The following is a 72,089-nucleotide window of genomic DNA, read 5'->3' on the forward strand; positions in this document are numbered from 1 at the left end:
TCTTGCTATTTTCTACTCTGTATTTTTACCCTTAAAAAATTCTCTCTCAATCTATTTCCTACCTTCTAACCTCCCCAGCCCTCTCCTTCAATTTCTGGCTGTCTGTCTACCTGGATGTCTGTTGTGTCTACCCTACCTCCCACGCTAATCATATAGTATATACCGATTATATAATCCTAATACTATACACTTCCACTTTCTCTCTCCACACTGTAACCCTCCCCTCCTTTTCAAACATACAGTGTAAGTGTTAATTGCTCTCTTACATAACCTTGATCCCAATTGCTAATATTAATACTCTATCAACTTCCAGCTCAAAAATTACCCTTCCTTCATTTAAAACAACTCCTTTCTGTTTCTCCTACGAAATAAAGAGTCCCAGTATCTCCACAAGTATATTAACACGGGCTTATTGGCAGCTTATAGTGGGATTGTATTTGGGGGAGACATTGGAGGGTGTGGGTTTCTTGCCTGGGTTGTATAATTATGTTTTAGCAGCACCTTCACAAAAGAACTCAAGAGAAGGTGGGCAGAGTGACTCTCAATTAACTAACCAGAGAAAAAGATCCACCAAAAAGTAGCTGAAATACAACCAGACAGATTAAAGAAATATCACCAAGGACAACACAGACGGAAATCCAGGAGGGCGGAGGAGTAAGTGGAAGCTACACTAACCCCCTCTCAGGACCAGCCAGTGCTGACTCAGCCCCAGTACAGCAGAAAGACATTCCCCTCCAAGTGGTATCATACTAAGGGGAAATAAAAGCCCTGCCTACAGGAATTAAGTTGCCACACCCACGGTCATTAAGCCTGACGGCTGATCACAGATTGAGTATAGTAACAACTAAGGAAGAGAGACAAAGGCAGTAGATCACTGGAAGTCTCCAACAGGCTGCCTAGGGCCAGTCTGGTACATGATCTGACGCTACCAGAGGCAGATCCAGGAAGAACTGATCATTCTAAGAAGCACCAACAAACAAAAGGAATCACAAAAATGGGGAGACAGAGAAACAACCCCCCATCAAAAGGAAAGGTAGAATCCCCAGAAAGAGTGCTAAATGAAATAGAGGGGAGCAAAATATCAGATACAGAATTTAAAACATGGATTATGGAGAAGCTAAATGAGCTCAGCGGAAACTACAAAGAACTCCAGAAAAACTACAGTGAACTCCAGAAGAACTATAAGGAACTTACTGAGAATTATACCAGCATCAAAAAGGACATGGAAGCTATCAATAAGAGCCAGGAGGAAATGAAGAATACAATCTCTGAATTGAAGAACACAGTAGAAGGAATTAAAAACAGGCTAGAGGAAGCAGAAGATCGGATCAGCGAGCTGGAGGACAACGTACACAAAAACTTCCAGACAATGCAACAAAATGAAAAAAGACTGAACAAGACTGAAGAGGTTCTAAGACAGCTGCAGGACAACATGAAACGTAACAATATCCGTATCATTGGAATTCCAGAAGGAGAAGAAGAAGAGCAAGGAATAGAAAACCTCTTTGAAAAACTAATGACAGAAAACTTCCCTCACATGAGGAGAGAAAGAGTCACGCAAATCCAGGAGGCACAGAGGGTCCCAATGAAGATGAACCCCAACAGGCCCACCTCAAGACACATCATAATTAACATGGCAACATCCAAAGACAAAGAGAGAATCCTAAAAGCAGCAAGAGGGAAACAACTAATAACATACAAGGGAGCTCCAATAAGGCTATCCTCAGATTTCTCAGCAGAAACACTACAAGCAAGAAGGGAATGGCAAAAAATATTCCAAGCAATGAAAAACAAAGGCCTACAACCAAGAATACTCTACCCAGCAAGGCTCTCTTTCAAAATGGAAGGCGAAATAAGGAGTTTCTCAGACAAAGGAAGACTAAAAGAATACATCTCCACCAAACCAGCAATGCAAGAGATGCTAAAGGGTCTGCTCTAAGAAGATAAAGAAACAGAGAGAAACAGAGAAGAACACGAGTACAAAGGGGGAAAATGACAATGAATAAGTTCTTATCCGTAATAACCTTAAACGTAAATGGATTAAACGCTCCAATTAAAAGACATAGGGTAGCTGAATGGATTAGAAAGAATGACCCACATATATGCTGTCTACAAGAGACCCACCTTAGAACAAAAGATCTACACAGACAGAAAGTAAAGGGATGGAAAAATATATTCCAAGCAAATGGACATGAAAAAAAAGCCGGGGTAGCAATACTTATATCAGACAAAACAGATTTCACAGCAAAGTCCATAAAAAGAGACAAAGAAGGGCATTTCATAATACTTAAGGGAAAAATCCATCAAGAAGATATAACCCTTATAAATATATATGCACCCAACTTAGGAGCACCCAAATATGTAAGGAAAATTTTGAAAGACTCCAAGAAAGATATAGGCAGCAACACACTCATCGTAGGGGACTTTAACACCCCATTGTCAACAATGGACAGATCTTCAAAGCAAAGAAACACCAAAGATATTGAGGCACTGAACAACACTTTAGATCAAATGGACTTAGTCGATATATATAGAAGTTTACACCCCAAAGAAGCAAAATATACATATTTCTCAAATGCACATGGAACATTTTCAAAGATAGACCACATGGTAGGACACAAAACAAGCCTCGATAAATTCAAGAAAATTGAAATTATATCAAGCATCTTCTCAGATCACAATGCCTTAAAATTGGAAATCAACCTCAAGGAAAAAACTCAAAAACATTCAAACTCATGGAGAATGAATAACATGCTATTAAATAATGAATGGGTTAACAATGACATCAAGGAAGAAATCAAAAAGTTCCTGGAAACCAATGATAATGAACACACAACAACCCAAAACCTATGGGATACAGCGAAAGCAGTCTTAAGAGGAAAGTTCATAGCAATACAAGCCTACTTAAAAAAGCTAGAAGAATCTCTAATAAAAAATTTAACCTTACAGCTACAAGAACTAGAGGAAGAACAACAAGCAAAACCCAGATCAAGTAGAAGGAAGGAAATCATCAAGATCAGAGCAGAATTAAATGACATAGAGTCTAAAGTAACAATTCAAAAGATCAACAAGAGTAGGAGCTGGTTCTTTGAAAAGATCAACAAAATTGACAAGCCTTTAGCCAGGCTCATCAAGAAAAAAAGAGAGAGAACCCAAATAAATAAAATCAGAAATGAAAAAGGAGAAATCACAACTGATACCACAGAAATACAAAGAATTATAAGAAATTATTACGAACAACTGTATGGCAAGAAATTTGACAACCTAGAGGAAATGGACAGATTCCTGGAAAACTATAGTCTGCCCAAACTGAATCAAGAAGAAGCAGAAAGTCTGAATAGACCAATAACAGCTAGCGAAATTGAAGCAGTAATCAAAAAACTCCCAGCACACAAAAGCCCAGGACCAGATGACTTCACAAGTGAATTCTACAAAACATTTAGGAAAGAACTAACTCCTATCCTCCTCAGACTATTCCAAAAGATACAAGAAGAGGGAAGACTCCCAAACTCGTTCTATGAAACCAGTATAACCCTAATTCCAAAACCAGGTCAAGACACAACAAAGAAAGAAAACTACAGACCAATATCGCTGATGAACATAGATGCTAAAATCCTCAACAAAATATTGGCAAACCGGATCCAGCAACACATTAGAAAGATCATACACCACGATCAAGTAGGATTCATCCCAGGGATGCAAGGATGGTTTAATATTCGCAAATCAATAAACGTGATACACCACATAAACAAAATGAAAGACAAAAACCACATGATCATATCAATAGATGCGGAAAAAGCATTTGATAAAGTACAACACCCATTTATGATAAAAACACTCAGCAAAATGGGAATAGAGGGAGCATACCTCAACATAATAAAGGCCATATATGAGAAACCTGAAGCCAACATCATACTCAATGGGCAAAAACTGAGAGCATTCTCCCTGAGATCAGGAACAAGACAAGGATGTCCGCTCTCTCCACTCCTATTCAACATAGTCCTGGAAGTTCTAGCCACAGCAATCAGACAAGAAAGAGAATTAAAAGGCATCCAAATTGGAAAAGAGGAAGTAAAACTGCCATTATTTGCAGATGACATGATAGTGTACATAGAAAATCCTTTAGACTCCACAAAAAAACTACTCAATCTAATAAGTGAATTCGGCAAAATAGCAGGATACAAAGTCAATATTAAGAAATCGAAGGCATTTTTATACACCAACAATAAAAACTCAGAGATAGAAACTGAAAGCAAAATCCCATTTACCATAGCAACAAGAAAAATAAAATACCTAAGAATAAACTTAACCAAAGAGGTAAAAGACCTGTACACAGAAAACTACATAACACTGAAGAAAGAAATTAAAGAAGATACAAATAAATGGAAGCATATACCATGCTCATGGATGGGAAGAATCAACATCATTAAAATGTCCATACTACCCAAAGCAATTTATAGATTCAATGCAATCCCTATTAAAATACCAGCAACATATCTCACAGACCTAGAACAAATACTTCAAAAATTTATATGGAACCAAAAAAGAGCCCGAATAGCCACAGCAATTTTGAGGCAGAACACAGTAGGAGTAATCACAATACCCGATATCAAACTATACTACAAGGCCACAGTAATCAAAACAGTCTGGTACTGGCATAAAAACAGACATATAGATCAATGGAACAGAATAGAGAGCCCAGAAATAAGCCCAGGTTCATATGGTCAACTAATATTTGACAAAGGGGGAAAGAACATCAAATGGAGTGAAAAGAGCCTCTTCAACAAATGGTGTTGGGAGAACTGGACAGGGACATGCAAAAAAATGAAACTAGACCACCAGCTCACACCATACACCAGAATAAACTCAAAATGGATCAAAGACTTAAATGTAAGCCGTGACACCATAAAAGTCCTAGAGGAAAAAATAGGCAGGAAAATTTCAGATATTCCACGTAGCAACATTTTCACTGATATATCTCCTAAGGCAAGGGAAATAAAGGAAAGAATAAACAAATGGGACTACATCCAACTAAAAAGTTTCTGCTCAGCTAAAGAAAACATCAGCAAGATGCAAAGGAAACCAACCATATGGGAAAATATATTCGCCAATGACATCTCAGACAAGGGATTGATCTCCAAAATATATAAAGAACTCATACGACTCAACACCAAGAAGACAGACAACCCAATTAAAAATTGGGCAAAGGACCTGAACAAACACTTCTCCAAAGAAGACATACAGAGGGCCCATAGACATATGAAAGTATGCTCAACATCACTAGCCATCAGAGAGATGCAAATTAAAACCACAATGAGATACCACCTCACACCAGTCAAAATGGCAATCATCAACAAATCAACAAACAACCTGTGCTGGAGAGGATGCGGAGAAACGGGAACCCTGGTGCATTGCTGGTGGGAATGCAGATTGGTGCAGCCACTGTGGAAAACAGTTTGGAATTTCCTTAAAAAACTAAAAATGGAACTGCCTTTTGAACCAGCAATTCCATTGCTAGGATTATATCCAAAAAATCCCGAAACACCAATTCAAAAGAACCTATGCACTCCAATGTTCATAGCAGCACTATTTACAATAGCCAAGTGCTGGAAACAACCTAAATGCCCATCTGTAGATGAGTGGATCAAAAAACTGTGGTACATTTACACAATGGAATTCTATGTAGCAGAAAGAAAGAAGGAACTTCTACCATTTGCAACAACATGGATGGAACTAGAGAAAATTATGCTTAGTGAAATAAGCCAGGCAACAAAAGAAAAATACCTTATGCTGTCACCTATTACAGGAAACTAATGAACAACACAAACAAATGAGCAAAATTGAACCAGAGGTATGTAAACAAGAAGTAGACTAACAGTAACAAGGGGGGCAGGGGGGAGGAAAAGAAAGGTGTAAGGGGATGGGTCAAGTTAAAAAATATATATATATATGAATGACCCACAGACAGGTGCAACTGAGTGGGGACTAAATGTGGGGGAAGGGAGGGACAGCGTGCAGGGAAACAAGAGGGCTAAAAAAGTGAGACAACTCTAATGGAAAAACAAACCAAAATTTCTTAGTGGGGGAAAAATGAAAATATGAAAAATGGAAATGCCAGTTCAGTGAATATTAGGACAAAGATTTTCCTTCACGTTGTATATTTTTCTCCCTATTTGATCCCTCCAGAGTTTGGCATTCTAAACAAGTAAGTAATGACATAAGTTCCTTTGCATAGAACTAATAAGACCAGTTGTCAACAGAGGTTCTTTTTTTTTTGACCAAGTCTTTGACTGGAATGTCAAGCCTAAAGGAAACATACTTGGGCTCAGATTGTTACCAGAAAGCCCTGAGGAACTGGGAATGACTTTCAAAGGTAATAAAAGCCCGTGAGATAAAAAGGCCTGGTACCATGGTTGGTTGTGCGGTCCACAGCAATCTTTCCAGGGAAGGAACGAAGGTTGTTTTCCTGAAAGATGGCTAGAAGGGACCTTAAGGCACAAGGAAAGACCAGAAAGACTTGGAAAAAACAGGTGTGTACAGGCAAGGATGAATGCCAGATATGTGGCACAGCTTCTGTGCCCTGAAGAACAGACTGAAGGTCACCCCAAATATTCCTTGGGTAAGTTCCAGCAAAGCAGAACTAAAGATCATAAGTGATCATTTGCTGCTCTTGTTATGTTTATGCAAACGAACAGGATAAATTAAAAATGGACTTAATGTAGTCCCTTTAAAGACAAGGAGGGTAACCTTAGGGAGAAAAATTATTATTCAAGGAAAATCACAATGATCAGTAGTAGAGTATAAAACAGGGCAACTAACCGTCTTAAAAGTTTCTTCTCCAGATTTAGAGACTTGTTTGTGGGTTATGTTACATAAATTAACACGTGTTTTTTGTTTTCAAAGGACATAAGCCTATGATCGCATTACCTGAGTGATTATCTGTACGCATAAGCCTCACTTAATCCTCTCTGCAGCGCTGCCTCCTGAGACTCAACGGTTTGGTTGAACTAAATGGCTGGGTTGGGGAAGAACGGGGTGGTCTGTGGACTTCACTTTAAAACGGGTTTCTCTTTTCTATCCTAATGGCTTGGACAGAAAAGGCCCAGAGGTCTGAGAGGGGGAAAATCCTAAACTATTTACCTCAGCCCAAACTAAGTATAATGGGCAAAAGGGTTTTGGACAGGCGAGATGTGCCTAGCACACCTTCTTACAAAGAAGCCTTTTTTTTTTTTTTTTTTTTTTTCTTTCCCTAATATGGAACATTGAAAAATTAATCCCTGCCTTCTGTCATCTAGTAGTTATGGATTGAATGATGTCTTTAACCCTTTTCGCCAAATCTGTTGCCCCCAGAACACAACAAGGACACCAGCCTGTTAAACCAAGCACGCCGTTGACCGGAGACAGCCAACTGACCTGGAGTCTGCACGATCCTTCCCCATGTGGGAAGGCCACCCTCCCCTCCACACCCCCACTCTTATTAGGGTTTTCTGGACCCAAGGGTAGGTAGGACAACGACCATGTCCAGCTTGAAGCAGCTAGAGGAGCTTGAGACCTTCGCCCATTGTCCTTTACAAGATTACAAAGGGTCCTAACATTTGAGAAGGGGGGGATAGTTAATTTTTATGAACCAGGGGTATGGACTTGGGGGGGATTGCTGGGGGAGGGGGGTGCTGGGTGGAGGGGAACAGGGGGGAGAAAATTGGAACTGTTGTAACAATATAATCAATAAAAAACATTATAAAAAAAATAATAAAAATAAAATGGATGATGGATGATGAAAAAGGAGGAAAAAAGAAATAAGCAAATAAATATTCACTGTCTTAGTAGATCTGACCCATGGCAGTTTTGGAGATTAACCAGGATGACATAAAGACACTCAGAGGAAGATAATTATTTTGAATTTATATTATAAATGATCCCCAAATTGCAGCCATATTATGTTTCTGCTAAGTGAAGACATGTATGATAAGTCAGCAGTAAAGGAGGTGCCTTTCTCCTCAAGTTTTCACTTACTGATTGGAAAAATGTAATATTCCTTAGTTGACAGGAATGATGTTTTCATGATATTAAACCAATATGGATTTTTTTTACTAGTAATTTAATGGTTTCCATATGAAGAGCCATGCCAGGTAGCTCATTATATTAGTTATTCTTTAGAGATGCTTCTTCTATTATTGAGGGTGGAAACAGAGGTTGATGTCTCTTGGAAAGGAGGAAGTTAGAACAGAGGAGAAGTCTTTGCTAGAGAGAATAGAAATGGAATACCTCCTTCTCTGAACATGTGGATTTGATGAAGGAAAAGAGGGAGGTGTGGCAAAGAAATCAGATTTCTATGCCCTCACTTTTCCTCCCTGGTAACGGAGCCCACTATATGTGTTAGGAGTGTCCAGACACATGTGGAAAAATCTGACCACGTCATCGGGTCTCACAGAAGCAAGCTCAGGAGACACTGTAAAACTCACTGAGAAGCTCCTAGTTGGCTCTGTCCAAGAGGGCAAGGGTGGACTCATAAGTCTAGTGAAGAGAATTGGCTGGTAGATGACGGAAGTCATAGGTCTGAGACTGAAAGGTCTCATGGTGGATGCCATCATGATGCTTCCATAGATAAATTACAAAATGGTAGGCACCCGTTCAGGAATTAGATTAGACCAGTCACATCACAACAGAAACTAGAAGGGATCCAGAAGACACCCTGTGCCATAACACCATGAGTCCATCGTATTCTCTGACACTATCAGGGGGTGGAGCCAGGATCAAGGGAGTATTTCAGTTGCTACTGCAACATAATAAACCACTCAAACACTTAGTGGTATAAAACAATGATTTTATTATGCTCATGGATTTTATAGTCTGAGATTTGGACTAGGCATGGTGAGGATTTTTCTGCACCATGTGACATGAGAAGACTTACCTGAGAACACTCAGTAGCTGAGAGTGACCTGATACCCAGGGCTGGAATTACCAGGTGTATTCACTCACATGTTTGCTGGCTGACAGTGGCAGTTGGTTAAGACCTCAGCTGGGCTGCCAACCGGAATACCTCTGTGGCCTCTACATGTGGCCTTGTTTTTAGAATATGGATGCCTCAGAGTAGTTGGACTCCTTACATGGTGGCTCAGGGTCCTAAAAGCAAGTGTCCCCATGGACAAGATGGAAGCTGCATTGCTTTTTATGACCTAGCTTTGGAAGACACGTAGCACTGCATTTGTCATACTCTATTGTTTGCAGCAGTCCCAAGCTCACCTAGATTTGAGGGGAAGGAACGTAGGCCTCTTTAAAAAAAAAAAAAAACACTGTTAAAATCATTTTAGTTTATGTATATGGCTAGTTAATATTTAATTATAAAATATTTAAAGTATACAAAATAAGATTTAACATAAAGTAAATTTTAATGTCACTTAGATATGTAAAGTAACAAATATATAAAGGAGGTTTCACATGATTGGTGTATATAATAGCATAAACCCTTGTGAGTGCACAAAGTTTGAGTTTTTTTCTGAGGTTTTTTATCTTCTTCTTTCATTTGAAATATATTCCTTTCTGTCTTTATTGTGTCTGAGTATGTGTTGGTGTCTATCCTCAGATGAAACAGCCGGCTCCTCCAGTTCTGAAGGAGTGATTTTGTGTAGGAGATAAACATTATCACCCAACCCTGCCCTGGCTCTTGGTATCTTTCACATCTATTCAGTTCTGTAAGCAACCTATTTCATTTGTAATGGCTCCCAGAACCTGAGGGTGTGCTGAGACCTGTCAGTGTCCCAAAGGGGAGGATCTCATTCAGCACTTTAGTCAGATGATTGGAAGCCATGCCCTCAGGCAAGAGTTTTTAGAAGCAACTGAGCATGTTCAGTGTGGTATGTCTGTAGACAGGCAGGATCTTTTAAAGTGCAAATATACAAGTTCTATCTAGAAGGTATCCAGCCATGTAATATGAAAAATAGAGACATTTATTGAAGAAGATACAAGAAACATTGTACATAGGATAGTGACACTTCAGTCCCCTTCAAAGCAGGTACCTTGGGACCTCACACAGTTCTCCCAATCTCCATCAGCTTCTGTGTCATATTTTCCTGAATCTCATTGACAGTCTGAAATCTCTTCCTCTTCAAAGGTGATTTTAGTTTTGGGAAAAGCCAGAAGTTGCAGAGCACCAAATCTGGGCTGTAGGAGGGCTGAGTCACCTGGGTGATTTGATGTTTTGCCAAAAACCTCTGCATGAGACATGATACATTCGCAGGTGTGTTGTCATGATGAAGCTGCCAATCATTATTTGCCCGTAGCTGTGGACTTCTGAATCTCCCCAGCCGTTTTCACAGAGGAATGTCCAAGCTTCATGCAAAACTTGATGCAGATTCATTGCTCTACTTGCTCAGTCATTTTGAAGGTGATGGCCACTCAGTACACATGCTCATTCAATGGTGTCTACTGTCCCCACCAACTAGTACAGTGAAGTTGTCACTGTTCACGTATGTGCATTCCAATCTACTGGCCTTGGCTGCCAGGTTATATCAATGTTGTGCAAACCATTCTCGTTATATTAACAATGACTGGACTTTTTACAGAGATACCTTGTATACAGCCCTGTGGTACTGCAAGCATCAGTCCTGCTGGCCACCATACCCAAGACTATAGACAGGTCCCCAGGTGGCAGCCTCAAAATCCTGGCACCAGGCAGTGGAAAGCTCCTCTTTGGAAGACACTGGTGCTCAGGCACATACAAAGGGAGAGAGAATGTAAAGATTTGCTCACTAGTTTCTGTTCCTGGAAACCACTCTAGCAGTGATAAACCAGGTACTTTCCCCTCAGGCCTGTCACCCAAAGATAGGCAAATGAGCCTCTTACACACAGAGTTTGGGTGCACCATGATCCACCCTGGTCTCTGGGGTGAGTGACTCCAAGCAATGAGCTTTTTAAGAACTCTTTCTCAAACTGTTCTAGTTTTGTGGGCATAAGCCCTATGGTTTTCAAAGCTAGATGTTATGGGGTCTCATCTCTTAGGTGCAGATCTTAAAATTTGAGGTGCCTAATGTGGGGTTCAAACTTTTTTCTTCATTGAATACATATTTTAAGTATATTTTATTGATTATGTTATTACAGTAGTCCCAATTCTTTTTCCTTTGCTCCCCTCTTCCCAGTAACCCCCTTCCCTCCAGTAATCCCAGCTCCCTTAATTCAAGTCCATGGGTCGTGCATATAAGTTCTTTGGCTTCACCTTTTCCTATATTATTCTTAACTTCCCCTTACCTATTTTGTATCAACAAATTATGCTTCTTAATCCATGCACCATTTCCCCATTTATCCCCCTTCCCCCTCCCAGTTGATAACCCTCCAAATGATCCCCATACCTATGATTCTGTTCCTATTCTGGTTTGCTTAGCTGGATTTTGTTTTTATTTTTTAGATTTGGTTGTTGATAGTTGTGAGTTTGTTGCCATTTTAATGTTCATAATTTTGATCTTTTTCTTAAGTAAGTCTCTTTGACATTTCATATAATAATGACTTGGTGATGATGAACTCCTTTAGCTTTACCTTGTCTGGGAAACACTTTATCTGCCCTTCCATTCTAAATGATAGCTTTGCTGGATAGATTAATCTAGGTTGTAAGTCCTTGCTTTTCATCACCTTGAATACTCTTGCCAGTCCCTTCTTGCCTGCAGTTTCTTTTGATAAATCAGCTGATAGTCTTATAGGCACCCCTTTGTAGGAAACTCTCTGCTTTTCTCTTGCTGCTTTTAAGATTCTCTCTTTATCTTTCACCTTTGGCATTTTAATTATGATGTATCTTGGTGTGGTCCTTTTTTGGTCCAGCTTGTTTGGGACCATCTGCACTTCTTGGACTTGTATGTCTATTTCCTTCGCCAAATTTGGAGTTTTCCTTCATTATTTTCTCACATAAGTTTTTAGTTTTTTGCTCTTCCTTTTCTTCTTCTGGCACCCCTGTGGTTTGGATGTTGGCACATTTAAGGTTGTTCCAGAGTTTCCTAAGCCTGTCCTCATTTTTTTCAATTCTTGTTTCCTCATTCTGTACTGGTTGACTGTTTATTTCTTCCTTATGTTCCAGATGATTGATTTGAACCCTGGTTTCCGTCCTTTTACCATTGGTTTTGTGTGGATTTTCCTTCGTTTCATTTAGCATAGCTTTCACTTCTTCCTTTATGCATTTGCCATACTTAAGCATATCTGTCAAGCCTGTGAGCCTCTTTATCACCAGTGTTTGGAACTCTGAGTCTGTTAGGTTGACTATTTCCTCATTTGATAGGTTGGCTATCTCCTTGTCGCTTAGTTCTCCCACTGGAACCTTGATTCGTTCCCCCTTTTGTTTCATACATTTCTGTCTCCTCATCTTGGCAGGTTCCTGTGTTTTGTTTGCCTCTGTGTCTTATGTAGAGCTGTTGCTCCTGTTACATTGTAAGGGGCGGAGCTGTAGATATGTGTCAGTAGAGGGCAACTCATTTCACCACATTGTGGTGCTGTGTGTGTGGAAGGGGTCTGACAGGGAACAATGCAACTTGCTCAGCACTTGCCCCTTTTCCAGGCACTTCTCCCACTTTTATATGGGACTGGCGCCTCTCTAGCTGTTGTCCTGGTCATCGTTCCCAGAGTGGGTGGGTCTGCGGACGTTCTAGGACTGTGGGGGCCCTTTAAACAAGCAGGCTCTGCTGAGAGACCAGCAGTCTCTTCCTCTGCCCCAACCCCACTGGTTTGCACAGTCAGAAGCAATGAGGCTTTATTTTCATCAGCACTGGGACCATGAGCTGTGCGGTCTGTTCTGGTGCTGGGAATGCTCCCCAGGTGTCCCTCCCAACTTTTTAAAACCTGTGACTGCACTTTCTATGGTCTGCCACTGCCACTGCCACTGCTGCCACCATACCGAGTCCTCTCCGCCCTGGCTCCATCCCTCCTATATGTCTGGATGAGTATTTCTTCTATATATCTTTGTTTGTTGGACTTCCATGCAACTCGGTTTTCTGGAACTTCTGGTTGTCTCTATTTTTTAAGTAGTTGTATTCCTTCTTAGTTGTGGAGGGAGATGCAGCATGTCTGTCTAGGCCTCCATCTTGGCTGGAAGTCAGGTTCAAACTCATCACTCATCAGGGAGAAGCTTTGGGTTTTTTGTTCCCTTCCCACTATGGGACTCTGGGTTGGCCTCTCCTGCCAACTGCCATGTGGTCTTCCCTCCTTCATTCATGCAGAGGAGCTACTCATCCAGGTTGTAGGTGTTTTTCAGAGAAAGTTGTTCCATAGGTAGCTGTAGATTTGGTGTGTTACGGGGAGGAAGTGATTCAGGATCCTTTTATGTCACCATCTGAAACTGGAACTTTTGGATCCCATATCGTATGATCTCACCTAATACAGGAATCTAATGAACAAAAAAAAAAAAAAAAAAAAAAAAAAAAAAAATGAGCAAAATAGAACCAGAGGCATGTAAACAAGGCATGTGTTGTTGGATCCAGTTTGCTGATATTTTGTTGAGGATTTTAGCATCTGTGTTAATCAGCGATATTAGCCTGTAGTTTACTTTCTTTGTTGTGTTTTAGAATTGGGATAATACTGGCCTCACAAAAGAGTTTGGGAGTCTTCCCTCTTCTTGTATATTTTGGAATAATTTGAGAGGGATAGGAGTTAGTTCTTCCTCAAATGTTTGGTAAAATTCTCTTGTGAAGTCATCTAATCCAGGGCTTTTGTGTGCCAGGAGTTTTGATTACTACTTCAATTTCCCTTGTTGTTATCAGTCTATTCAGGCTTTCTGCTTCTTCTTGATTCAGTTTTGGAAGATTATATGTTTCCAAAAACATTTCCATTTCCACCAGGTTGTCAAATTTTCTGTCATATAATTTTTCATAGTAATTTCTTATAATTTTTTGTATTTCTGTGGTATCAGTTGTGATTTCTTCTCTTTCTCTTCTAATTTTATTCATCTGGTTCCTCTCTCTTTTTTTCTTGATGATTCCTGTTAAAGGCTTGTTGATTTTGCTTATCTTTTCAAAAAACCAGCTCCTGGTTTTACTGATCTTTTGACTTGTTTGTTTAGTCTCTGTGTCATTTAATTCTGCTCTGATCTTATTTCCTTCTTTCTACTAGCTCTGGGCTTTATTTGTTGTTGTTCCTCTAGTTTTTGTAGATGTAGTGAAAGGTTGTTCACTTGAGATTCTTCTATGCCTTTTAGGTAGGCCTGTGTTGCTATGAGCTTCCCTTTCTGAACTGCCTCCTTTGTGTCCTATAGGTTTTGGGTTGTTGTCTATTCATTATGATTTGTTTCCAGAAACATTTTGATATCTTTCTTGATGTCATTGTTAACTTATATGTTAGTTAATAGTATGTTATTCATTATCCATGAATTTGAATGTTTTTGAGGTTTTCCTTGATGTTGGTTTCCAGTTTCAAGGCATTGTGATCTGAGAAGATGCTTGATATCATTTAAATTTCCTTGAATTTGTTGAGGCTTGTTTTATGTCCTACCATGTGGTCTATTTTTGAAAATATTCCGTGTGAACCTGAAAAGAATGTATAGAAAAAATTAAGATGTGACTTCCGGCCAAGATGGAGACTTAGACGGACACACTCAGTCTCCCTCTACAACTAAAAAGGAATACAATACCTCAAAAGAAAAGATACTTAGCAATTCCAGAAAATAAAACTACATGGAAGCCCAACGTATGAAGTTATAAACCAGCAGTGCACATCCAGACAGGTAGGAGGGGTGAAAAACTGCGGCCCTGTCTGTGGTAGCAGCGGGCGTAGTGGCGGGACTGCGAGAAACGTCAGGGGAGCAATCCTGGTTTCAGTCGAGAACCCGCAGCTCACGATCCCAACGCTGGGGAAGGAATCCCCACCATTACCTCAGATGGTGAGGCCCAGAGGGTGGGAGGATGGATCTCAGTCTCTCAGTGGAGAGTAATGGCAGGAATCCATCTTGGACCCCTGCCCCCACACAAAGCGCCACAGTGCGGTGAAAAAGGTCGCCAATTGCTGCTGTCACCAGGTAGTGACGGGTGCACAAGGCTCCGCCCCCTATAGCCTGCTCAAGAAGCAAAGGTAAACACAAATCTGTCAGAATGGAGCAGACAACCATTGAAATCCCGGTGACACAGCTCATGAGGCAGTAGATGAAGAACATGACAGACGAACAAATAAAACAACTTTCTGAGGCTTAGTTTAGAGCTATAGTTATAAGGTGGCTTACAGAATTAACAAAAGATTTGGAACAAGACAGGGAAGGAATGGAAGATATTCATACTGAAATGAATGAAAACACATAGGGGACAAGTGGTGAGGAAATAAAATCCAGAGATCAAATCAACAAACCAGAATACAGGGAAGGAACAACCAGTCAACCAGTGCAGAAAGAGGAAACAAAAAGGGAGGAAAGTGAGGAGAGGATCAGAAACCTCTGGGACAGCTATAAACAAACAAATTCAAATAATTGTATTAACAGAGGGAGAAGAAGAAGAACTAGAAATAGAAAAATTATGTGAAAAAATAATGAAGCAGAACTTCCAGAACTTGGGGAAGGAAATAGACATACAGGTCCAGGAAGCACAGAGAGTTCCAGAAAAACTGGACCCAGGGAGAACCACTCTAACACACATTATAATCAAAATGTCAAAAAAGATAAAGAGAGAATCTTAAAAGCAGCAAGAGAGAAGACAAGAATCATGTACGAAGGGGTCCCAATTAGACTATCAGCTGACTTCTCAAGGGAGACCCTGCAGGAAAGAAGGGAGTGGCAAGAAATATTCAAAGTAATGAAAATCAAAAACCTACAACCACGAATACTCTATCCAGCAAAACTGTCATCCAGAACAGAAGGGCAGAGAAAGTGCTTCCAGGACAAAGTAAAACTGAAGGAGTTTATCAGATCCAAACCACTATTATATGAGATGTTAAAGGGACTGGTTTAGAAGGAGCAAGATCAAAACTATGAACATTAAACTGAAAACTGCATCACACGAACCAACAACAGAAGCTAGGGAATCGAAACAAAGGCAAACTAAATAGGCATTTAGAGTGGAAAAGGAACTATAGGCATGGGGAACATACCGAGGGGAGGTCATCAGGGAGGGGGAAGAGGGAAAGGGAGGGAGATGGTACAGGAATTAAGAAGCATACTAGGAGGGAATGGAGTAGACAAAAAGAGGTTGATGAGAACTGTATGCACAACCAATGGACATGGACTAAAAGGGGTGTACAACTGGAGGGAGGGGGTCCACCGGGTGGAGAGAAGCAGAGGGAAAAGAAATTGGAACAACTCAACAGCATAATCAATAAAACATATTTTTTAAAAACAATGTATATTTTGCTTTTGGGGTGAAAATTTTATGTATATCAGTTACATCCATTTGATCTAGAGTATTGTTGAATTCCTCAATATCCTTGGTGTTTTTGTGCTTCAGATATCTGTCTATTTTTGACAATGGTTCATTAAAATCCCCTACTTTGAATATGTTGCTATCGATATCCTTCTTGAAGTCCTCCGTGATTTTTTAAATATATTTGGGTGTTCCTATGTTAGGTGTATATTTGTTTATAAGGGTTATAAGTATTACTACTTTGTCGTTTTTTATGGTCTTTGTTGTGAAATATTATTTTTGATATAAATATTGCTACCCCGGTTTTTTTTTTTCTTGTCCATTTCCTTGAAATATTTTTTTCATCCCTTCACTTTCAGTCTGTGTTGATCTTTTTTTGTTCTGAGGTGTGTCTCTTGTATACAGCATATATGTGGGTCATGTTGTTTTATCCATTCAGCTACCCTATGCATTTTTATTAGAGATTTAATCCATTTACATTTAATGTTATTATTGATAGGTACTTATGCATTGTGATTTTTTCCCTTTGTCCCTGTGTTGTTCTCTCTCTTTCTTTTTCTTCATCTTCTTAAACAGTCCCTTTAGCTTCTCTTGCAATGCTGGTTTGGTGGATATGTATTCTTTTATCCTTCTTTTGTCTGTGAAACTCTTTATTTCACCTTCCATTTTGAATGAGAGCCTTGCTCGGTAGAGTAATCTTGTTGTAGGCCTTTGTTTTTTATTGCTTGTAGTATTCTTCTGGCTTTAATGTTTCTGTTGAGAAATCCGCTGATAGCCTTATCAGAACTCCCTTGTATGTTATTTGCTCTTTATCTCTTGCTGCCTTTAGGATTCTCTCTTTGCAGTTGAATGTTGCCATTTTAATGATAATGTGTCTTGGAGTGGGCTTCTTTGGGTTCATCTTCATTGAGACCCTCTCTACTTCTTTGACTTGCATGACTTTTTCTCTCCTAAAGTCAGTGAAGTTTTGTCATTACTCTTTCACACAAGTTTTTTTATCCCTTTCTTCCCTTCTTCTCCTTCTAGTATCCCCATGATATGGATATTATGTTTCATATTGTCCTGCAGCTCTCTTAAACCCTCTTCATTCTTTTTCATTCTTCTTTCATTTTGTTGCACTGTCTGGAAATTTTTTTCTATATTGTCCTCCAGCTCACTGATCAATACTTTGCTTCATCTAACCTGCTTTTTATTCCTTCTGTGTGTTCTTCAGTTCAGAGATTGTATTCTTCATTCCCTCCTGGCTCCTACTGATAGTTTCTATGTTCTTTATAATGCTGTTGTAGTTCGAAGTAAGCTCCTTGTAGCTTCTCTGGAGTTTTGTAGTTTCCTTGGAGTTCTTTGTAATTTCCCTGGAGTTCTCTGTAATTCCCTTAAAGTTGGTTGTAATTTTCTCTGAGTTTGTTGAGTTCATTGAGCTTCCTTATATCCATTCTTTTGAATTCCATGTCTGATAGTTTGCTTGCCTCTGTTTCATCTAGCACTCGTTCTGGAGATTTCTCCTTTCCTTTCATTGGGAGACTGTTTCTTTGTCTCCCCATTTTAGGTGACTCTTCTTGTTTGTTTTTGTATCTTAGATTGGTCTCCTTTGAGTCAGCCTTCTTAGAATGTCCTTCTTTAATAGGAGACCTCTGGGATTCAGTTGTGTCATCTGTTTGATCTGCTGAGCTTGATGCTCTTGGGATGCCTTTTATGCTGTTTATTTGGGCTCTCTGTTTCTATTTCATTTTTTTTGTTTTTGCTGTTGTGTTGCTTTTCGGTGGGACCTTTACTCAGGATAGCTTTGCCCACCACATCTTGAATTCATTTGTGAAGGTGCTGTTAAAATCTAAACACACAACCCAGGCAAGAAACCCACACCCTCAAAATATTGCCACCTATAATCACACTATCAACAGCAAATGATTCAGTATTAATATAGAAATAAAGAGATTAAAACTATTATACTAAAGGAAAAACAGATAAGAGTTGACTAATGAAGGAGATCAAAGATGGCGGAGGAGTAATTGGAAACTACACTATCCTCCTCCCAGGACCAGTCTGGATTTACAACTTAATTTTGGAGAAATCATCCGGAATAACCAACCGAACACTAGCTGGAGAGAAGTCTTATAACCACAGAGAGACAGAAAAGGCCGCTACATCACAACGTGACCAGTAGGGAGTGCGGAGACGTGGAAGGGCTGGCTGGGCTCACACGGGTGGCAGCCGAAGGGACTGAGAAACAGCTCAGCAGCTGGGGGTTCCTCCTGAGAAAGGCAGGGTCTAAACCCCCAGCTGAGGTTCCCAGCCGACAGCAACAGAGTGGAAAGTAAAATAGTATCCAGCAGAGAAAAGCGAAAAGCCACAGGGTTTCTTGCTAGCCAGAGAGAAACAGCTGGAGAAAAAGAGCTCTTAAGCGGATCACATACGAAAATATTTTGCCCCCACTTACCCTGGGCTCAAGCAGAGGGAAGGCAGAGAGGACTGGAGACGCTTGGGGAGAGTTTGGTGTGGTGGCTTTGATGGGAGAACTGGGGGAGCGGCCGGCCGGGTCCGAGTGCTGACTCATCCCCACACTGCAGGCAGACCATTCCCAGCCAAGTGGCGTCAGCCTGAGGGGAAGCAAAAGCCCTGCCTACTGGAATTAGGCTGCCACACCCACGGTCCTTAAGCCTGACGGCTAATCACAGATTGAATAGATTAACAACTAAAGAAGACAGACAAAGGCAGTAGATCCCTGGGAGTCTCCAACAGGCTGCCTAGTCCCAGACTGGTACAGGATCTGACAACACCAGGGGCAGATCCAGGAAGTGCAGATCATTCTAAGAAGCACCAACAAACAATAGGAGTCACAAAAATGGGGAGACAGAGAAACAACCCCCCATCGAAAGGAAAGGTAGAATCCCCAGAAAGAGTGCTAAATGAAATAGAGGGGAGCAAACTATCAGATATGGAATTCAAAACATGGATTATGGAGAAGCTCAATGAGCTCGGCGGAAACTACAAAGAGCTCCAGAAAAAGTACAAGGAACTTACTGAGAATTACACCAGCATGAAAAAGGACATAGAAACTATCAATAAGAGCCAGGAGGAAATGAAGAGTAAGATCTCTGAATTGAAGAACACAGTAGAAGGAATTAAAAGCAGGCTAGAGGAAGCAGAAGATCGGATCAGCGAGCTGGAAGACAATGTAGACAAAAACTCCCAGACAGTGCAACAAAATGAAAAAAGACCGAACAAGACTGAAGAGGTTCTAAGACAGCTGCAGGATAACATAAAACGTAATAATATCCGTCTATAGGAATTCCAGAAGGAGAAGAAGAGCAAGGGAGAGAAAACCTCTTTGAAAAAGTAATGACAGAAAACAACCCTAACATGAGGAGAGGAAGAGTCACGCAAGTCCAGGAAGCACAGAGGGTCCCAATGAAGATGAACCCCAACAGGCCCACTTCAAGACACATCATAATTAAGATGGCAAGATTCAAAGACAAAGAGAGAATCCTAAAAGCAGCAAGAGAGAAACAACTATTAACATACAAGGGAGCTCCAATAAGGCTATCATCAGAGTTCTCAGCAGAAACACTACAAGCCAGAAGGGAATGGCAAAAAATATTCCAAGCAATGAAAAACAAAGGCCTACAACCAAGAATACTCTACCCAGCAAGGCTCTCACTCAAAATGGAAGGTGAAATAAGGAGTTTCCAAGACAAAAGAAGGCCAAAAGAATACGTCTCCACCAAACCAGCATTGCAAGAGATGCTAAAGGGTCTGCTTTAAGAAGATGAAGAAACAGAGACAGAGAGGAACACACGTACAAAGGAGGAAAATGACAATGAATAAGTACTGAAAGAAAGGAGGAACTTCAACCATTTGCAACAACATGGTTGGAACTAGAGAGAATTATGCTTAGCAAAATAAGCCAGGCAACGAAAGAAAAATACCTTATGCTATCACCTATTATGGGAAACTAATGAACAACACAAACAAATGAGCAAAATTGAACCAGAGGTATGTAAACAAGGAATAAACTAACAGTAACAAAGGGGGAGATGGGAGGGAGAGAAGGGAGTAAGAAGGAGAAGGGTCTAGTCAAAGAACATGTATAAATGACCCATGGACATGGACAACTGGGTGGGGACTGAATGTGGGAGGGGGGGCAGGGTGCAGGGAAGAAAAAGGGGGAAAAAGTGGGACAACTGTAATGGAAAAACAAACAGAAAAAATTTTAGTGGGGGAAAAAATGAAAATATAAAGAATAGAAATTCAAGTTCAGTGAATATTAGAAGGACAAGGATTTTCCTTCACACTGTATATTTTTCTCCCTATCTGATCCCTCCAGAGTTTGGCATTCTAAAGAAGGAAGTAATGACGTAAGTTTCTTTGCATAAAACTAATAAGACCAGTTGTTAATAGAGGGTTTTTTTTTTTACCAAGATGTTGACTGGAATGTCATGCCTAAAGGAGACATGCTTGGGCTCTGGTTGTTACCAAAAAGCCCTGAGGAACTGGGATTGACTTTCAAAGGTAATAAAAGCCCATGAGATAAAAGGCCTGGTACCGTGGTTGGTTGTGTGGTCCACAGCAATCTTTCCAGGGAGGGAATGAAGGTTGTTTTCCTGAAAGATGGCTATAAGGGACCTTAAGGCACCATGGAAAACCAGAAGGACTTGGAAAAGACATGTGTGTACAGGCCAGGCTGAATGCCAGGTATGTGGCTCAGCCTCTGTGCCCTGAAGGGTAGACTGAAGGTCACCCTAAATGTTCCTTGCGTAAATTCCAGCAAAGCAGAACTAAAGATCATAAGTGATCACTTGCTGCTCTTGCTGTGTTTATGCAAGTGAACAGGATAAATTAAAAATTGACTTAATGAAGTCCCTTTAATGACAAGGAGGGTAATCTTAGGGAGAAAAATCGTTATTCAAGGAAAATCACAATGATCAGTGGCAGACGATAAAGTAATGCAGCTAACCATCTTTAAAGTTTCTTTTCATTTAAAATATGTTTTCATTTGAAAGTTAAACTATGTCTGTGGTATCATCAAAGATGCTTAATTTACAGGCAAGAATGTCAGATGTCTTGCAAGTGGATGTCTTTCCAATAAGACAGTCTTACAGATATAGAGACTTGTTTGTGGGTTATGTTACAGAAATTAACATGTTTTCTGTTTTCAAAGAGCATAAGCCTATGATCTCATTACCTGAGTGATTGTCTGTACATATAGGCCTCACTTAATCCTGTCTGCAGTGCTGCCTCCTGAGACTCAACGGTTTGGCTGAACTAAGTGGCTGGGTTGGTGAAGTACGGGGTGGACTATGGGCTTCACTTTAAAACTGGTTTCTCTTTTCTATCCTAATGGCTTGGACAGAAAGAGCCCAGAGGTCTGAGAGGGGGGAAACCTAAAATATTTCCTCAGCCCAAACTAAGTATAATGGGCAAAGGAGTTTTGGACAGGTGAGATGTGCCTGGCACACCTTCCTCCAAAGAAGCCCCTTTTTTCCCTAATGTGGGACATTGAAAAATTAATCCCTGCCTTCTGTTATCTAGTAGTTATGGACTGAATGATGTCTTTTAACCCTGTCGCCAAATCTGTTGCCCCCAGAATACAACAAGGATGCCAGTCTGTTAAACCAAGCACGCCATTGTCCGGGGACAGCCAGCTGACCTGGAGTCTGCACGATCCTTCCCCATGTGGGAAGGCCATCTTCCCCTCCACACCTCCACTCTTATTAGGGATTTCTGGACCCAAGGGTAGGAAGGAAGACGACCATGTCCAGCTTGAAGCAGCTAGAGGAGCTCGAGACCTTCGCCCATTGTCCTTTATAAGATTATAAAGGGTCTTAAGTCTGAGAGGGAGGGATTGTTATTTTTTATTGTTAAAATAATTAATCATTTATTTAAAAAAAGAAGAAGAATATATGAAAAGGTGAAGCGGGGGAGCTTGTATGTATGACCTATGGGCATGGACACTGGGGTGATTGTTGGGGGAGGGGTTTGCTGGGTGGAGGGGAGCAGAGGGGAAAAATTGGAACTATTATAACAATATAATAAATAAAATATACTTAAAAAAAGAAAGAAACATTGCATGGATAAAAGACTAAGACCTTCCTTGTGTGTCATGTTTGATATCTAAAGGAACTCGAATAGGAAGTGTTGGTTGACAAAGACTTATAATGTGAAAACTATTGGAGTTGAAAAGTCGGAAATTTAAGCTTGAGAGAAATATTTCTGAATTAAACAACTGAAGAGTTTTCAGAGTAGTAGCAGACCACTAATGTTCTTCCTACTGATAAGCTCTGTTCTGAAAAAGATAATGCTGGTGGGGATATTTCCAAGCACAAATCACCATGTGCCCAGCATTGGCACTGCTGATTTTGTGACACATATCTCTTGTGGACTTCACTTCCCAAACAAACCCTCCTTTCACCAACATTTGAGCTGGCCTGAGCTCGATGCCCGAATACAGGGAAGCTATGTTACAATGTAAGTACCATAGGAGCCATAGGACAATGCATTCAGTAGACCAGGAGGCAACATGGCTCTGCCAAGAGAACCCAGAGATTCATGAGAAGTTCTACACATGAACTACTGTCCCAAAGCAGATAACAATAGGTGAGGAAGAAATTGGTATTTCATAAATTAAGAGTGTTTTGTATTACCTTATCAACTCACATTTATGAACTGCAGACTTTCATTGAACACTGTTTTTGTGTCAGGAACTTTGCTAAGCAAAGGAAATATCTGTGCACAAGGTACACACAATCTAGTTAAGGTTATGGAACACATTTATGAAAATAAAAGTAAAGTAGCAGACACTATGTAACAAGTAATGATGAAGAAAGCTAAATATTTCAGTTTTTGAGAAATATACCAATGTCAGGCTATTCGTCGGCAGCCGTCCGTCTCGAGAGACGATGGTGTAGCTTCTTAAGAGTCTATCTGCACCGCCGAGAATGGCTGTGCAGTCCGACTCGGGAGTGACACGGTATCTGTCTCCTCCCGTGTTGAATCGACATCTTGCGATGACGCTGGAGTGTCCTCTCCAGTGAAACTGAAGCTACAGAGCCTGGGCAGGGTGATATGGAGGGTCTGCTGTTGCCCATGCAGCAGACCCCCCCTCTCTTCACAGCTGAAGGGTCCAAGGGAAAGACGGAGTCAATACAGCTTGGGTTCAGGTGCGCCGCAGGAGTTGCCGGTGTTGACTACAACGTCAAACCGCCTTAGGGACTCCGGCTCCGGATTTTCTGTCGGGGTTTACTCCCTTAGCCTTTCCCCTGAAGAGGTATGCCGCAAGGCAGCGGAGGTTTTTTGGAGTCAGAGTTTTCCTTCTCTGATGTGCCCTGACTGGAAGATAGAACCAGCGACACTTAGCTCGCAGGCCGACGCTCAATCCACTGAGCCAAACCAGCCAGGGCTATTATGATTATCTTAACAAGAGAATAGAACCAGACCATATCCTTGAGAATTGGGGTAGGGTTTCCCCAGACAGAAGATTTCCTATTGTCAATCATCATAAAAGACATTAAACCAGAGGGTGGGTGGTGAGAAACATGGGTTAGAGAAAGTCTGTGTTAAAAAAACAACAACTAAATTTATCTGAGTAAATCCAAAGATCTATTGTCTTTATTCAATGATTCATGAATCAAGCAGCAGCCCATCTAGCAAATAAAAAGAAGCTCCAAGGAGCTGTAGAAAATCAAATACCTCTAAAGATGGAAGGAGGTGGGAACAGGAGGCTATTCTAGCAGAGTGGATTCTTCAGACAAGGACACCTTCTTTTGGGAGAAGGCAGGGGTCTATCCAGCAGATTACCTCACCAGGTAATTCCAAACTGACTGAAGGTTACATTTCTGAGAGAGAATGAAACTATAATTAGTTTAGGTACTAAGTCTTCACTTACTAATGGGGGGCTTAGCACAGGTGACTCTAGTTGGGGCCTGTTTTGTTTTTAACACTTGTCTCTTTCTAGGCAGGGACATTTGATACATAAAAATGACTGAGAATCCTTCAGTGGCTCACATGGTGCGGTCTGAGTTGTCCCTGGTCAGAGGAGACAGGCTGAAATCAAGTTAAAGAATAAGCCTAAAAGTGACCATCAGTGTGGGTACAGGTTGGGGGAGTGGTTGTTAGGAATTCTGTGACTTAAAACCCTCTTCTTTGCATTAGTAAATCCTAAGCAATAATTATAGTGGTCTTAGTTGTGTTTTGGATCATTAAGAAAGGACCGGTGCATACATTTTGGAAAGAAATATTAGGTGACAGCAGTTTCTCCTTCCCAAAGCCTAGAGAGGGAGTCAGTGTGGGGATAAGGATGCGCAATGCAGGAGCACCAGGTGGAGTAGCTGTCTCATAAGGATCAGTGGTCAGGAAGGCAGAAGAAGCATGAGAATCACACACACAAAAAAACACTGAACAGAAGAAACTTAGGGTCTTGTGCCTGAAGAGATGAGAAGCGATACTTTGGGAATGGTCAGAAACAGCTAAGATTAATTTGATAAACCTCACTTTCTGACAAGCTGGTGGGAGATTTGCCATAACAACTTGCATTAAAAGTTTGCTTTGGTTTGATAATAACAGACTTGATAACTTAAGGCTCCACTATTCATAGGGTAACCTTCTGTCCCTTTGCCCAGGTCAATCCCCATTTATGCCAGTTGCCCCATGTAATTGTCAAAATTTTTCATTTTTACTTTCAGAAGAGTCGCAGCTTGAATAATAAATAACATGGTCACCCTAATCAAATACTATATTGATGGCAAAGAAAAAGAAACACACTTCAGAAGGATGGACAAGATTAGATCTATAATGTATCTTTAAGGAAGGGAAAACTTAAGTAAAGAGAGAAAAAGGGTAATGATTTGATTTTTGTTTTTTTTTAAAAAAGGAATGATGTAATAAACTCAATGGGGCATACCTGGCATTTTTTGCTGATATATATTTAACGCTTTCCAGGTGTCATACACAATTTCCTGTGATTTTATATATATATGAACACTTTTACTCCTCATAACCTTAAGGAGTAGATACTATATAACTAGTCCTTTTTTTGTGTGAGGCACAGAGAACTTAACTGATTTACCCAAGCTACACAGTGAAGAGGTGGCAGAGGAAGACCTGAACACACAGACTGGCCATCTTACCACACACTTCCCCCCAGAGAACAATGAGCAGATTTAGTTTGGTAAAGTTTTTGATGAGAAAATAGTTATAGACAAAGTTGGCAAGATGTATCGCAGTGCCTGATATACCATTTGCACTTCATTCTTTAAAAAGGATAAAGTAAGTGGGGGGCTTTGAGATACTCACTTGAGGAAGGCATGTTTTCAGAAGATTTATCTTTGAGAAGAGCATACAGAAGGAATCAGAATTAGGTTTACAAGGTTGTTTTATTCATGTTGGTTTATAATCTCAAATTTATTTCATTTATTTTCCTTACTCTGCACACTGGTGACATCTTTAAGAATTGTTTACCACTAAGATTTGTGGATAATCAGATTAATATTTAGAATTCAGAAAAAGAAAGCAACAGGGAGGGGGACACAGACATACGTTGTACATACGAGTTATTTCCTATTGAGGGATATGGATCTAAAATCAAGCCCTGAAGCTGAGTGTGAAAGCCTGTGAGAGGACTGAGTTGAAGATGAAAGGAAACAGAAACAGTAAGGCCATGAAATGAAACCAGTGTTTCGGGAAAGATTGGGCCTGCTGCTCATTGGTAAAGGTGAGCCCAATGGGCATAAATTTTAGTGCAAAACAAGAAAAAATTTTTGAACAGTTATAACTATCCAAGAGTAAACACAGGATATGATTTCTATGAACATTTAATCCCAAATGCCTCTATTTTAAAAGTCCAATCTATTGAATGTTGTTTAAAAAATTAGAAAGAAATGTAACTGACACTATAGGTAAAATGACGATAGACAAATAGATTGGCATAATAGATAGATACTAACTAGATAAAGATATACAGACAGGCAGATAGGAATTATTTCATTGTTTTACCAAATCTCCCAGCTTCCAAAATATGGAATCCAAACCAAGACAAGACTAAGAGTTTAATGGCTCTGCTTGGATAATGATTTTCATGGTCCATGTACCAGTAAATGGGAAAAGGAAAATGACTGAAAGCTTTAGTAATAATTTCTAACATCCAGATTTGGACAATTAGTATTTGTTCTTGAGCTTGAAATTTGTAAGTATTTCACATTATTAAGGATCTAGTGAATATTGAGGTTTGGGGAGACTTTCCCTAAAAGATAAAAAACACATACCTGAAAATATTCCTTCTCTCAGCATGTAAGGAAAATGAATGCATCACGTTTCCTTTATAAGCACCAACATTTGGTGCAACCCAGGTCCAATGACGTGTTTTCTCATTTAATGAGATTGTGTATGTGTCTGTGCGTACAAAATAAAAATGCAAATTATACTCTTAAAATTTTTAATTATATTCATCTCAAATAGTAAATTTAAAAAGGTAATTGCTTACAACTTCTATACAAGTAAAGAAATTAAAATCATAACACCTTATTTACTCTAACATATATACCATATATATTAGATATGTGTATATATATGATATGTAGAGTTTCACTTCTTTTGCCTAGTTAGTTCATAGGTCATGGTGGCCCCAATGAACATTCCAGCAAAGAATGAGACACCTGTTTTCTAATGCTTATGTATTATTTTGAGGGGAAAAAATATATACAGATGAACAGTAAAAATGTTTTCACTTTTAAATCATTTATTTCAGCAGGATGACAACTAAAAGATTTTTTAAAACTTATATTTCTTAGGTTATATAATGAAGTCATTATTTCCAGTAAATAATTCCCCTTTCCAATTGCTTGAAATCACTGTAATAGTAATTTGATTTAGATAGGAAAGAAACAATCATGGTCTCTTTTCAATTAAGAGATACACTTTATTTTTCCAATACCTCCATTCTCTTCATTTCTTTTAAAACTCATTACAAGCCAACTAATTTTATTCAGCCAAAGCTGAAACAGAGACAGAGAGGAACACGCGTACAAAGGAGGAAAATGACAATGAATAAGTACTGAAAGAAAGAAGGAACTTCAACCATTTGCAACAACATGGTTGGAACTAGAGAGAATTATGCTTAGCAAAATAAGCCAGGCAACGAAAGAAAAATACCTTATGCTATCACCTATTATGGGAAACTAATGAACAACACAAACAAATGAGCAAAATTGAACCAGAGGTATGTAAACAAGGAATAAACTAACAGTAACAAAAGGGGAGATGGGAGGGAGAGAAGGGAGTAAGAAGGAGAAGGGTCTAGTCAAAGAACATGTATAAATGACCCATGGACATGGACAACTGGGTGGGGACTGAATGTGGGGGGGGCAGGGTGCAAGGAAGAAAGAGGGGGGAAAAAGTGGGACAACTGTAATGAAAAAACAAAAAAATTTTAGTGGGGGAAAAAATGAAAATATAAAGAATAGAAATTCAAGTTCAGTGATTATTAGCACAAGTATTTTCCTTCACACTGTATATTTTTCTCCCTATCTGATCCCTCCAGAGTTTGGCATTCTAATTCCAGCAAAGCAGAACTAAAGATCATAAGTGATCACTTGCTGCTCTTGCTGTGTTTATGCAAATGAACAGGATAAATTAAAAATGGACTTAATGCAGTTCCTTTAATGACAAGGAGGGTAATATTAGGGAGAAAAATCGTTATTCAAGGAAAATCACAATGATCAGTGGCAGACTATAAAGTAATGTAGCTAACTGTCTTTAAAGTTTCTTTTCATTTAAAATATGTTTTCATTTGAAAGTTAAACTATGTCTGTGGTATCATCGAAGATGTTTAATTTACAGGAAAGAAGAATGTCAAATGTCTTGCAAGTGGATGTCTTTCCAATAAGACAGTCCTACAGATTTAGAGACTTGTTTGTGGGTTATGTTACAGAAATTAACATGTGTTTTCTGTTTTCAAAGGGCATAAGCCTTTGATCTCATTACCTGATTGTACGCATAGGCCTCACTTAATCCTGTCTGCAGCGCTGCCTCCCGAGACTCAATGATTTGGCTGAACTAAGTGGCTGGGTTGGTGAAGTATGGGGTGGTCTGTGGGCTTCACTTTAAAACTGGTTTCTCTTTTCTATCCTAATGGCTTGGATAGAAAGGGCCCAGAGGTCTGAGAGGGGGAAACCTAAAATATTTCCTCAGCCCAAACTAAGTATAATTGGCAAAAGGGTTTTGGACAGGTAAGAAGTGCCTGGCACACCTTCCTCCAAAGAAGCCCTTTTTTTTTCTAATGTGTGACATTGAAAAATTAATCCCTGCCTTCTGTTATCTAGTAGTTATGGACTGAATGATGTCTTTTAACTCTGTTGCCAAATCTGTTGCCCCCAGAATACAACAAGGATGCCAGCCTGTTAAACCAAGCACGCCATTGTCCGGGGACAGCCAACTGACCTGGAGTCTGCACGATCCTTCCCCATGTGGGAAGGCCATCTTCCCCTCCACACCCCCGCTCTTATTAGGGATTTCTGGACCCAAGGGTAAGTAGAACGATGACCATGTCCAGCTTGAAGCAGCTAGAGGAGCTCGGGACCTTCGCCCATTGTCCTTTATAAGATTATAAAGTGTCTTAAGTCTGAGAGGGAGGGATTGTTATTTTTTATTGTTAAAATAATTGATCATTTATTTAAAAAAAGAAGAAGAAGAATATATGAAAAGGTGAAGCGGGGGAGCTTGTATGTATGACCTATGGGCATGGACACTGTGGTGATTGTTTGGGGAGGGGGCTTGCTGGGTGGAGGTGAGCAAAGGGGAACACACTGAAACTATTGTAACAATATAATCAATAAAATATACTTAAAAAAAAGAGTTGACTAATTAAAAGAAAAATAAATTTTGAGAGAGGAAGTGGATGAGCAGTAATAGTAGTGAGTAGGGAGAAAGCAATGCAAGACAGTAAGTGAAACTTACATTGTATGTTAAAAAGGGACTGAAGAAAGCAGAATGAAGTAAAAGAGGGGAAGCATATAGTATTAAGTTTAAAGAGAAGTTATAGAATATATATTTAGTCTGAGAGTAAACATAAACAAAACAAAAATAAAAGAAGAAGAAGAAGAAGAAAAATTAGGAAAAAAATTAGAGGAGAAGTTTCTCCCTGGTACTATGGTCAGTCTTTGGGCTATGATTGATATAGGTGGGATGGGAATAAGAGGGAAAAAAATAAAGAAAGAAAAGCTTAAAGGATGTCTAAAGGAAAGGAAAGTGAATTTGAGATGATAGAGAGGGTAGGTATATTAAGAATGAGGACTGAAAACCAGGCTAAAAGTGGGAAAAATTTTCAAATTTAAGGTGAAATAAGGAAAGGGCTGGAGGAATGTATTAATGGAGTAGGAGAGGGGATGATTTGACACTTCAAATTATGAAGGAGTGAATATCCATGAATAAAATAGCAGTAATGGCACAACTACCACCATATCACAACCAATGCATAAAGTTTGATCAAGGTGGAGAGACAATAAGTGTATTTTATGAATGGAAAAAATAATGTGAGATGACTAGTGACAGGAAAAATGGTTTTGAGAGGCTGTAAAGGGGGAAAATAGTATGGGTGCAGAATGGATACTATTCATAGTAAGAGAGAAGATAGAATTTAAAACAAAAGTAAGAAGAGGAAATTAGATGTTATAGTGGAGTAATTGAAGGGAGGAGCCAAATATGATATTTGGAGTAAAGTATAACTTAACAACTAGTGACTTAAAATGAGTAAACTGGGAGGACAAGGAAATAACTCATGAAGAAAACTGCAATGGAATTTGTCCCAGTAGTATCTAGTTTTTACCAGTTGCTTCTCTTTCTGGATCCGCACCTAGTCAAAGTTCCATGGGTTTCATATCTTCCTCTCTGGCTGTCTGTCTGTGAGGAGATCTAGCTGGATGCTGAGGCTGCTCTTCTCTTGGTCATGGGCCTGCCAGTCTTTCCCCTTACTGCAGCTCTGCGCTGTGAGCTGCATTGGGTTGGGTCCCACCCACTGGTCCTGCGGTACCCTCTAGTCCTCTTTGTTTTTGTTTGGCAGTGCTGCTATGCTGGCAAGCTGGCGTACATGTCTGGAGTCCTTGTCAAGTCTTGGGTCTTGTTTCAGCTCTTCTTCCAAAAAAGTCTCTGTGTGACTTCCAAACTGCAGCACCTGTCTGCATTTTTGTTTAACAGAGCCGTGTGTGCCTGCATACAGGCCTGCAAGCCCGGGGGACCCTATTGAGTGTCGGCCCTCCCTCAGCTTTCCTTCTAAAAGAGTCCCAGTTTAGCCCCCAAGCTTCGGTACCAGTCCCTGTGGCCCCGATCTCCATGCTGTCCCCCACTCCAAAATTCACAGTCTCTCGCAGTCAGGACTGGCCTCTGTCTTCCCCCAGCTCCAACAGTTCCATCCAAATCTCGCTGAATCCCTCCTGGACATTGCAATGGAAGTGCATTTTCCAGTCCTCTGCACCACCCTGGCCTTTTCTCTTCACTCTGGTAAATCCTGGCTAATGAGCCAGGCCATGGCTGACCCTATGCGGTGCAGCCAGAGGTGACTCCACCTAGAAAGCCCAGGCCACAGTTTTTTCCCTCTCCCATACTGTTCCCACACTTCTGTCTCTATTTGCCCTATCTGAAAGCTGCTCTCACTCACTCTCTGCTCAATGTTTTTTAGAGTATTCCCTCACTTATCGTGGGTATTACATTCTAGACCGCCCCGCGATAGGTGAAAATCCGCGAAGTAGGAACCTTACATTTATTTTAGTATTTATATATATTTAAGGCTTTATAAACCCTTCTCACATGCTTATAACTGTTCCCAGTCCCTTATTAACCTTTCCCACTCCCTTATTAACCTTTTCCACGCTTTTATAAACACTACTTATGTTCTTAAATATATTCTGCACTCTTAAACCTATGTAACTTTAACAACATATATATGCAGTACCGCAAAATCCCTCAATATAGCGAAAAATATGCAATAAATAATTAAATGTAATATTTTTTAAAATCCCATGATACAGTGAGGCCGTGATAAGTGAACCGCGATATAGAGAGGGACTATTATACTCCCAAGTCCATTCCACAATGAGGGTAAGAAGACAAGGTTGTTACTTACTCTGACACCATCTTTCACCCCTCTACATAATTTTAAATAGGTTTTATAGAATTTCAATAAAATAACTGAAGCATTTTTTATTCTAAAGTTGGAAAAAATTTTCTGTACAGTAACAGCACTTCACATAAATTTTGAAAGACCACAAATGAATAAACATGAAACTAAATTGCTCTTGAACTTCAGGCATATGAGTTAAATTTAATTTCGTTGCATGATACAAGTGCTTCGTTTCTATTCATTTGTAAGAATAGTAAAATGAAGTGGAGATGGTAGAAAGCTTTCAGAGAAATTAGTCAATTTAACTGCAATAACTAAGAAACATGACTGGTGTTTATGAAAAGAAAAGAAAAACTTACCTCATTATGATGATTATTGTGAGAACTAATATACTTTAGAATCAGACATCTAAATATTAAGCTTTTTTTCAGATTGAGGCTATTTTATCTTAAACTATTTTTAAATTATTTTGTGGTAACATTTGAGATTTTACTTAATATTAAATTACATAATCTGTTAGCTGAGCAAAGTTGAAGCATCTTATTTTGGAAATAACTAAAACAATAATCATTTCTTTTACAGGTTGAAGACTAGATATGGATTTGAAGTATTTTTCTTTTATAGAACAGAATTCCATTAAAGGTAGTTTATATGTTTTTTAGCTGAAATTTTCCCCCCAAACAACATTGTATATAAAATGAAATTTATGGTAGATTTTAAAATTGACTAGAATGATGCTGGTGGGCCTTGAGCCCAGTTCTCTTGGCCAACAAGCCTCCTTATACAACTTGGCCCTGGCATTGGAAGAGCAGTTTGAAAATCAATATCTTCTTGTATAAAGTCCATATTAGTATGCAAATTGTGGCATTAACTGATTACCACAGGACCACTATTTGAGAAAGACATTTATTGAAATTCCTTCTTTTATGTATATCAAATCCAAATAATTATGCTCTTTTACTAGTAGGTATTAAACTTCATGTTTTAAAGAGAGTGGCATTTGAAAGAAAGGCAGCCTAGTTTAAATGGTATCCCAGACCACCTAGAAATTATCAGATCAGTCAGGGAGTTTATACATAAGCGACCAATGGGGACCCTCAAGTAAATGAAATTAAGTACTGCTTCCAAGTTTGTTCAAAGTGTTATATGAAAATGCTAGAAAAAAAGAGCACTATTAACTTAGCAAAATAGTAGGAAACGTACCTTATTTTGGGTTATTTTAATTGAATCTTCTCACTTTTGAAAGATTTAAAATGACTGGAGTGTCAGCCCTGGCTGCTGTGGCTCAGTGGATTAAGCTTCGGCCTGCGAGCCAAGTGTTGCTGGCTTGATTGCCAGTCAGGGCACATGACTAGGTTGCACGTCAGGTTCCCAGTTGGGGGCGCAAGTGAGAGGCAACTGCACGTTGATGTTTCTCTCCCCTCTTTCTCCTTTCCCCTCTTTCTAAAAATAAAAATAAATAAACAAATAAATAATTGTTTTTTAAAAAAAGCTCTAAAATGACTGGAGTGTCAGCACTGGATGTTTCTCTGGATGTTAATGAATTATTCAGGTTTACCCAGGAGAGGTCAGCCATAGCTGGAAATCTCTCCAATGTGTTTTATGGCATTTATATAATGTATTTGACTTTGTAGAATGTTTGCCACTAAGCATCTTACAGAGAGGCAGCTGATAAATATTTGACTAACAGAGCACAGAACTCCTAGGCTAACAGATGTCTTTGTTGGCAGTCTTAATACAGCAAAAGCAGACTTGTCATTGTTTACCTGCCTTCCTGTCTTCCTCAATTTTCTGTGACTCTTTGTCACAAACATTGCACTACCTTCTTTCAGCATGTAATTCCAAATCCACCTTACCTTTTTCTCATCTCATATTCCAGTAGTCAGCAAATCCAGAGAAGTGATCATTTCCCCAACCCCTTGAAACCATAACTATATTTCCAACCAAAACCTTCATGTCTTTGAGTCAGAACTGGATTATCCATGTGGGAAACTGGCAAAGGCCTGTTGGTCCTCAGATTAGCTTGTCTTTTTCTAGAAAGGGAGAAGCAGCATCACCAGCTGGGCATGTGCACGGCTGACAAATTTCTCACCTATCTGCCTAGGTCCATGTTCAAGAATTTCTGAAAAACATCATATGTACTGATTTGGGATTACAAATAAATTTTGGCAAGTACACAAATTTGCAAATATGGAATATGCACGTAATGAGGTTTGACTCTATTCTTCGGGCTGGGTCATATTGGTGTGTACAAAGTTATTTTTGATCCATGAAACTTTTGACTTCAAATATGCCTACTACCTGAGTCTTGAGCATTTTAGTGGCTCTGGCTCCTGTTTTCACTAATGGCAGAAACACTGCCTGCAGAAATTCTCATACACAGACTGACACCTGCCTCACTTAAAAAAATTATATCTCAATTTCTAAAGTTTAATTATCTGCCCCCCAAAACTTTAATAAATTGTCTATAATATGACATAGAATTGGGAAAGAGGCCTTTTCCTTTTTGTCCTGCCATGCACTGGCCTCACGCAGACCCCAGTAGTCACAAGATGATGGTGGAACTGGTCTGAGAGGCTTCTGCAGGTGGCTCTGGGCAGGTAGCATGGCTACATAACAGCCAGAATAGGACATCAAGGGCAGGTGTGTGGTGGTAACTGGTTTCTGGGCAATTGTGAGGACTCTTTGGAGTGCCCCCAGAATAACGGGGCATTTTGGGGGTTACCATTTTTTTGTAATCTAGCTTGTGGAGAATTGTGCCATGATAATTTAAACTTTAAAAGGAAATGCGACCTTGTTTTATAGGCATAGGAATTTCTAGTTACTTAGATTACAAAATTCTGATTAAAATACTATGGAAATCTATATAATAAAATACTCATTTATTGAAAACCTACTGTGCATCATACACACTACAAACTGTTCTACATGCATTATTTTATGTAATAATAGTAATTACTAGTTCCATTTTATAGATGAGAGAATATAGGTTATAGAAATTAATAATTGTGTTTAAGCAAGAAAGTTAAACCAGAATTCAAAGCTAGGTCTGTCTGGTTTCATATTCCATGCTTCTTCTTGTTTACTACATTTCCTCAGATATTTATGTTAAAGAGTAATTGACTGGGGTTTGGAGTGGGAAGAATTGTTAGAAAGTTTGTAAGAGATGGGAGAAAAGTAGATTTGTGGTATAATTCTCAACAGTTTGTCCACCCCAAGGAAAATAGTCTTTTTCATGCTACCCAACAGTAATTAATATCTGTTAACCTACAATCATAGTACACATAGGAGATCAAATGTCATGATAGTATTGATCTTTTGAGAAAACTAGAACACCTTTTCAAAAATAATTTTTTAATTAATTTTTTAATTGTGAGATAATTCACATATAACATTAGTTTCTGGTGTATGCCATAATGATTCAATGTTTGTATGTATTGCAGAATGATCACCACAATGGCCCAGTTAACATCTATCATCATACATAGTTCCAAAAACTTGTATTTTCTTTTTATGATAAGCTCTGTCAAGATCCACTTTCCTATCTACTTTCAAATATGTAACACAATATCATTAACTGTAATCACCATGCTGTACATTGCATGGAGTGCCTTTTAATAAAGACTTACATTTTAAAAACATACTGAATTTATATTGTGACTCATTGAGCTTTAGAAAAATAATTTGAATTTTAATCACCCAAATATATGTATATACTGTAGTGAAAAATCAAGCAAAAAAAACCCCAAATGACAAAAGTACAACTTTCTACCCTTCTCATTCCTCTCCCCCTTGATTCTGCCCCTTCTTCTTGCCCCATCAAGGGAAGCTACTTCTCCTGCCATCTTTTCACTTAACTAATTCTAGGTATTTGTTGGCCTCTGTTCGTCGGCAGCCGTCCGTCTCGAGAGACGATGGTGTAGCTTCTTAAGAGTCTATCTGCACCGCCGAGAATGGCTGTGCAGTCCGACTCGGGAGTGACATGGTATCTGTCTCCTCCCGTGTTGAATCGACATCTTGTGATGACGCTGAAGCTACAGAGCCTGGGCAGGGTTATATGGAGGGTCTGCTGTTGCCCATGCAGCAGACTCCCCCTCTCTTCGCAGCTGAAGGGTCCAAGGGAAAGACGGAGTCAATACAGCTTGGCTTCAGGTGCGCCGCAGAAGTTGCCGGTGTTGACTACAACGTCAAACCGCCTTAGGGACTCCGGCTCCGGATTTTCTGTCGGGGTTTACTCCCTTAGCCTTTCCCCTGAAGAGGTATGCCGCAAGGCAGCGGAGGTTTTTTGGAGTCAGAGTTTTCCTTCTCTGATGTACCCTGACTGGAAGATCGAACCAGCGACACTTAGCTCGCAGGCCGACGCTCAATCCACTGAGCTAAACCAGCCAGGGCTTGTTGGCCTCTGTTACTGCAGTTAATAATCACCTTGCTTACATAAAACTTCCCATTCCCACTGCTTCTCCTTGTAGTTTTATCACTGTTTTTGTATTTTACTATCAAAATTTACATTGATAGGTTCAGATCTTTCTTAAAACCAGATAAATTTTCCTTTATCATTTATATAATTTTTCTTGTTACTTTTTCTTCTGAAATTTCATGATTAATGAAAATCCGTTTTCTGTGAATTCTTCCTGTACCAAGTTATAAATGAATATTTAACATTTTATTGCTGTTTCTAGAATGTCAATACTGAAGTCCCAAAGTTATGTGTAAAAAGTGTTTCCAAGATCATGTAAGTGTGAAATTGACACATAAAATGAAAAACATTTAAAGTTTTATTCAGTATTTGTATACTATGATTTTATGACACATATTAACTTACACTACTATGTGTGCCAAGCACTGTTTTAGATACTTTACAAGTACTAGCTTAGTTTTGTGAGAACCACAGTTCTGAGGTAGATATTATTATTATTATTATTATTATCCCCATTTTGTAGATGAAAAAACCGAGGTATGGATATATATCTAATAATTGTTTAATGTTCAACAATGGAACCAGGATTCCTGCTCAAGCTCTTCAGCTTTAGAAACTTGAATATCTACTTATATTCTCTTTGTGTGGCCTCTAGCAACTGCTAGTTATTTGAAAGTCTTAAGAGCTTGAGGGCAAAAAATGTGGCCCTTTTATATGACAAAGTTTTGTTTTGTTTTTTCTTTTTAATGCCTAGTTCACTCTTGGCTTTAAAAATATTTCATCTCCTTTTCCATCTCAGCAAGGAAATAGGTAAAAAAGTGAGTATTTATGTGAAGATAGGGATGGTACCTTGTTAACACTATGAGGTATTTCTCTCACCTCATACCTTCCATAAAGAAAAAGAGTATTAATTCCAAAATATTTGTGGGAAGTTGTGAAATTGACAGAATTTAAGGATTTCAATGTTATTCATTCAGTTGAATGAGAGAAGCCAGAAGATTAGTTAAATACACTTCTTTTGATAAATGATCTGTCAAAGGATTAGATTTAACAGATTTGTTTAAGCAGAGTGTACAGTTTTGGAGGTTTGGCAAGGTGTCAAAACTTATGAAATATTTGGAGGTCTCAATTCAGCAGTAGCCTCAAAATATATTCTCTTTAATGAGAAGTTAAAAGTTAAAAGGCAAAATTGAAATACATCCTGCCTTAATGTTGCACAGACTTGCCAGATGCCAGATAATACTTATTGGAAGCTCAGAAAATAGTGATGAGCAGCCTAATCAGGAAAAATCTCTTTGGCCTAAACCTCTGGAGAAGTTTGCAGTCATTTAAAAATGAATCTGACAGTGAAAAACAAAATAAAATTAGTCCCTCCCAACAAAAACAGACATAAGAACAACAACAAAAAAGTAGAAAGCAGCTGTTTAACTTAATATATCACCACATTAGTTTTGAGAAAGAAGGTTAGACTTTGCCCAACCATGAAATTGTGCAAAAATGAAAAATAGCTTAGAGTGCTACTATATAACTTTCTGTATTTAGCAGTGGCTGCTAGAAGTCTTTAATCAATGGCTATGATACATTTGTTCTATTTAAGAATTAGAGCTTGGTTTGCACTGAGTCCAATTTTGTCAGAACTTGAGGGAGAAGAAGTATGATTAGTGAACTAGACATCTTGTTTTGGAAATTCAAGAGTTACCTTAACTTTTCTTGTAACAGTCACCTTTTTCAATTAAATTTATTGGGGTGATGTTGGTTAATAGGATCATATAGGTTTCAAGGCTACATTTCAATAACAGCCATCTTAATCCAGGAGAAATTCCAGGGATTCTTTAGCTTAGTACTATCCAATACAAGTGGATATTTAAATTAATGAAAATTAAGTAAAATTAGAAGATTCCTCAGTTGTATTAGGTACATTGTAATTGCTCAATAGCTAGCTACCTGCAGTCGGTAGCTATCATGTTGGTCAGAACAGACATAGATATTGAACATTCCTATCTCCCCAGGAAGTTCTTTGCCCTTAAGTATTTATATTTGTCCATCTGAGTGCTATTTTCAATTTCCACGGTCCTACTCAATCTGTCTGAAGCCCATAGGTCCTATTCGTTTTCTATGTGGACATATTGTAGTGGACATGTCTTTAATTATTCATTTCTTAAGACTCAATTTTCTAATCTGTGGAGAGAAGGCATAATATTCAGGTTTTTTGTGAGAAGTATATATAGTAGCTTTACTTCTTTTTAATGATCAGGCTCAATGACCTATGTCCAGCCTGGTGACTTCTCTTCTTGCCTGATGGTGCTTTGCCATGTGAAGCAGAGCTTCAAGTTCAGGGGGATTTGTGCTGTTTTCCTTGGCAGGAATATCCCTCCTTTAGGAGTTAGGAATTCTCAACCCGTAGAGGCCAGAATTGTGGGGTAGAAAGCAGAAATTTTCCAAGTGGTTCCCTAGGAGAGATCCAAGTGAGATGTTCTTATTTTACTGCTTGCTCCTCAGATCCATGAATTCACCTCCTGGAGACACAGTGCCATTATATGTATATTGATATGTATGTGTTTGTTCACCTTGCATTTTGGAGAATGTTGCCCCATTTTTGTAGGATATATTTTCCAAGTTGGTGCTTTAGTTATCTATACCTTCAGCAAATTTTTCTTTGCCCTACCAGGCTGGCAGGTCCTGGGTGCTGCAGGGTGTGAGGGGACCACTGAATCCCAAGTTCAGTGCCTACTGCTTCATTTCCATTGATCTGTTGTAATTTTGTGTGAAAGTCATGTTAATAGATCAGGAACTCTCAGCTTTTGTGTAATAGTTTAGGCTAAGACCCTATGGGAAGAAAAGGAAAAGGTGTATCTTAATATATGCCTAAAGCAGAAAGATAAATGATTGCCCTGACTTCAGGCTAGGAGGGGTCAAGTTGTCCCAAGTATTTCCTTGGTCTTGAAATCCTCTCTTTTACACTTAGTGCTATTTAATTTCTCACAACTATTTATTGTATTATATATATATATATATATATATTTAAGTATCAGTTGTCTCCAGCAATAGTCACCCAATTCCATTGACTTTATGATGGTACCATTTCTCCAGGATTTCTCAAATTACCATTGAATTTCTTCTACCACAGGGCATCCCAGTTCACCATCAAAGTTTTAATATTTATACTGCTACTCTGCTGGTTTAGCTCAGTGGATTGAGCGTCGGCCTGCGAGCTAAGTGTCGCTGGTTCGATCTTCCAGTCAGGGCACATCAGAGAAGGAAAACTCTGACTCCAAAAAACCTCCGCTGCCTTGCGGCATACCTCTTCAGGGGAAAGGCTAAGGGAGTAAACCCCGACAGAAAATCCGGAGCTGGAGTCCCTAAGGCGATTCGACGTTGTAGTCAACACCGGCAACTCCTGCGGCGCACCTGAAGCCAAGCTGTATTGACTCCGTCTTTCCCTTGGACCCTTCAGCTGCGAAGAGAGGGGGGGTCTGCTGCATGGGCAACAGCAGACCCTCCATATCACCCTGCCCAGGCTCTGTAGCTTCATCGCAAGATGTCGATTCAACACGGGAGGAGACAGATACCATGTCGCTCCCGAGTCGGACTGCACAGCCATTCTCGGCGGTGCAGATAGACTCTTAAGAAGCTACACCATCGTCTCTCGAGATGGACGGCTGCCGACTCTGCTGGGAATCATTCATGTTCCACTTCTCTCCAGACACAGTTCCTCATTGCCAGCGATCCAGCAGGTGGTTATGCTCCAAGATTTCCTGACTGTTGCAGATCGGGTTCCCTGGGAGGCTGACTCTGAGATGGAATTAGTGTGAAGGAAATTTACTAGGGAGTGTACTCAGAAGTAATACCTATGGATCAGGTTACCAGATTTAGCAAGTAAAAATGCAGGACACCCAGCTGAAGTTAAATTTCTGAATAATTGTTAACATAAAGTGCCCTATTTTGGACATATCTATCTGGAATTCCTATTTCACTGGATGTCATGTATTTTGTGTGACAGTCCTATCTGTGAGGAAGGGATGTGGCAGTGGACACAAAGGAGGAGGTTGGATAGCTTTCAGTAACAAAGCGGCTTCAGGTGACCCTTTTGAAAACTGAAACTGGTTGGCTTTTCAGCCTTGTTCCAAGTTGAGGTGAGGAGACTGGATTTTTACATCATTGTATTGACCAGTCATGGGGTTCAGGTTGTAGACAGGAGAATATCATGACCTTGGGGAAGGCAGCTCTTGATTTGAGATTAACTTGCTGTGGAAGTTGTTAGCTAGCCTCACTCCCAGCAGCCAAAGTAATCCAGTACTCAAGGGAGTACCTGGCAGGTATAGCAGAGGATCTATTTTAATTATCATTATAATAAACATCCTCGTTTTATCTATTCTCATGTAAGTGCTCTGAATGTTACGTGACAGCTCACACTGAGAACAAGACCTTCCTTGACAGTTCTGTAACTGGGGTTGTTGTCATTGCTCATGGGTATGGAAGAAGGCCATTTCTCAGAATAAGGCTCTTACTCTCCCTCCCCAACCCTATGGGAATCCATTCTCCCATTACCGTTCTGCCACTGCTCTGAAAGCCAGACAGGAACTCTTGCTCAGAACCAATCTTCTTTGTGCCTAAATGCTAAGTCCTGTGTTCTTTCTCATGATACCCATGGAGATCAAGACTCTTAACACTTTGTTTTTTCCCTCTATCCTCTATTTTTAAGTTGTTTTCTTCAGCTTTCAAGATTTCAGCTCTTACATACTAAACGTATATGCCCTTGACTGTATCTTCCTTTAGCTCCAATTTAGTCAATCCTCTTCCTTTTTTACCCAGTGTTTAAAAGACTAATCTATACTTGCTATCTAGTCTCCCTAAAATTTTCTACCTGTTGGTATTTAGCTTTCAATCAACTGAGTGAAAGGCTAATAGTTTCTTCTTAATTGCCTAAGCCAACTGCCATTCTTTTAGCCTTTATATTACTGAAATTTCCATTTAAAATCGTAATTTAATCCCTCTTTCTGAATGTCTGTACTAGTGTTACTGAGTAAAAGTGGGGGTTCAGCTGCCTGCTGCCACTCCTAGGCAAATTCCAGAAACAGAGGTTGGTGAGAAAGGAAAGAGGTCTTTATTCAAAGGCTGAACAATCTGGGAGGTGGCAGACTCCTCTCTCAAAAGCCCATCTCTTCGGGAAATGCAGAGGAAAATCCAGCCACCTTCTACCACCAACTCAAAGCAGTGTCCAGAGTTCCTGCTCTCATTTAAAATACTGTCCTTTGGGATTGCAGGTGTCCTCTGCATGATCATCCAGGTGGCTTAGTGTATTCCCGGTTGCAGTCTGGCTTTAGGCTTATTTCTGGGGACCTGTGTGTGGGGCTGGTGCTGCCATTGGCCACGTTGCTTCTAGGACCATAAGGTCCCACAAAGCACTGGCCCACACATCCTTGAGGTGGGTAAAAGAGAGTGTCTCTCCGTCCCCTTGGTTTATATAAGCTACCTGTGTGGGCTGGGCCAGGTGCTCAAACTTCCCCATTCTCCCTTAGGGTCTGGCTTCCAACCAATCCCATTTTCCTCAGGCTAGACTGATAGGTCTTCTCCAGCACAACACCTCCTGGGGCTGTCATCTTGACCTCTAAGGTCACATATGGAGGCCTTTCTTTGGTCCTACCCCCAACCAGTGTAGGAAGGCTTTTCCCTTAGCCAATCATTTCACTAACTTTGCACATGCTCAGCACAATGACTTCTTCCTGCTGCGTCTTGTCCACGGGTTTGGGGAGGCGCTGTTCAGCCCCACTTGTGGACGATGTGTGGGGAGTACAAGGCACTAGCTTGGTTACCTGGGCCACATGGGTCATAGTCTCCTCCTGTGGCCCCTCCCTCTACTCCATGGTTTGGCCAGGTGGTCTGGTCTGGTCTGGCCAGGCCTATCTGTATCACTACCCTGACTTTATGACTCTGCGGCTCCTGGTTCTCTTCATTTCTCAAGGCTTCAGGGTCTCCTCTTGACACTTGACCCTTAAATGTTAGTATTTATTTTATTTTATTCCAGTTGTCTTATGATTCTGTATGTTCTCCCTGAGCAATATTATTTCTTCCATAGTTTCAACTAACATTTATATGCTGGCTACTTTTGATTTTACCATTTCCAGCAAAAGTCTTCTGAGCTTCAAGTTTATATATTGAGTTCTTCAAAAGTTATCTCTATTTGGATGTGCCAAAAATGCCTCAAAGGTAATACAAACAAAACTAAAACGGCCATAAGGTAGGCCTCCTCCAGTTATTAATAAGTTGGTGGTATTCAGACACCCAAGCTTGAATTCTGAGAGCTATCTCTGACTCCTTTCTTTCACTTTCTATGTTCAAAAACCTATCTCACCCTGATAACTTTAATGCCTGAATATTCCCAGAGCATCTCCTTTTCACCAGTCTAATCTTTCTCACACCTTTTTCTTTTGTCCACAAAGCTTCTAGGGTAATCGGAGATACAAATATAACCATGTCAGTATTCTGATTAAAATCCTTTATTGACTCTACTTCATCTACAAACTCTAAGATAAGACTTTCACTCTAGGACTAGATGTATCTTTTTTTTCCTGTAAAAAATTGGAAAACTGCACAATATACATGCTGCAACAATTTTTAGATATTGGTTAGTTGACACAATATTGAAGGAAGGAAGACAACTGAGATGAACCTGCAATCATCCCAGCTGTCTTTCTTCATGTACTTTTTGGACAGTGTAGGGAGGGGTGTCTTGAACAAAGCACAGTGATCTCATTAAGTTGAGCATCTGGAATTGTGGAGAAGAAATATAAAAAATCTGTGTAGGAAATTCCTCCCATTTGTTGCTAAATACTACTAAATACTAAACTGTACATATGTATGATGAAACTACCGGAGGCCAGGGAAACAACAGCTAGGATGCTGTAAGTTGAAAAATGTCCAGTATTCATGCAGGGATGGGTGACATTTGAGTTTTAAGTAGCTAGGATGACGAGTCCTTTTTAAATACCTGAGCCTTCAGGGAAACATAAAAGGGTTCATGCTTTAGTAATGCCACTAAATTGTCATTCTTTTTCAACTGGAGTTTTATGTAAAATGACTTGAATAAGGGTTTTTTTTTTTTCTCTCAATGTTGGCATAAAACCATTCTAACTGTGTTAGAGATAAGTTAATTCATTATGTACAATGCTGCCTTAGACAATAGGGTTTAATTCTCATGTGAAACCTGACTGAGGAGTATTTCATACCCACTTCTCAAAGCCTAAAACTTCAAACAGATCAAATAAGTTAACTGCCTGCCAGACCAAAATCTAATCTCCAGCAATGTAAAATACATATAATATACATCGCCCAGTCAAAAATTACTAGGATTATGAAGAAGGACATTGTGACCACAGCTAGAAGAAAAATTAGTTAATAGAAACAGGCACACAAATAATGGAAATGACATGAAACATTTCTTATGGGTATTATTAATAATATACTCAAGAATTTAAAATAATGCATGAACATAATGAGAAGGGAAATGGAAGATATAAAATGTACTAAGTAGAACTTTTAGGGATGAAAAATACAGTGTCTGAAAAAAAAGTCACTGGATGAACTTAGTATCTGATAAGTCACTAAAAAAGAGGGGTTGGTGAACTTTAATACATAGATGTGGAAAGTATAGAAAAATGAAGCCCAGAGAGGAAAAGACGTACTAAAAAATGTAGTGCCTCAGTGACCTTTGGGATAATATCAAGCAGTCTATCAAATGTGTAATTGGAGTCCCAGGAGAAGGGAAGAGTAGAATAAAAATTATTTAAAGTCCCACACAACTCACATGTTTCACCATGCATTTAATGACTTTTTCCTTTCTTTCAAGTTTCAAATTAAACCAGTTCCTGACATTTGGTTTTCTCTTTAGTTCACTGAGTGACTCATAATTTATCACATATATTGTGCTATCTGTTATCCTTATATCTTTGTACATTCTTGTGTCTCTGCCTTGAGTGCTCTTAATTCCTACCCTTGGGCAATCTAACTCATTTTTCTACTTAAAGTCTCAACCCATGAGTCATCTCCAAGAAGTCATTCTTGTCACTACCCCTACATTTTCCACACAAGGGATAGCAGTTTTCTTTGGTGATCCCAAAATATCTTTGAATATCTTTACTCTTGCATTAAACCATTATATTACTGAGATCTGTTTTTGTGTCTGTTTCTTTTACTAGAAGGATGCAACTACTTTATATTTCTATCTCTAACATTTAGTAGAAGGACTGGTACAAGAGTACAAGATTTGTTAAAGAATATATGTGATGACTTCATTGATCTTACTTTGGATCTGAATTTGATATTTTCATACATGTATCATTAATAATAAAAATCCAATTTCACTTAAATCTCATTTAGTATGGCTTCATTTTTTTTATGGCTTACTTCTTTATTTGAAAATTAAAATGTATTACCTTATAGCTAATGAGTATAAATTTAAAGTCTGGGTATGATATATATGATATTTTGGTGACTTATTTGATCTATATATCAAATATATATATCATATATATAATATTTATTCTGCACTTTTTCATAAAATTTCATAAGTATAGGATTCCAGAATTCCACTCTGGGCTTTTGGGTAGCATAGAGTAAAACATTAAAAATAAAGACCTATGAATCCTAAGATACTATCTTCAAAGGAGAAATATGTTCTATTATCTTAATTGGTGACAGCTGAATTAACGGAATATTTTAAATAGCTCAGAACTTCTGTTGGAGACTCTTCTGGCCAATACAGTATTTTTCACTATTCATTTTTACTTTTCATTATTGTATTATAGTTAAACATTTTTATGCTTTTAAGGATTTTATTGAAGTACTTGATTTATTGATGGCCTGGTTCTTTTCAGCAATGACTTAATACAACTGCTCAGCAGTATTTTGATTCCTTACATTTTTCTTAGCTTATACAACAGCATTGCCTGCAGAATTTTTAGAAGTGAAATTATTCTTGTATCAGTTTTTATATTACTGGTAATGAAATTGCATATGGAATAATTTTACATGAGTCATAGCTGTGATCTACTTCTTTGAGAAATTTGCTCTAATTCTTGGCTTTATATGCTTCTTTGCTCATGTCAATGACAATGTATTCAGAGTATTCATTTGTTAGTCAAGGTTATATGCATCATCTATGAAATGTTCTTTCTACTTGCTTTATATGTTATTTAATTTTGTTTTTAATCAAAATGGAACAGGCATGTTAAAAATTCAAATACTACAGATAGGACTTTATGTAAAGTTCTATTCTTTATACTCACTTGTCAGAAGCAATTATTTTCAACTATTATTATTAGAGCTATTGCTGGTTAATCTCATACATCTAAATAATAAGCTATTTCTTGAAATATAAACTTAGGAAATTTCAAATGTATTGCCTCTATTATGAAAGATAAATATTTAACTTATATTATCCAATCCTTTTCTGCCTTCTCAATCATTGATAATTATTATTCTATTAATTTTTTTATAACTTTATGCATTATATATAAACTTATGTTTGTTATTCTATCAAATTCAGATAACAACTCAAGTTTGCACTAGTGTAAGACATGGTTATTAAGCACCCCTGTCCTTTCTTTTCAGATTTTGTCACCTATAATTGTACTTGAACATTATTAATATTGATTATATTTACATTTGGTTCTTAAGCATAATTGGCTCTTCCATTGTCAATCTATAGGTTGACTCAAGATAAATATCCTATGTTTTAGCTCTATCCATATCTATATAAATAATTCATGTATTATCCATATTTAAATATCTCAGAATTTTTAGAGGTTGATCCTAATTAAATTATACTATTTTAGTGTTTTTAGCTTTAGAACCAATTCTGTGTTAGAATTCCCTTTCTAAAAGTCCACTGTAAAGAATTCTCTGTTAGATTATCAACAGAATTAAAGTCTAATAAAGATCTTTTCTAACTCTTCATTAATTGTGGAAAATCATGCCATATTTTCATTTGCTTTGTATTTGAACCAGGAGTTTTTCTTACAATTATTTTTGTGTTATTTCTTGTGGCATTCTTTCTGGGGAAGTTCTTCTTGGAGCCCTCTGACTTCTCATTTCGACAAGTCACTTTCTAGACTTGCTACACAGCTGTCATCTTGGCAATTCATTCTGTTGGAATCTAGGGTGAGCTGACTTATTTCCTATTCCAAACTGTCTTCTCTTTTATTTTTCACTCTTCTTTAAGTGTACATATTTACATGGATTTTCAGGAAGAAATGGTGAACTAATGTTTTGAGTTCTTGAATATGTGGAAAGATCTTTGATTTGGATTAATTGGATTTATAACATGCTATGGTATACAACTGAGGGTATACTATAATTTCCCAAAGACATTTGAAACTTTGCTCCATGTCATTTAGCATCTTTTTTAAAAGTATACATTTTTGATTATGCTGTTATAGTTTTCCCAATTTTCTTTTCCCTTTGCTCCCCTCCACCCAGTACCCTGCTTCCTTCCAGCAATCCCAAACCCCCTTAGTTCATGTCCATGGGTTGTGCATATAAGTTCTTTGGCTTCACCCTTTCCTATATTATTCTTAACTTCCCCCTACCTATTTTGTACCAACCAATTATGATTTTTAATCCCTGCACCATTTCCCCATTTCTCCCCTTTCCCCCTCCCAGCCTAAAACCCTCCAAATGATCTCCATACCTATGATTCTGTTCCTATTCTGGTTGTTTGCTTAGTTATTTTTTTTAAATTATTAATATTTTATTTATTTATTTTTAGAGAGAGGGGAAGGAAGGGAGAAAGAGAAGGAGAGAAACATCAATGTGTAGTTGTCTCTCTCATGCGTCTCCAACTGGGAACCTGGCCCACAACCCAGGCATGTGCCCTGACTGGGAATCGAACCAGTGACCTTTTGGTTCACAGGCCGGTGCTCAATCCACTGAGCCACACAGCCAGGGTTGCTTAGTTTGTTTTAGTTTTTATTTTTTTAGGTTCTGTTGTTAGTTATGAGTTTCTTTCCATTTTAATGTTCATAGTTTTGATCCCCCTTTTCTTAAATAAGTCCCTTTAACATTTCATACACTAAGGGCTTGGTGATGATGAACTCCTTTAGCTTTACCTTGTCTGGGAAGCACTTTGTCTTCCCTTCCATTCTAAGTGATAGCCTTGCTGGACAGAGTAATCTTGGTTGTAGGTCCTTGCTTTTCATCACTTTGGATACTTCTTGCCAGTTCTTTCTTGCCTGCAAAATTTCTCTTGAGAAATCAGCTGATAGTCTTATAGGAATCCCTTTGTAAATAACTCTCTTCTTTTCTCTTGCTGCTTTTAAGATTCTCTCTTTATCTTTAACCTTTGGCATTTTAATTATGATGTGTCTTGGTGTGGTTCTCCCTGGGTCTAGTTTGTTTGGGATTCTGTGCTTCCTGGACTTCTGTGTCTATTTCCTTTGCCAAATTTGGGAAGTTTTCCCTCATTATTTTTTCATATAAGTTTTCAATTTCTTACTCTTCCTCTTCTCCTTCCGACAGCCCTGTGATTCTGATGTTGACATGTTAAAGTTGCTCCAGAGGTTCCTAAGCCTCTCCTCATTGTTTTCAATTCTTGTTTCCTCATTCTGTACTGGTTGACTGTTTCTTCCTTATGTTCCAAATCATTTATTTGAACCGAGGTTCCTTTCCCTTCACTATTGGTTTTGTGTGGATTTTCCTTCATTTCACTTAGCCTAGCCTTTACTTTTCTTCTGTGCTTTCTATACTCAAGCATGTCTGTCAAGTCTTTGAGCATCATTATCACCAGTGTTTTGAACTCTGTGTCTGCTAGGTTGACTATCTCCTTGTTGCTTAGTTCTCCCACTGGAACCTTGATCCGTTCCCTCTTTTGGGTCATACATCTCTGTCTCCTCAACTCCTGTGTTTGTCTCTGTGTCTTTGGTAAGGTTGTCACACCTGTTACATTGTAAGGGGCAGAACCTTAAGTTTTCATCAGTATAGGGTGACCCATTTTACCTTGTTGTGGCACTGTATATGGGGAGGGGTCTGAGAGGGAACAATGCTGCTTGCTAAGCATTCATCCCTTTCCCAGGCACTTCTCCCACTTCCTGTATGGGACTGGCACCTCTCTAGCTGTTGTCCTGGCTGTGGTTCCCAGAGTGGGTGGATCTGTGGACATTCTAGGACCCTGGGAGCTCTCTAAAGAAACATTTTCTGCTGAGAGACTGGCAGTTTCTTCCTCCATCCCAACCCCTACTGGTTTCCACAGTCAGAAGCAATGAGGCTTTATTCTGCCAGGCGCTGGAACCATGAGATGCACGGTCTGGTCTGGTGCTGGGAGCACTCCCCAGGTGTTCCTCCCCACTTTTTTAAATGTATGACTGCACTTTCCACTGCTGGCCCCAGCTGCTGTTGCTGCTGCCGCCACCACATTATATCCTCTCCACCTAGGTTCCACCCCTCCTACTTGTTTGGCTGAGTATTTATTCTTTATATCTTTGTTGGACTTCCATGCAGCTCAATTTTCTGGAACTTCTGGTTGTGTCTAGTTTTGAGGTAACTGTATTCTTTCTTAGTAGTGGAGGGAGACACAGCGTGTCTACATACAGCACCATCTTGGCTGGTAGTATCTTATTGTAACAAAGCCTGAGGCCAGATGATTTTGGTCTGCTGCATTAAAATTTTTCATTAGCTACTTAACTACATTTTCAACATGATTTGTTTGATAATTTTATTTCACTGCTATACTAAGTTCATTAATGTGATATTTTGTGTATAGATGCAGCATTTAACAAAAATTTGAAAATAATTTGGTAAAAAATAATTTGGAAGGCACTGGATTTGTTTCTATGGCAAATATTGAACTGTGTAAAACCTGATTTCTGACCCAGAGAATTTAGAGGTTATTGTGATTATGGTTATTTTGTATCGTGTTCATACTACTTAAAGTGGACTTGTAATTTTTTCAGAACTTTTAGAGTATAAATTATTATCATTATTTTATATCATATTTTTTAAATTAAAAGAAAAAATTCAAATTACTTTAAAAATATACAGTTTTCACTTTTGGTATGTGAGGGATATTAAAAAACAGAGAATAATGCTTAAATTTACAAGCCTCAACTAAGGTAAAATATATCTGCATCATTTTAGGAATATGTTATATCATTTAAAGTGCATATGCTTTGGATCCAAGTAGACAATGGATTCAAATTACAACTTGCTTTTTTATTATTTGTGTAAACCTTAAAAAGTTAGTAATCATTTCTTAGCTCCAGTTTTCTCATCTATTAAGTAGCACAAATTATTCTTACCCATGGAATTACAGGTTGTGTGAGATAATATATATAAGGCCTAGCTTATTGTTGGTGTCAATGTAATGCAGCATTTTACGTACATTTTCCTTACATATGTTATTCTTTTTGAACAGCTCCTCACAGTAGATATTGTCTTCACATAGTCAAAATTGTTGGCATACATTTATTTAAATTTTTTTATTGTTTTTTAAATGTCTGTAAGATCTGTAGTGACAACTTTTCTCTTAGAACTGACATTAGTATTTGTATTTTATATGTGTTTTTATAGCTAGGGGGTCTATCAATTTTGTTGATCTTTTCAAAGAAATATTTTTTTGGCTATTTAAATTTCCTCAACGGCCAGTTTTTATATTTCTTTGATTTCTGCTCTTACTTTGTTTTCCTTCTCCTATTTACTCTGGGTTTCTTTTTCTTTTTCTAGCTTCTCTGGGTGGACGATTAAACCATTGGATTCAAACCTTACTCATTTTCTAATATAAGCATTTGAAGTTATACATTTCCCTGTATGAATGGTTTCATTTTCATCCCACATATTTCGTATGTTGTATTTTCATTGTCACTCAGGTCAAAGACAGGTTACACTTTGTCTTGAATCTATTTTGTCCGATATTAATGCAACATTAGTCTTTTTAGCAGGGCATTATGTTTCTATTTATTTATTTTCAACCTTCCTAGCCTTTATTTTTAAAGTGCATCTCTGCAAGAGCCAGGTATAGTTGGGATTTCCTTTTCTTCTTCTTTTTTTAAAGAAAATCCAGTTTGACAATTTAATTTTGTTAATTTGTCATGTGTATCCATTAGCATTTTATGTGATTATTGATATTGTTTGTTATGTATTATTTGCTTTCTGTGTGCCATGTCTGCTTTACATTTCTCTGTTATTCCTTTCTTGCCACCTTTTGATTACTTTTTTCAATATTCCATTTTTAGTTTTGTTGGCATTACTTTTTAAGTGCTTGCTCTAAGAACTACTTTATATATTCTTAACTTTTTACTTTACTTAAAATTAATAGTTTACTACTTAACATAAATCATAAGGTTTATATGGAGCCTCAAACAGAAAAATGTGCCTTTAAAGAATCTTAAGAGCATGCCAGGAAAATCATTGCCTTTGAACAATAGGACTTGTAAGGGCATGGTTCTACACAGCCTCTCAGGCAGCTTGAGGCCCAGGAGATATTACCCTGGTGAGATTTGTGGCTATAGTTTTTGTCTAATAGAGTGAACACACAATGTTTTTAGTATAATTGCACTGTTGGAAACATGAGCAACTTGAACCAGAAGGAATGAAGTTAGCTAAAAATAAAAAAAGACAAAATGAGAAGAGGCCTTTGAACCTCTAAATATATTGAATAGAAAGAAGGCTGAGGTACATCTATCTGCTTCATAATTTTTTCTACATTAAACCTGGATAGAGCAAGGTATGTATGATTAAGATTATTTCTGGACATGTCTCATATTTCACTTGTGAACTTTATAATATTAAGCACATTGTAAGCGCTAATAATTTTACTATTTAAAGTAGACCACACAGAATAAGGCACTCATTAATTCATTTTTGGAGACACTTTTTCAGTTTCCTTAATAAGTGTTTCTATTAGATCTTTACTAACAACATCTAAAAATAAAAATGATTGACATGCAAGCTGTGATTATGAACATCAGAGCATGCATTTTAAAAGTTTCAAAATTGCCATTTACATTTACTAATTTTGATTGTTTAGAATTCTACTTTTTCTAAGATGACTGAGACCCTTAATGAACAGCAAAGATTAGAAATACCCATAAATTCACTAAATTTAAAAAGGGAATAGTTAGATGTGGAATATTAATTGGAAAACAGAGTCTTTCTTTCAGTGAAAATGTTCATAGCCTTTTGGGGATACATTTGAAACATTTACTTAAGCCATTGCTCTCTCCTGGTGTGATGGCCAGACTGTTTAACCTCACAACTTATAGTTTTCCAGACATTTTAAAATTTTATTTTTTACCTATTTTTATTGTATTTTTTCCATCACCATTTATTCCCCTTATACCCTCTTCCACCTCCACACACTGCCCTCCCCCAGCAATCACCACTCTTTTTAGAGTGCTCAGTAATATCTGGATCTGGATCAAGGCATGTACAAATGCTGAAGCTCCAATCAGAGCTGCATAACAAGTTCATATTGTTGAAAGATGGTCTATTATCTATATAAAATGATAAAGTGTGAGCCATAGTATAATTCTAAAAAATTATATCTGTGTGCTGTCTCTTCATGTTCAGAAGGACTGAGGCAATTTGGATGGGTAACTCAGACTAAACATTTTTGACTTGAAAAAAATATACCAAAGAAGTTGGAATTATGCAGTTACCTCAAGTTTTATCATTATGTAGAATGTGTGTTTTAGATTGTGTTGAATGTGTCTGTGGATGTATGCATCACAGGAACCAAATCCAGAAGGAATTTTGTAAGGGGTGATACATTTGAAATGGCTTCACCATCAGAATCTTAACTCTAATTGTCAACAGACACCCCCCCCCCAATAGTCTGTGTCAGGGTCTTACAACCCGGGCACTGTTTATATCCTGAGCTTTGTTGTGCTGGGCTGCTCTATGCATGTAGGGAGTATTCATGGAATACCTGACCTCTGCTCACTAGATGGCTTGTCAGTGACAACCAAAAATGTCAATATTGCCAAATGTCCCATTCAAGGGGTGGGAAGGTATCAAACTTGGCCCTGGTTATGAACTACTGGTGTATATATAACCTTGCTGTTATGATCTGCTCTTTCTGGAAGGGTGTATAAGGACAGTGAAACCCCCAGAAGAACCAATTGTACTTTAACTGGTATCTAATCAAGAAGTTTGTTGGAATGTAGAAGATGGTGTAAAATCATTCTTTCAAGTTCTTTTCCTTCAAGTCTATTTCCATCAAGTTCTCTTTTGGTATATAGATATTAAACCTAAATTGGTGGCTAGAAAATGTTGAATTCTCACTTTTTTTCTGAGTGGAGGATCTATAAAACAAACACAACTTGACCTCTTGAGTATTGATTGCCCCTCTTTCCACTCCTTGTATGTATTATAATTTTTGCTGAATGAACAATTTTTCATTAGGGACAAGGTAAAGCTGTAGAGAATGATGGAATTAGTAAATCCTATTATTCCACATATAGATAATAATTAATAGAGGGTTTCCTTATTTTTATAGGCTAGATCCGGGGTCAGAAAAAATTTTCTGTAGAGACCCAAATAGTAAATACTTTAGGATTTACAGACCGTATGGTCTATTTCACATCTCAACTCTGCTGTTATAGAGAAAACACCCACTAAAAATAGTAAATAAATGGGCACAGCTGTGTACCAGTCCACCTTTGCCCAGCATGTTGCAGTGGAATTTGGCCTGTGGGCTCTAGTTTATCAAGCCCTGACCTAGGACACCAGCAATAGCATCATTTTATGACTTTTCTTTATCACATATCCCTGCCTATCTCCCAGTGGTAATTAATCACTATTCAAATATCTACTTAACTATAAATAAATGTGTCTCATTACTCTGCTTTTTAAAAATAAAGCTTTATGACCAATGTAACTATATATATGCTACTTAATATTTTGTTTATTTTTCTTGGTTTTGAGTTTTATAAAATTATATTGTACTCTTATAAGTGTTGATGTTTAAACATGGCATATTTTGAAAACATTTCTCAGAATTGATGCAAATTATTTAGTAGTAATTGCCTCCTTACATCTTTGCATTTGGTTCCCTTTGGCTATTCACTTCAACTTAGTTTTCATTTATTAAAAAAGACTGAATAATTTTAAATAAGCATAATGTAAGGAACAATAATCATAATATAAAGTGATGGATTTTTTTAGCATAAACTAAACACATCTCAAAGCATAATTAGTTATACACAAAAGTTCATGTACAGTAATTAGGTAGAATGGAAAGTTACATTTTGATTCTTCTTTTCAGTATATTTTATTGACTATGCTGTTACGGTTGTCCTAATTATTCCCTCTTTGCCCGCACTCTACCTGTTACCCCACTTCCTTCCAGCAATACCATCTTAGTTCATGTCCATGGATCATGTGTGTAGTTCTTTGGATTCTCCCTTTCCTTATACTATTCTTTTTTTTTTTTTCAATAAAAATTTTAAGTATATCTTATTGATTATGTTGTTACAGTAGTCCCAATTTTTTCCCCTTTGCTCCCCTCTGCCCACAGTACCCCCCTTCCCTCCAGCAATCCCACCCCTTTTAGCTCATGGGTCCTGCATATAAGTTCTTTGGCATCACCCTTTCCTATATTATTCTTAACTTCCCCCTGTCTGTTTTGTACCAAACAATTATGCTTCTTAATCCCTGCACAATTTCTCCACTTGTCCCCCTTCCCCCTCCCAGCTGATAACCCTCTGAATGATCCCCATATCTATGATTCTGTCCCTGTTCTGGTTTGCTTAGTTCGATTTTGTTTTTACTTTTTAGATTCAGCTGTTGATAGTTGTGACTTTGTTGTCATTTTAATGCTCATAATTTTGATCTTCTTTTTCTTAAGTAAGTCTCTTTGACATTTCATATAATAATAGCTTGGTGATGATGAACTCCTTTAGCTTTACCTTGTCTTGGAAGGACTTCACCTGCCCTTCCATTCTAGATGATAACTTTGGTGGATAGAGTAAGCTTCACTGTAAGTCCTTGCTTTTCATCACTTTGAATACTTCTTGCAGACCCTTTTTGCCTGCAAAGTTACTTTTGAGAAATCAGCTAATAGTCGTATGGGAACTCCTTTGTAGGTACTCTCTGTTTTTCTCTTGCTGCTTTTAAGATTCTCTCTTTAATGCTAACCTTTGGCGTTTTAATTATGATATGTCTTGGTGTGGTCCTCTTTGGGTCTGGCTTGTTTGGGACTCTCTGTGCTTCCTGGGCTTGTACATCTATTTCCTTAGCCAAATTTGGGAAGTTTTCTTTTATTATTTTTTCAAATAAGTTTTCAATTTCTTGCTCTTTCTCTTCTTCTTCTGGCACCCCTATGATTTGGATGTTGGTATGTTTAAAGTTCTCCAGAGGTTCCTAAGCCTCTCCTTTTTTTTTTTTTTTTTTTTTTTTTTTTTTGCATTCTTGTTTTTTCTTTATGTTCTGGTTGGATGTTCATTTACTCCTTTTGTTCCAATTTGTTGATTTGAACCCAGTTTTCTTCCCTTCACTGTTGTTTCCCTGTATATTTTTCTTTATTTCACTTCATGTGCCCTTCACTTCTTTTGTTTTTCTGCTGTATTCTATGAGTGTTCTGGCTATTTGCCCTGCACTTGCCCTGTTTCCAGTCACTTCATGCACTTCCCATATGCTTTGTGCCCTTCCAGTTGCTGCCCTGGGGTTTGCATACATTCTAAGACCTTGGGCCCTTTAAGTGGTGAAAATATGGCATTTTCTTCTGCTGCCCCATCCCCCACTGGTTTTTACAGCCAGAGGCAATGAGGGTTTATCTTCCTGGTGCTGGAATCCTGGGCTGTGCAGTCTGGCCTGGGGCTGGGATCTCTCGCTCCTTGGTATCCCTCCCAATTTTTATCCACTACACGTGAATGTGAGACCATCCTTTCCACTGCTGCCACTGCTGCTTGTTCAAGGCATGTGGACTCTCTGCCCCTTTCTGCAACTCTGCCCTCCTAGCCATCTGGATGAATTTGGCTTCTTTAAATTTCTTGGTTGTTGGACTTCCATATAGCTTGATTTTCTGACAGTTCTAGTAATTTGTTTTTGATATCTGGCTTTGATTCTTTCTGTGGTTGTGCAAGGAGGTGAAGCGTGTCTATCTACATTTCCATCTTGACTGGAAGTCATATTTTGATTCTTTTTATGCTCCCACTTTATCCCAGTCATCAGGTGGATCTCTTTTACCTCTTTCCGTTCAGCATAATGATTAGATTCTGAAGCATCAATATGAAAGTAACTTGAAAAATAAGAGTGAGTTCATAGCTGATTAGCTTATTGGAATTCAGTTCACTCATAAGATCCTGCCATACCAAAAGAGTAAAAGAAAAAAAAACCTGAAGGATTGAATCCTGACTCATTATCTTTTTGTCTCTAGAAGTCATTCTGTTTTTCGTTTTTCCCACCTTTCGTGTACCCAAGCACAAAGTGCCTCATTTTAGCATCTAATCAAACTCATGGGTAGCAGCTGAGGCCACTGAAGTCAATTTTTGGGAAACTGAGTAGAGTGTTCCCTCACTTATCACGGGTATTACGTTTTAGACACCCCCCCCCGAGATAAGTGAAAATCCACGAAGTAGGAACCTTACATTTATTTTAGTATTTATATATATATTACAGCTTCATAAACCCTTCCCACACACTTATAAACCATTCCCAGTACCTTATTAACCTTTCCCACTCCCTTGTTAACCTTTTCCACACTTTTATAAACACTACTTATGTTCTTAAACATATTCTTTTTTTAAAGTATATTTTATTGATTATGTTGTTACAGTAATTCCAATTTTTTCCCCTCTGCTCCCCCTGCCCAGCACCCCACTTCGCTCCAGCAATGCCACTCCCCTCAGTTCATGTCAATGGGTCGTGCATATAAATTCTTTGGCTTCATCCTTTTCTATATTATTCATAACTTATCCCTGTCTCTTTTGAACAAATCAATTATGCTTCTTAATCTCTGTCCCATATCCCCATTTCTCTCCCTACCCCCTCCCAGCTGATAACTCTCCAAATGATCCCCATACCTATGGTTCTGTTCCTATTCTGGTTTGCTTCGTTGGATTTTGTTTTTATTTTTTAGATTCACTTGTTGATAGTTGTGAGTTTGTTGTCATTTTAGTGTTCATAGTTTTGATCTTCTTTGACGCTTCATATAATAATGGTTTGGTGATGATGAACTCCTTTTAGTTTTACCTTGTCTGGAAAGCACTTTATCTGCCCTTCCATTCCAAAAGATAGCCTTGCTGGATAGAGTAGTCCTTGTTGCAGGTTGCCTTTCAGCACATTGAATACTGCTTGCCAGTCCCTTCCTGCCTGCAAAGTGTCCTCTGAGAAATCAGCTGATTGTCCTATAGGCACTCCCCTGTAGGCAGCTCTCCACCTCTCTCTTGCTGCCCCCAGGACTCTCTCTTTATCTTTCACCTTTGACATCTCAATTATGATGCATCCTGGTGTGGTCTCCTCTGGGTCCAGCTCGCCCGGTACTCTCTGTGCTTCCCGGACCTGTATGTCCATCTCCTTCACAAAATTTGGGAAGTTTTCCTCATCTTTTCAATTCTTGCTTCCTCATTCTGCACTGATTGACTGTTTGTTTCTTCCTTATGTTCCAAATCATTGGTTTGAATTCCGGTTTTCTTCCCTTCACCATTGGTTTTGTGTGGATTTTCCTTCGTTTCACTTAGCATAGCCTTCACTTCTTCTCTTATGGGCTTGCTGTGCTCAAGCATATCTGTCAAGCCTGTGAGCATCTTTATCACCAGTGTTTTGAATTCTGCGTCTGTGAGGTTATCTATTTCCTCATCTGTTAAGTTGGCTATCTCCTCGTCCCTTAATTCTCTCACTGGAATCTTGATCCATTCCCCCTTGTGGGCCATTCTTCTCTGTCTCCTCATTCTGATAGGCTCCTGTGTTTGTTTGCCTCCACGTCCCAGGTAGAGCTATCACTCCTGTTACATTTGAAGGGGCGGAGCCTTAGGGATTTATCAGTACAAGGCGACCTGTTTCACCACGTTGTGGTGCTGTATGTGGGAGAGGGATCTGAGAGGGAACATTGCTGCCTGCCCAGCACTCTCCCCTTTTCCAGGCACCTCTCCCACTTCCGTACCAGACTGGCACCCCTCTAGCTGCTGCTCTGGCCGTCGTTCCCAGAGTGGGTGGGTGTGTGGACATTCTAGGACTGTGGAGGTTTTTTAAACAAGCGGACTCTGCTGAGAGACCAGCAGTTTCTGCCTCCACTCCAACCCCCACTGGTCTTCACAGTCAGAGGCAATGAGGCTTGATTTTCCCCGGTGCTGGGACAGCAAGCTGGTAGGTCCAATGAGGAGCTGGGAGTATTATGCTTAGTGAAAAAAGCCAGGCTGGGAAACACAAATACTGTATGATCTCACCTAATACAGGAACCTAATGAACATAACACACAAATGAGCAAAACAGCACCAGAGGCATGGAAGCAAGGAAAAGACTGACAGTGACCAGAGGGGAGAGGGGAGGAGGATAAGGGAGAAAGAAGAGGAAGGGTCTAGTCATGGAACTATTATAAATGATCCATGGACATGAACAACAGGGTAGGGATTGACTTGGAGTTGGGGTGGTCAGGGCAGTGGAGAGCAAGGGGGGGAAAATTGGAACAACTGTAATAGAGCAACAATAAAAAAAATTTAAAAAACGAAAATATTGGGAGACAGAATCTATTAAACAAATTTTAAAAATGCAAAAAATAAAATACATCATTACCCATATTATGGGAGTTAAACAGTGTTAAGTCCCACAGCCTAAAAGAGGATTTTCCAAAGTGTTTGCTTTTAGGTATGTGATAATGTGTTCATGACAGTGGATGGCGGGGAGATCTGCTTATTGTTTATCCGGCTCCACCCCCATTATGTAGCATTAGCAAGCAGTGGGGAGCTTCCAGGGTAAAAACTGATTAACTTGAACAATTCATTGTAATTCTCTCCGGAATTCCCATTATAATTGTTTCAGACTCTCAGGCCTATGTCGAACAGCCTATTAGACTCTCTAGAGGAAGAGTTGTATGGCCTGCATGTTAATAAAATCAAATAGAAAAGCGTAGAAAATATCAGTCGTCGTCGGCGGCGGCGGCAGCTGTCCGTCTCGAGAGATGATGGCGTAGCTTCTTGAGAGTCTATCTGCACCGCCGAGAATGGCTGTGCAGTCCGACTCGGGAGTGACAATCCCTGCCGCACTTGTTACAGGTGAAGGCAGATGGCGGTTGTTGCTGCTGTTGACGCTGCTTCCGCCTCGATCTTTTCTGGACCGCCTCCTCGTTGCGCGCAGCCTCTGCGCGTGACGTACCTTGCCTGACCGCGAGCCTCCAGGCTAGGCGGTCGTCTGCTTGAACTTCCCATGTGTTGAAAATATCAGTATGTCACAGGAATTCTTAGTGCAAACAGGGCATATTAGAACTAATGCTGTGGTCACTTGAGATTTGTGAGACAGAAAACTAATGGAAAGGATGTTATAAATGCCAAGTATTGGATGGAAAGAGCCCTGATCTTTTGCTCATTGTTACCTCATCTGAATTTGTGGTATATGATAGTAATAGCTTATTATTTTCTCTTTGCCAGGAAATTATTGTAAGAACTTCGCATACATTAATTTTCTAATTATCAAAGCAAGTCTAGATTTAAGGAATTTTCTTAGTTTCATTTTATAGATGAAGACCTGAGGAGCCATGAACTATGAAACATGTATAAGATTCATAGGCAAGTATGAGGAGTAACTGGATCAATGCCAAGTCTGTGCTGATGATCATGACAGTGTCATGACCATCACACAATTAGGGCATACATATTGTATGAATTAATTTTATATTAACATAATTTACACTTAATTGTGAAACAGTACAGGAGAAAGTGACTCTTAGTTGGTAAAGTGTTGACATTTTCAAATGAGTTTCAATGTGAGTATACTTTTTTATAAAAGAACATTATGAGAACAGACTGATATATATCAGAGAGGAGAGGGTTTGGGTGCTGGGTGAAAAAAGTGAAGAGATTAAGAAAATTCACAGACACAGACAACAGTCTGATGACTACCAGAGGGAAAGGAGAGTTGGAGGATGTGTAGGAGAGAAAAGGGGGGATAAATGGTGATGGAAGGAGACTTGACGTGGGGTGGTGAACACACAATACAATATACAGATGATATATTATAGAATTGTACACCTGAAACCTATATAATTTTATTAACCAATGCCACTCCAATAAGTTCAACAAAAATTTTAAAAATATTATGGAAAACAGCTTTTAAAGTTTGGGACAAATTTAACATTTTAATTGAAATAACATGATCTCCTTTGAATCAGTGGTTTTTACTATAGAAGAAGGAGAACAGTGCAGTGAAAAATATAGAGGCATGTTTATATTCAACTACTGGATATGGAAATGTGAATAGAAAAGGCTGATGATTAGTGATGTTGAGCATCTTTTCACATGGCTATTGGCCATCTGTATGTCCTCTTTGGAGAAGTGCCTATTCAGGTCTTTTGCCCATTTTTAAAAATTGGATTATTTATTTTGTTTGTTTTTTTGGTATTCAGTTTTATAAGTTCTTTATAAATTTTGGATATTAACCTCCTACTGGATTGATGGAGCTGGAGGGAATTATGTTATGTGCAAATAGCTAGTATGAGAAAGACTAATACCATATTATTTCACTCATATGTGCAATCTAATGAACAAAGTGAACAAGCAAAATAAAGACAGATTCATAGATAGAAAGCAGGCTGACAGCTGTTGAGGGGGAGGTTGGGGAGCTAAGTGGCAGGTGAAGAGATTGAGCAAAAAAGAAAAAATAGAGAAAAAACTTATGGGCACAGACAACAGAAGGGTGGTTTTATGGGGAGGTAGCGGAGGGTTTAGGGGATAAATTGTGATGGAAGGACACTTGACTTGGGTTGGTGCACACACAACATTGTGGGGGACTGCTCCTTGTGGTTTCAGAAATTGTAGCCCATGCCGTGAGCCTGTTGCCCCCACTCCCCAACCCCCAGGAAGGCCTCTAAGTCTCAGCAGAAAACATAAAAGGCTGTGTGAGAGACAGGACCGAAGGCCACTCAGAGGGTTCCCATGGTAATTGGATTTAAAGAATGCATATTATGCTTTAGTGCTTGCTCCACTTTTCTTATCTCATAGTTAACTATAAACAATCTGTAGCTAAAAATGTATGAAGCTTTGCACCTGGTGTCAGCATGGCGTCAGGATGTTTAGCAGACCCTGACACAGACTGGTCACTGTGTTCTCTATATTGATATCTAGCATCTGAAAGCTTATTGATGATGCATAAGTCTTGACCTTGTATCTCCCTCAATAAAAGGCATGGGAGATGGAAGTTCAGCGCTCTTCTCCACTAGAGATATTAGCTGCCTCCCATCCCTCCAGACAAAATACAATGTCCTGGATAAATTTGTTTCTCCACTGTGGTCATGAAACCTCTTCAGGACAGAGAGTTTCCAACTGAGCCAGGGTGTTGGAGACAGGACAGCCTCACAACACAGTGTACAGATGATGTGTTGTGGAATTGTGCACCTGAAACCTGTATAATTTCATTAACCAGTGTCACCACAATAAATTCAATAAAAAGGAACAAAAGAAAAGGCTGAGAAAACGTTGACTGTTTTAAGGTTTTGTCAGAAAAGCAGAACCTGTATGAGTGATATAGAATAAAGGATTTATTGTAGGGATTAGGCCTTAGATAATTATGGACCTAATGGAAATGTCTACTCAAGGATTCTGGTCCTGATTTTGTCATAGGGCAGTCAGGACAGCTGTTAGGAAGGAGAGTGGGAAATGCACTGTGTAAGACCAAGGACATACTGGAACCCAGTCTTTCTCTCACTTCCAATGCTGATGAGATGGTCTGGGTGATCTGAAGAAGTGGCCCAACTGATAGAGAAGCAGGTGGAAATTAGTGTGAGCTGGAAATGCTGTGGGCCTGGCTGCTGTTTCCCACTAGTGAGGTTAGTATATCTGCTGTCAGGTGTATGGGATGCTATATGGCCTGGCATCCTTACATCTTCAAAATGAATAAAAGAAAACAGGAAGGAAGGAAAGGTAAGGAAGGAAGGAAAGGAAAAAATCTAGAGACGTGTTCAGCTGTTGCATATGGAAATATAAAAAGTCACCGTTGAGAAGGACAGGAAGTTATGTTGCTCTCATGTTAAGTGTCTAGATGAATAAGGGTATGGTCCAGGTGGGAGGCAGCTCTGCTACAGGAGATCCTCTAGGCCTACACTCCTCGTGTTGCATTGCCCCTTCATCTCCTAGCGTACTGTCCTCCTCCAAAGAGTGAATCTGACACCAAAGCATTCTCCATGCAGAAAGAGAGAGGGAGGGAGTAAGTGGAAGGAATTGGACCTGAGTGACATGATCTAGAAGTTGTATGGTTTAATTCCACTTAAATGGTACACTCAATTCCACTCACAACCTGGTGGCCAGAACTTACACAAATGAAAGTAGTCTCTAGCCTATCTGCAATGTGTCTTGCTATAAACCTTGAGACATTCTATTAAAGCTAAGGTGAACATATTGGAATGTTCAGTCTCTGCCTCTAGTAAGAAAATAAATACATACTCATTAGTATCAGTATCGATTTCTTTATATATGACATGGGAACAAAATCCTATTTCAGAATGTTATTCTGAGAAACATATGAGAACACATATATTAGAAGTGCTTTGTAAACTGCAAAACACTAAACTATTGTTTCTTATACTAGTCATTGATACTAGTATTCATAAGACAATTATTTATGTATACATAATAACCTGTGTGCTTTTATTTTCTTTTATATGGAAGTCCATCTTGCTTTTTAAATATAGATTTCTTGATGGCAGAGTCTTACGTTGCCAGATCTCAGACCTAACTCAATGTTGTAGATGTAGTAAAAAGTTATGGGTAAATATTAGTAATAAATACATTGCAAATTTAAAGTTCTTTAAGTACTTATATTCCTATGAAACCTGAGAAATAAATGAATACACTAGCCTTGCCTACATCTCACTAAATTTGCATTTGCTTACCCACATTTACCTTTGCCTGGGGGATTAATCAAACATTTAGAAGCATTCATAAGGTAAATGAATTAATCTTTTCATTTATTTATTTGGTGACATAGGAAAATAAAATATTTGGATATGTAATTTTTGAATATTCTCTTTGGGGGCATGTTATATCATATTTATTTCTATGAGAATTTGGATTTAATGCATTCTCATAAAATCTTTTTGTTAGTTGGCCATTTGAATATAATATTATTTTGGAAGTTTCTAGTAGGATCTTTAGCTTTTTCCTCTTATTATTTTGGTCTTCCTATTGGTTTTGAAAAAGTCATTTATATAATATTTTTCTTACAAGCTTTATTGATATAGAATTGATAAAAAAATAATAATTTATATATTTAAGGTATACAACAGGATGTTTTAATATATGTATATATTGTGAAATGATTACTACAATCAAGCTAATTAACATATCACCTCACGTAGTTATCATTGAGTTTTCTTTTTTTTTCAGTTCGTGGTGAAGAACACTTTGAAAGAAAGTGAAGGGATTACTTAAAGAATATATATGAAGGGCCCATGGACATGCACAATGGTGAGAGAAAGATTATAGAAGTCGGGGGCATGCTGGGTGGAGGGGATAAAGGGGGAAAAAGTGGGACAACTGTAATATAAACAGTAAAATAAAAAAATAAAATGGTTAATTTCGTTATGTGAATTTTACCTCAATAAATTATTTTTTTTAAGTGGAAAAAACATCTCAGAAAATTTTAAGTATACAATACAATATTATTTACTATAGTCACCAGGTTGCACAGTAGATTTCCAGAATTTATTCATTTTGCATAACTGAAACTTAGTTCTTAGACAAACATGTTTCCATTTCCCCCAGCACTTAGCACTGACAACTGCCATCCTGCTGTCTGTTTGAGTCAATTTTTGTGTGTTATGTTTATAGGAATTTCTCGTCGGCAGCCGTCTGTCTCGAGAGACGATGGTGTAGCTTCTTAAGAGTCTATCTGCACCCCCGAGAATGGCTGTGCAGTCCAACTCGGGAGTGACACGGTATCTGTCTCCTCCTGTCTTGAATCGACATCTTGTGATGACGCTGGAGTGTCCTCTCCAGTGAAGCTGAAGCTACAGAGCCTGGGCAGGGTGATATGGAGGGTCTGCTGTTGCCCATGCAGCAGACCCATAGGAATTTATCCGTTTCTTTTAGGTTATCCAATTTGTTGGCAGTTCATAGTAGTCTGTTATTATCATTTGTATTTCTGTGGTATCAGTTCTAATGTCTCTTTTATTCATAATTTTATTAAGTTTTTTATCTTTTGTGTCTTAGAGAATCTAGCTAAGGTTTGTCAGTTTTGTGTTTCTTTAAAAGGTCAAATATTAGTGTTTTCTATTTTTTCTTGTCTCAATTTAATTTATATATGCTTTAAGCTTTATTATTTATTTTTTCTGCTAATGTTGGGCTTAGTTTCTTTTCTGTTTTTTTCTTTTTCTTAATGTAGCTTTTTATTGCTATAAATTTCTCTCATAGAAATGCTTTTGCTGCATTCAGTAAATTTTGGTATGTTGTGTTTCTATTTTCATTTGTCTCAATATGTTTTTTGATTTTCCTTTTGATTTCTTTTTTGACCCATTGGTTTTTCAGGAGCCTATTGTTAATTTTCACATATTGTGAGTTTTCAATTTACTTCTGTTACTGATTTCTAGTTTCATACAATTGTGGTCAGAAAAGATACCTGATAGGATTTCAATCTTGAATTTGTTGGAAATATTTTTTTTTGTGACCCAACATGTGCTGAATATCTTATGTGTGCTTGAGAAGAATGTATATTCTTCTGTTTTTAGAAGGAATGTACTGCATTTATCTCTTAGGTCTATATGATCTATAGTATTATTCAAGTTCTTCTTCTCATTGACTTTCTGATTAAAGTTGGTTATTAAATCCCCTACTATTATTAGAATGTTGTGTATATCTCCCATCAGTTCTGTTAATATTTGCTTTATATTTAGGTGCTCTGATGTTGGGTACATATGTGGTCCATCCATAAAATGTTCAGCAATCATTACTATAATGGGAATGGTTTGCATGACTTCAATGTAATCTGGAAGCCAAGGATAGTGGACTGGAATGCACATGAGTGAACAACGACGACTTCATTATACTAATCAGGGGGCGGTAGACGCCATTGAATGACCATGTGTACCATGTGGCTGTCTCATTCAAAATGACTGAGAGAGTAGAGCAACAAATCTGCATTAAGCTTGAACATTCCTCCATGGAAGCTATTTGGATGATTCAGAAGACCAACGTTATGGGCAACTGGTGATTGGCAGCCTCATCACAACAATGTGCCTGCTCATGTATCACATCTTGTGCAGAGTGTTTTGGTGAAACATCAAATTGCCCAGGTTACTCAACCCCCTACAGCCCAGATTTGACCCCCTGTGACTTCTGGACTTTCCCAAAGCTAAAATTACCTTTGAAAGGGTAGAGATTTCAGACCATCGATGAGATTAAGGAAAATATGATGGGGTAGCTGATGGCAATTGGGAGAACTGTGTGAAGTCCCAAAATACCTACTTCTAAGGGGACTCAGGCATTATTGTCCTATGTACAATGTTTCTTGTATTTTCTTCAATCAATGTCTCCTTTTCATAGTGCATGGCTGGATACTTTATGGACAGACCTCATCATATGTTTCCAATTGTTATACTCTTGATGAATTGACCTCTTTGTCATTATATAATGACTTTGGTCTATGTCAAAGTTTTTGACCTAAAATCTATTTTGTCTGACATAAACATAGCCAACCCTACTCTCTTTTCATTACCATTTGCACAGAATATATTTCCCCATCCCTTCACTTTCTTTCTATATATGTCTTTAAAGTTAATATGAGTCTTTCCTAGGCAGAATATTTTTGGATCTTGTTTTTTTTGTTTTTTGTTTGGAGGCAGACTGAAAATATAAAGACCAGCGACTGTTGTACTTGGCAGCCACTCGGGAGGTTCATTATTCTCATTAGTGGTTCACTCTGAAATGGTTTATGTATGGAATGGAATGAAACCAAGTTTCTATCCATTATAATTCCTTTAAAATAACCTTTTACTTGACATTTCATGGCAATGTCCTAAGATTTATGTTGTTATTTTTTTCATTTAAACATTTCTATTATGGTGTTATCTTTTGGTTCTGCCTTGACATAACCTTACATCTCCCTTAATATGCATTATTGAGGTTACTTAAAATATAGAAATATAACAGGAGATATATAGAAAAATTGACATATTCAAAAAGCCCATAATAAATTATTTATTGATATTTAACTAAATGTTATAATACCTAGTTAGATGGCCCATTGTTTCAGAAACATGTTTGGCTTCTTGAAATGGCATTACCCTTTCATTTGGTACTCTCTAGGAAATGTTTTCAAGTAGTAAAAGGATTTGAAAGTCATTTAGTTTCTCTCAAATTACTTCACATCATGTATGAGAAATAAAATTTATGTATTTACAAATAAAATATATCCATATGCTCCAGTACCCTTACCATCAACTTTTGTCATTAATTCATTTATTTAACAGATGATGACTGGCATATACTATGTGTCAAATAAAATGAAGTTGCAAATACATGAATATTGTCTGCACTGAGAGTGTTTGAAATGTAGTTGTGAAGGAGACAGTGCAGTTTAGTGCTTTAAGTGTTATGAAGGAGGTGAGCTTGGAATGCTGCAGAACACATGAGAAAAATCACCCACTGACTATTGAGTGCATGTCTAGAACATGATTTGAGCCTTTAAGTTACAAGGAGGAGTTAATGTGGTGCAGGGGAAGGCACTAATTGGAAAGAACCAGATGGGAGAAGCAGAAAAAGAATGAGGGTTTTTTTTATCCAAGGGTTTGACAAGGTTACATCACAGGGTTGGAAGGTGAAGTTGAGGAAAGATGATTTATAAGAGATTAGTAAAATGAAATCAAGAAAGGTCTTGTTTGTTATGCTGAGGAGTGTGGCATGTAAGGTCAAAGAAATAGGGGAATGATGTGGACAATCTGTGTTTCATTAGGATGGCATAATAATGGAAAATTTATAAGGACTAAGATCAATATATTTAATTATTTGAACAAGTAATAAAAAAGACTAAAATTAAGAAGCAAGTTAAACTGGGGACAACTATTTATAATAAATGTGGCAAAGGTTAACCATTTTAATATTTAAAGAGTCATTCAAATTGGGAACAACAGCACTAAGAAGATCTTCACAGATAACAGAGTGTAATAGTAATAGATAATTAGGAAATAAAATAAGCTAACAGATTTATCAGTATGCAAATTAAAACAACAGGTAGGTCTTATTTTCTGTTTGTCAAATCAGGAAACTTGAAACAAGAATTACAGTCAGACTACCTGATGCTGACAAAAGTATGGAGTAAAAGGAATTTTCATGCTTTGCTGGTAGGAGCATAAATTAATATCGTCGTCGTCGGCAGCCGTCCGTCTCGAGAGACGATGGTGTAGCTTCTTAAGAGTCTATCTGCACCACCGAGAATGGCTGTGCAGTCCGACTCGGGAGTGACACGGTATCTGTCTCCTCCCGTGTTGAATCGACCTCTTGCGATGTCGCTGGAGTGTCCTCTCCAGTGAAGCTGAAGCTACAGAGCCTGGGCAGGGTGATATGGAGGGTCTGCTGTTGCCCATGCAGCAGACCCCCCCTCTCTTCGCAGCTGAAGGGTCCAAGGGAAAGACGGAGTCGATACAGCTTGGCTTCAGGTGTGCCGCAGGAGTTGCCGGTGTTGACTACAACGTCAAACCGCCTTAGGGACTCCGGCTCCGGATTTTCTGTCGGGGTTTACTCCCTTAGCCTTTCCCCTGAAGAGGTATGCCGCAAGGCAGCGGAGGTTTTTTGGAGTCAGAGTTTTCCTTCTCTGATGTACCCTGACTGGAAGATCGAACCAGCGACACTTAGCTCGCAGGCCAACGCTCAATCCACTGAGCTAAACCAGCCAGGGCAGTAATAAATTAATATAATCTTTAATATACAATGCAATTGAATATTAATGTTGCAAATTGACCATATTCAATGACCCAGGAATCTCTTATATTGGAATTTTAGATAAAGAAATAATCTGATGTATAGAATGTGCTATTTTGATGCTTGAATAAAATAATTCATTTGAAACACATAGTACAATATATGTCTTGGCACATATAAGCACAAAATGAATGTTGTTGTTATTATTGGCACAAAAATGGGCCATTAAACATAGTCAAAAGAAACTTCTAGTAGTATTTAGAATAGTGTGGTATGGAGAATAACAAAGGTTTTTTTTTAGATATGTTTTATTGATTATGCTGTTACAGTTGTCCCAATTTCCCTTCCCTCTGCTCCCCTCTACCCAGTGGCCCCCTTTCCTCCAGTTGTCCCTCACTTTTAGTCCATGTCCATTGGTTGTGCATATACTTCTTCTCAACCTCTTCCTGTCTACTCCATTCCCTCCTATTATGCTTCTTAATTCCTATACCATCTCCTTCACTCTCCCCCTTTCCCCTCCCTGCTGACCTCCCCCCGGTATGTTCCCCATACCTATAGTTCTTTTTCCACTCTCGTTGCCTATTTAGTTTGCCTTTGTTTCGATTCCCTAGCTTCTGTTGTTGGTTCGTGTGATGCAGTTTTCAGTTTAATGTTCATAGTTTTGATCTTCCTCCTTCTAAACCAGTCCCTTTAACATCTCATATAATAGTGGTTTGGATCTAATGAACTCCTTCAGTTTTACTTTGTCTTGGAAGCACTTTCTCTGCTCTTCTATTCCGAATGACAGTTTTGCTGGATAGAGTATTTGTGGTTGTAGGTTTTTGATTTTCATTACTTTGAATATTTCTTGCCACTCCCTTCTTGCCTTCAGGGTCTCCCTTGAGAAGTCAGCTGATAGTCTAATTGGGACCCCTTTGTACATAATTCTTTTCTTCTCTCTTGCTGCTTTTAAGATTCTCTCTTTATCTTTAATTTTTGACATTTTGATTATAATGTGTGTTGGAGTGGTTCTCCCTGGGTCCAGTTTTTCTGGAACTCTCTGTGCTTCCTGGACCTATAAGTCTATTTCCTTCCCCAAGTTCTGGAAGTTCTTCATTATTTTTTCACATAATTTTTAAATTTCTAGTTCTTCTTCGCCCTCTGGCAATCCTATAATCTGAATGTTCAATCTATTATAGCTGTCCCAGAGGTTTCTGATCCTCTCCTCACTTTCCTCCCTTTTTGTTTCCTCTTTCTGCACTGGTTGAGTGTTTGTTCCTTCTCTGTGTTCCGGTTTGTTGATTTGATCTCTGGGTTGTATTTCTTCACCATTTGTCTCATATGTGTTTTCGTTCTTTTCAGTATGAGTGGTTTTCTTTCCTTCCCTGTCCTGTTCCAAATCTTTTGTTAATTCTGTAAGCCACCTTATAACAATAGCCTTGAACTGAGCCTCTGACAGGTTTTTATTTGTCTGTCTGTCAGGTTCTTCATCTGCTGCCTTGTGAGCTGCGTCACTGTGATTTCAATCGTTGCCTCCTTCATTTTGACAGATTTGTGTTTTGCTTTGCTTTCTGGGCAGGCTGTGGGGTACGAAGCCCCATGTACTCGTCACTACCTGGCAAACCGCGGGGATCCCGACCTTTTTTGCCTCACTGTGGCACTTTGTGTGGGGGCGGGGGTCCAAGATGGATTCCTACCATTATTCTCCACTGGGAGACCAGGATCCATCCTCCCGCCCTCTGGGTCTCATGGTTCGATGTAACGGTGGGGCTGCCTTTCCCCGTGTTGGGGTCGTGAGCTGCCAGGGCTCGACTGCAGCCAGGATTGCTCCCCTTGCCGCTCTCCCCACTGCTACCGCAAACAGCCCCGCCTGACTTTCCATTCCGGTTCTGATTTCGCCCCTCCTACCGGTCCAGGTGAGCACTGCTGGTTTATAACACCATATGTTGGGCTTCCATGTAATTTTATTTTCTGGAATTTCTGGTTATCTTTTGTTTTAAGGTAGTTGTATTCCTTTCTTGTCGTAGAGGGATACCGAGCATGTCCGTCTAAGCCTTCATCTTGGCCAGAAGTCTAGAATAACAAAGATTTAATTTGATTCACTACACTATGTTACTTTAAAATAGGTCTTGGGAAATAATTTGACAATCATGAAAAAAAGACACATCTTGAGACTTTTCTGAATGTAGAAGGATCCTGTTCATGATTGAAAATTATGTTGCACATAACCATTAGGGAAGCATGATACAAGATTGAAGAGAAAGTTGAAATGGAAAAATCCATTCTAGAATTTAACAAGAGGAAGGAGAATGGTGAAAGAGACTCTTGAACAAATATGTGCAGTCATCTGAAATCTTAAAATGGAAGAATAAAGTAAGACTTGAGGTAATTTTTCTTATGGTCAAGAGGTTGTAACATCTCTGAATGCAGGGGAGAAGCAAAATTAACACTGAATCATGGAAAGTGGCTTAAATTGTACTTTTGGAAACTGCATGGGGTCCAAGACTTGGAACATGTCATTTTTTTTATTTGAAGTAATTTCCTCAGGCTTAGAGTTGCATAATGAATTAGACTAACTCAAATCACTCAGCAAATAGTGACTGACATTTGGCTCAACATACACAGTTGCAAGTTTCAATGTTCAGGACTAATTTTTCCCTTCAGATGCATTTGTCCTAAAGACCCGTGATGTGCACAGCATGTTATACCTAATAAAGTGGAAGGGAGAAATTGAACTATGAGGTTGTCTTCCACCTATGTACTTACCAGAAAAGAACACACCTGCCTCATTTGTGAGAACTTAATTGTTGCCACCATTTTGCTGTTTTGAACTCACAATGCACCCACGGTGGCATTGGGGAGGAAAGGGGAGAAATGGTTGGTCTCCCTAGTCTCCTGCATTTCCTCCCTTTCCCCCTTCTCCTTCTTCTCTCCCCACACTGCCTTCCTCTCTCCTCCTTTCCTTCCTCTTCTCTTCAACATTTCAACCTAGATTCCTGGCTTAGCTGACATGACTCAGAGTTAGTCATTGTTTAGGGCAAGTTGGAGAGCCTAGCACTGTTATAGATAAATCTAAGAATTTTTGAAATATATTTTGATGCCATGACATCATTATTCTTGCGACGTGGCCATAAGCTTTAGAGTAAGATGATCCAGGTTGACTCAACATTCTGCTGCTTATTAGCTGCATAATATTGTACAGGTCACTAAATGTTGCTGAGCCTCAGAGTTTTCTTAATCCTAAATTGAATTTTGTAACACTTGACTTGCAAGGTTGTGATAAAGCAAGATTCTTTAAGGAGCAATGCACAAAGTTTCAATGGCATCCACTTTCCCTGGGCACTAGCAGAGGGAGGGCAGAGTAGACTAGAGACACTTGAGGAGAGTTCAGGGCAGTGGCTTTGGGGAGAGAATTGAGGGAGTAGCTGATGGCACCTCAGTGTTGACTCATCCCCCATACTACAAGAACTGTCTTGCTCAGGCAGAGCAGTTCCCTCCAAGTGGCATCAGCCTGAGGGGAAGCAATAGCTCCGCCCACAGGAATTACTCTTCCTCGGTGAGCAGTGCTTAAGCCTGACTGCTGTTTACAGTGACTAGATTAACAACTGAAGGAGACAGCCACATGCAGTAGATCACTGGTAGTCTTGAACAGGCTGGATAGGCCCACACTGGGACATAACCTGGCATCACCAGGGGTGGATCCAGGAAGAGAAGAAAGTGGTAAAAACCAGATACTACTGAGATGAATTTCACCGCAGTCTTCTTCATGAGTTATTTTCTCTCCTGCATAACATCCATTTTTTGTCCTCCCAGTTTGTGCATTTTAAGTCACTAGTTTTTATATTACAGTGTATTTCAATTCTCATATTTTGCTCTTCCTTTCTCTTATTCCACTTTACCATCTGATATCCTCTTCTTATTTTTGTTTTAAATTCTATATTCTCTCTTGCTATGACTTGTTTCATTTCCACACTATTACTATTTCTCCCCCTCCAGCCTCTCAAAGCCATTTTTCATGTCACTAGTTATCTCAAATTCTTTTTCCTATTCATAAAATACACTTATTCTCTCTCCACCATGATCATTTGGGCTAATTGGTTGCAGATATGGTAGTAGTTGTGGCATTTTGGCAATTTTATTCATAGGTCTTCACTATTTCGGTATTTGAAATCTCAAATCTTATTGTCCCCTTTTCCCACTCCATTTGGACCTTCTTCTAGCCCTTTCTTTCTTACATTTTTAATTGGAATTATTCCTTGTCTTAGCCTGTTTTTCATTCTTACTCAATATTTCTTCTCCCTCTATCATCTCAAAATCACTTCCCTTTCCTCTAAACATCTCTTAAGCTTTTCTTTCTCTCTTTTTTCCCTGTTACTCTCATTACACCTTCATTAACCTTGGTTTTCAATAGTGCTGTGATGAAACTTTTTTCTAATTTGGTTTCTATTTCTTCTTCTTCTTCTCTCTCTTTTTTTTTGTTCTCTCTCTCTCTCTCTCTCTCTCTCTCTCTCTCTCTCTCTCTCTCTCTATCGTCGTCGTTGGCAGCCGTCTGTCTCGAGAGACGACGGTGTAGCTTCTTAAGAGTCTATCTGCACCGCCGAGAATGGCTGTGCAGTACAACTCAGGAGTGACACGATATCTGTCTCCTCCCGTGTTGAATCGACATCTTGTGATGACGCTGGAGTGTCCTCTCCAGTGAAGCTGAAGCTACAGAGCCTGGGCAGGGTGATATGGAGGGTCTGCTGTTGCCCATGCAGCAGACCCCCCCTCTCTTCGCAGCTGAAGGGTCCAAGGGAAAGACGGAGTCAATACAGCTTGGCTTCAGGTGTGCCGCAGGAGTTGCCGGTGTTGACTACAACGTCGAACCGCCTTAGGGACTCTGGCTCCGGATTTTCTGTCGGGGTTTACTCCCTTAGCCTTTCCCCTGAAGAGGTATGCCGCAAGGCAGCGGAGGTTTTTTGGAGTCAGAGTTTTCCTTCTCTGATGTGCCCTGACTGGAAGATCGAACCAGCGACACTTAGCTCGCAGGCCGACGCTCAATCCACTGAGCCAAACCAGCCAGGGCAAGCTCTCTCTCTCTCTATATATATATATATATAGTATAACTTCTGTTTAAACCCAATACGATACACTTCCCCTCTCTTACTTCATTCTGACCCCCCCATTTTTATATATGATGTAAAATTTACTTTCTTTCTCTCTTTGCCTTGTCCCTACTCGCTACTTTTATTGCTCCT

The sequence above is a fragment of the Furipterus horrens genome, unplaced genomic scaffold (genome assembly GCF_987537825.1).
Source record: "Furipterus horrens unplaced genomic scaffold, mFurHor1.1.pri manual_scaffold_7, whole genome shotgun sequence".
Classification (NCBI taxonomy): domain Eukaryota; kingdom Metazoa; phylum Chordata; class Mammalia; order Chiroptera; family Furipteridae; genus Furipterus; species Furipterus horrens.